Source organism: Rosa rugosa, chromosome 5, assembly GCF_958449725.1.
Source record: "Rosa rugosa chromosome 5, drRosRugo1.1, whole genome shotgun sequence".
In the NCBI taxonomy this organism is placed as follows: Eukaryota; Viridiplantae; Streptophyta; class Magnoliopsida; order Rosales; family Rosaceae; genus Rosa; species Rosa rugosa.
In genome coordinates this window covers 44,020,334-44,076,599 of record NC_084824.1, presented here as the reverse complement: position 1 = coordinate 44,076,599, position 56,266 = coordinate 44,020,334, and the positions used below count along the sequence as shown (strand labels likewise).

At 40.6% G+C, this 56,266-nt stretch overlaps 1 protein-coding gene, 1 long non-coding RNA gene and 1 other non-coding gene across 3 annotated transcripts; 2 read left to right on the top strand and 1 right to left on the bottom strand.

Moving 5' to 3' along the window:
• Positions 1–15,254: 15,254 nt before the first annotated feature.
• On the top strand, positions 15,255–19,010 carry LOC133708733 (uncharacterized). The gene is made up of 5 exons (XM_062134240.1): positions 15,255–17,300; positions 17,446–17,596; positions 17,684–17,831; positions 17,920–18,162; positions 18,454–19,010. Exons 1-5 carry the CDS (start codon positions 15,638–15,640, stop codon positions 18,730–18,732), a joined length of 2,484 nt encoding a protein of 827 aa, XP_061990224.1. The 5' UTR covers positions 15,255–15,637; the 3' UTR covers positions 18,733–19,010.
• A 54-nt stretch (positions 19,011–19,064) lies between these two features.
• TRNAL-CAA (transfer RNA leucine (anticodon CAA)) lies at positions 19,065–19,148 on the bottom strand. Its single transcript has one exon. It is a non-coding gene; the product is annotated as a tRNA-Leu (tRNA).
• Positions 19,149–29,406: 10,258 nt separating this feature from the next.
• On the top strand, positions 29,407–37,263 carry LOC133708402 (uncharacterized). Its single transcript, XR_009845827.1, has 3 exons — positions 29,407–29,695; positions 30,340–30,414; positions 36,983–37,263. It is a non-coding gene; the product is annotated as an uncharacterized LOC133708402 (long non-coding RNA).
• The last annotated feature ends 19,003 nt before the right edge of the window (positions 37,264–56,266 follow it).

Here is a 56,266-nt window from a genome sequence, read left to right as displayed (position 1 = left end):
AGACTGTCTCATCAAAGTGACAACTCGCAAATCTAGCAGTAAGGAGATCGCCTTGCAAGGGCATTAAGTGGCGGATGATTGTTGGAGTCTCAAATCCAACGTAGTTGCCTATTCGTCTGTAAGGACCCATCATAGAGCGCTGTGGCGGCGCAATTGGCACATAAATGGCACACTCAAATATGCGTAAGTACGAAATACTTGTACCTAGTCACTAGCTGTAACGCAGAGGTAGATTGAGTGGCAGTGGGTCATAGACGAATTAGCATAGCTGCATGCGATATTGCATCACCCCAAGCGGATATAAGGAGATTGGTGCGCATTACCAATGTCCTGACTACCATCGTAGTCGTTTCCGCGAGACCATTTGGGTGTGTACATGGGAATATGATGTCCAACATCAGTCCCATTGCAGTAACCATCGAAAGTCTTCGATATAAACTCTCTAGCGTAGTCAAATCCAATTGACTGAATAGGATGATTCGGGGAGTGAGCCCGTTGTCATATGATATTTTCTAGGGGTGTAGCATAAGCAGCATTACAAGTGGCAATGGCACAATACGTGACCAGCGTGTTTGCGTGTCAACCAACATCATGAGATATTTAAACGTCCGCAAGTTGGTTGAATTAGTCTATAGAATCCCCATGGATTCTATGTAAGAACAGAATGAGTATTTTCATATCCTTTGTATAGGACGGTCTCAGTCCTAATTTTCCTAAGGAACGGGCTTTGTAAAACAAGCGAGAGGCTTTAGAAGCAACCAATGAGGATTTTGGTTGGACCTGAGCGTTTGAAACACTATTTAAAGCAAAGTTGGTGATTGCAGCATCACCTAGGGCGCCGTCACCATGATGGACGCCATCCATGGCGTCATGGATAAGTACTGTGCCAGCCCTAGGTTGGTGGTGGACAGCGGCTGCCACACTTAGTCCAGGAATCAAATTTTGATTCATGCTTCGTTTCACTCGAAAGAAAGGATATCCATGTGAAGTCTTTAGTAGACGGATTATTATATCATGACTACGATGACCTATCATGTCGCGACAAAGCCAATATGTGTCTAAATCCAAGAGATCTTCTCTCATAACTTTATTGGATTTAATAGCTCGAATAGTGACATAGAGTCCACTAGAGAGACACATAAACTTCTCTAATATGTGCCTTTGTTCACAATCATTAGAGGTATTGCAAAGGAACTCATTTCCGTTCTCTACATGCATTTTCGCATGGAATCTGTTGGCTATTCATAAGGGCGATTTGCCTTAGGAGCGTAGAGAGTTTCTGTGAAAGTAATCAAGGTGCCATTTGGCAAAGGGGAACTAGGGCTATTCCATGTCCTTAAATTAATATTGATGACCCAGCCATTGTAGTCACAAAAGTAATATGCTCAGAATCAAAATGGAGTCATAATGAAAAGAACTCAAAATCTTATTCATAAGACAACGGAGTACATCATTGTCTCTTAACCATTAGGAGAATCTAATCCAAATGCTAGCTAATGCAAAACAAAGGTAGTCTTTTGACTTCTTTTGATAACTCCAAAATAAATATGACCAGGTGAGTAGAGAGATGTCGGTGGAGCAAAGCTCGCTTAAGTACCACTTATCTCAAAACCTTCCTAGACATCATACTCATTTTGGATGAGTCTATGTGAAGAAAAACTAAACCAATGGCATTTACTACAAAGTATATGGCAATTGCCTATTACATCTCTTGAAAAAATAAAAACTTAAACAGAATTGGCAATCTATTGATCCCAGCCAGATTTGTAGTCTTCAACCCTTCACTCTAGATCATCTTCTTGATCTTCTTGTTCCACATCGTGAGCTTCTCTTGCTTCACAATATGCTTTGTAGGCTGTGACAATTTCTTCACGAGCTCTACAAATGTGTGCCCAATGACCAAATACTCCACATCGAGAACATACATCTCTTTGCTCAGACTCCATTGATTGAAGCGCTTTGAAAGCGTCATTTAGATGGCTCTTAGTGTTGGAGGCGCCACCAACATGGCCAGAGGCGTTGCCTCCCTCTCTCTTTCCACGTTGACCTCTTCGGTTCCGTGTTCGCCTATTTTGGCGATTACCTTCCCAAGTAGAGCGATTATATGGACCAGAACGTCCAGAAGTATCCCTAAGATTAGAGTTTCGCTCTTGGCACCCTCTCTTACGGGCGCGACTATAATTGGATTTCGGAATATGCTCTGTTTCCACGGATCTCTAATTATAGTTCTTCACAAGGATGTTGTCATGCTTTTCAGCGACATTCATAGCTCCAATGAGCTCATGAAACCTTGTGATCTGTCCTGCAGTAACATCAGTGCGATAGTTCTTAGCAACCATCAATGCAGAGATAGGGAAGGTAGAGAAAGTCTTCTCAATCAACATCGCATTTGTGATCTCTTTACCACAGAATTCCATTAAGGATTTAATGCGAATTTCTTCCGAGTTGTAGTCAAGAACTGACTTGAAATCACAGAAGCGGAGGCTATGTCATCTCACTTCTAGGTCAGGAAGCAAGGAGTCACGGATGTTGCCAAATCTTTCTTCGAGTGAGACCCATAGCCTTCTAGGGTCTTCTTCATTCATACACTCGTACTAGAGTGAATCATCCATATGACGAGTCATTAGGATGATGACTTTTGCCTTATTTGCCCCTAAGGCTGCTCTATTTTCTTCCAAAGCTTGAGCTTGCTCAATAGTTAGCACGTCCTGGCTAGGCTCGAGAATCGTATCGAGGATTCCATCGGCCTTGAGATGCTGGCGGACATCACGAACCCACCTGTGATATCCAGAGCCAGTTGTTCCCAATAGAGCAAAGTCCAATTTGTTCAGGTTACTCATCCTGAAAGAGAACAAGAAAAAGGTTAGTTTCGGAGCGGAAAAAACTACCACTAAAACATATAAAATTTCTGAGCGTAATCGCTTCCAAGAAATTCAATTCCAAGAGGTATTGGATTAGATCGAAACAATGACGTAAGTGGTCGATCATAAATTCTCTACAAACTCTAAGTTTGGAGATCTCAACAAGCTCTAAGCTTGGAGTGAGCACGAACCCCCATAGTTCGGCTTAATTAGGTCTCCCCTATGATGAAGAAAGGGGGTAGAAGAAGGGAGTTTGCAAGTCTCCGGAAAAAGAAGAGAAATTGAAATAAAAACTCAAAACGGGAACTTTTAGAAAAAAAATACCTTGAAATAGGTCACCGGAAAATTTGGCTCGAAAAAGTCGCTGGAAGTCGTTGACCGGAGGGTTGACCAATGTTGACCGACTTGCTGACGTGGCAGATATGCTAACGTGGCTGCTAACTTGGCGGATCTGATGTCAGTGGGCCAGTGGTAGTGGGCTTTGACTCCTTCTAGGCCGTTGACCTTTGGGCTTTGACTTCGTCTGGGCTTCTCCTTCCTTTTTTTTCTTTTCTTCTTCTGCCGGTTCAAGGGTACAAATGCTTAGGTGGCCGGTTCACATCTTTTTAGGCCGGTTCCGGGGAAAATTTTTCCGGTTCCCGGACTCTTAGATTGAGGCGCTACTGCTGGAAAAATTTTGTAGTAATTGGAGGTCTGGAAGGTGGTGAACCGGTGGAGTATTTGCTGCGGGTGGTTTGGAGCTTCCGGTGGCCGGTTCGGTAGGTTTTCAGCCGGTTCTTGAGGTGGTGCCGCCGGTTCTGGACTCCTGGGATGGTGGGCTTCAAGATGTGCGGCAGGGGCCGAAAGGGTTTCAAGGTTTTGTATTCGGATTTAGGGTTTTGGTTATTAGGTTTTAGAATTAGGGCGTCATGCTAACGTGTTTAAAGAAAACTGAAATTGGGAGAGACCAGGAAGAGGACAAGGTCATGCTTTGTGTCGGTGTCAAGGAGGCTCTGGGCTAGAGCTCCCGGAGAACGTCAGCGACCGGTGCTCGTCACCGCAATCATATCCGGGCATCCCTCCTCCCCTCTCTCTCTCTCTCTCTCTCACCTCGATCTCTCTCTCTCTCTCTCTCTCTCTTATAGTCATCGTCAGATTCAATCGGAAGCATTCAATTTTGGTTTTAGGTTCTGACGGTTTCAATTGGTTCAATTATGTTTTGGCTTGCGGTTGTTGAGTGAGTGAGTGTTACTAAGCTTCGTAGATTGAATGCTTGTGGTTTATGATCGAGATGATTTTTACCGTAGTGGTGTGCTTAGCCTCATGCAATTCAATTGTAGCTGCATGTTAGATGGTGATGATGAATCAATGATGATCATGATGGTCGTGTCTGTGTGAAAATGTTTATTAAGAAAAAGAAATGGGGTCGCCGGTTGCTTAGACCTCATTGTTGAAGGTGGGGTCGCCGAAGGAGGAGAAACCGGTCGAATTCAGGCCTCGTCTCTTCTATTTTTTTTTTCTTTTTTTTTTGGGTAAAATGGGGGCAGAAGGCCTATAAGGAAAGAAAAAAGGAAAAAAAAAAGATTCATTGGGAGCAATAAAGGTCTTTTCGGGGGCAATAAATGTTTTGAATTGATGTAATATCCTCATTTTTTTTCCTTAATCAAAGTTTTATTTGTCTAATTTTAGGGAGATTAGTTCCCATTTCGGCGACCGAAAGGTCTATTGGGGGGCAATAAAGGTTTATTGGCAGAGACAATAAATCTCTCCGGCCCCATATGAGATCTCCGACAACCTCTTTGAGGACTTCCGTCGAGGTTTCATAAACTTTTATTGCCCCCAATAAAGGTCTATTGAGGGGCAATAAAAGTTTTTGGGGGGTAATAAAGGTCTATTTATTTGGGGGCAATAAACCTTTTCGGCGACCTTTGAGATCTCCGACAACCTCTTTGGGGACCTCTGGCGAGGTTTTCAGAGAAGTCCGGTGGGCAGCTGCCGATGACTGGAATCCGGTTGCCGATGACCAGAGTTTGCGGCCGATGACGGGACTTCGACGAAGTCTCCTATGGCTTCTCTCTCTTCCACTCTCTCTCTTTCTCTCTCTATGTAACAAAGGGGTGAGGGTAAAATAGTCTAAAAAAAAAACTTAATTGGGTATTAGGGAAGACCTTATTAGAGTCTTTATGGATAAGGGGGAATTAAAAAAACTTAGTGGGGTAAGTGGCATAAATGACCCTAGAATTAGGGTAAATTGACAAAAATCCTGTAAAATATAGGATGTACAATAACATAGTATACGACAATAACTTTTATCTCTCAATTCGATTGACTGGATAGTTAACTCTAACAAGAAATCTCAAGCAAATTGTGGCTCGTTGTGGATTATGTTAAACCACCAGAAACCATACTTGCAAAAACTACGGGAATTCTGAAAGACGTACTGTAACAATTCGTTCATGAATTAATGATGACCATGCTTCATGATACATCACACAACTGACCAAACATCAAACAAAAAAGAAAAGAAAACTCTAATCCTCATTGATTCTTGAATGAGTTGGTACAATGCGTCTTTTCATTGTAAGAAACTAGCTTTTAATGAAGTTTTATTACTTTGAGAGTTTTCTCATCTTGTGTTAATAACTCAGCATTGGGAATCAACGAGAGAACAACTAAGAGTAACAGGGGCGTCTATGTCTCATTGATTCATGAAGGAATGGCATAGATGAGAAAATTCTATAAATGTTATTAATTTGTTAAAAGCTAGTTGTTATAATGAATAGAATAATTTTTATACATCCAGTACCATTTGATCTAGTGGTATTAGAGTAACTCCAACAGCTTCCCTATAATTTTTGTATAGGAAAAATAACAACTTTGGTCACTCAACTTTTCTTTATTCGACACGTTAGTCATTTAACTTTGAAAAATATCAATTTAGTCACTCAAGTTCGACACCAGCTATCACTTTGGTATTACCGTTAACTCCACCGTTAAAATTTTATAAATATTATACATTTTGAAGATATTTTCGTCATATCATAGAAATATTTTTATAAACATAAATAAATATTAAAAGAATTATTATTTTCATACATAATTAACCTACATCTCTTAGAAACCAAGAAGAAAAAAAGACACTACATCTCCCAGACCTTGCATTAGTGCATTACTGATCGCAGATGCAATTATAACCCATAATTGTGTTCACAAAATTGCACACCAGAGGAGTTCATAAAACATATAAGGAGAGCTTTATCTTGTAATGATTTTAATTTTAATTTTTTCAGATTTATCTTTTAATGATTTGACCAAAACGTCCTCAATTTTAACGGTTTGTGAAGAAACATTTAACGGCAGTGACTAAAATGTTAAACAATATTAAAGTTGAGTGATCAAAGTAATATTTTTTAAAAGTCAATGACCAAAGTGTCAAACAGATCAAAATTGAATGACTAAAATGATATTTTTTTCCTTTTGTATAATAGGGAGGCAAAAGTCAAAGCTTTAGCATATTTTTCTTTTCCAAGTCCAACAGATTCCCTATTTTACAGCAATTTCTAAAATCTCCATATTCTTCCTTAAATTTTTAGAGATTGCTGTAAATATAGAGAATTTGGTTTTTTCTTTCCTCACTTTCCCTAAAATATAAATAGTTATAGGGAATCTGTTGGAGCAAAAGAGACTTATTTTTCCCTAAAGTAGATAAAAATCAAAATATGGGGAAGCAGTTAGAGTTGCTCTTAGTCTCTATTTTTTGAGTGGGAGGTCGTGAGTTCTACTCAAAATAGAGTAGTTGTTGTATATGAATTTTTTATTTGATAAAAAAAAAAAAAAAAAATTTATAGTCTTCAAACACTAAAAACAATGAAAGAAAATAAATACTATAATTACCTAGAAACATAAAGGATAGTGAGGCAATAATTATGGACACATGACTGATCAATGTCCCCAATTGATAGAGAATGATCACCATTTTCCGAAGATTTGGCTCTCAAGTGTGCCTAGTGAGGTCTCCTCGACCTTGAAGTTCGACTTGTTAAATTTTGGACTAAATACTGTTTAGTCCTTGAGCTTTTGACCATAAAACACTTCAGTCTCTGACCTTTTAATTTCACACGTTTAGTCTCTGTACTTCAAAATTTCAGACTAATAGGTCCTTACCGTCTAAAAGTCACGGCGAAATGTCTATTATGCCCTCAGTTTTTTTTTTTTTTAATAAATTTATTCCTTTCTCTTTATTTATTTATTTATTCTTTTTTCTTTTTTTTATTCTTTTTTTTCTTTTTCTTTCTTTTTATCTATTCTCCTCCACCCCCTACGACCTCCTCTGCGGCCTCCCCTACACCACCCTCCCCCATGGCCACCAGCATCAGCAATTCAACCCCTGTCCGCTTCTGCAGGAGACTTCACCAGTGCGACCTAAACCCGACACGGCGGCGGCGCGCAGCAGCAAGGATGAGTGGGCCTGCTTCAGTCGATTCCCAGCGGGGGTCTGGAGGCCGTGACCGGATCGGGGGGGGGGGGGGGGGGGGCGGAAGCTGCGGCGGGCTTGGGTTGGAGGACTAGGAGACCATACTGTCCGAAACGATGTCACCTGCCATCTTCAATCTGAGCATTTTCATGCACTTGAGCCAAACCCAGAAATTTTTTACTCACCCTCCTCACAGCCGCCTCCAAATCCATGCCCCAATCCCCACCGCCATCACCAACGCCACTGCTCCGCCACCCAAAACCCAGCTCCCCAAAAACAAGATCAAATCTTGTCCCTCATCACTGCCGCCTCCAAATCCATGCCAGAGCAACTCTTGGCATGACTTATCTCTTCTTCTCTATCTCTCCTCCTGAAACATAGAGCATTACCCAAATAAACCAACTCGACTCACCAAATCGAGAGATGAGTTTGATTATTTGAGGCTTTGAGTCACCCGATTCCACCAAATCGACTCGACCCACCAAATCGACTCACCCCAATTCAGCCTTATCCCTGAAATGAATTGGGCTTTCGCTGCTTTGGCTTAATTTTGAGGGAAATTTGGAGATTGGGGATTAAGATTTCTTAGCCGTTTTGGGTTGGAAGATGGAGAAGGGAAGCTGCTTTTCCCTTTTCTGAGAACCAGGAAGAGAGAGAGAGAGATCTGAAGAAGGAGGAATCGAATACATGAAGAAACAAACAGAAAGAAAGAAAGGGAAAAAAAAAATTCCTTTTCCAAAAAAAATAATAATAATTAATTAATTAAAAAAAAAGAACTGAGGGCATAATAGACATTTCGCCGCGACTTTTAGATGGCAAGGACCTATTGGTCTGAAATTTTGAAGTACAGGGACTAAACGTATGAAATTAGAAGGTCGGGACTGTTAATGTCTAAAAGTTCAGCAGTAGCTAAACCTTTCCTAACGCTGGTCCAATGGGCGGACCGATACTTGTGATGTTCTCAAAGATTCCGCTACCTGTCAAGTAAAATACAGAGGGCATCAGAGGGAGACCGCGTCGGGCGGTCTTCTCTTCTCCGATGCCTAAGTTAGTCAATGTATTTATGTTGACAAAGTAACAGTAGGTAAGTATTGAATGCGTAATTAATGAGGAGAGAAGAGAGAACCTTTTATAGGTGAAGAATGAGCTGATCTTCTTCATGTTTTCGATGTGGGACTGATATGCTTCAGTCCCCAGCTTCTGGAGCTTCTAATGTTATTTTGGCGCGGCGCGTGGCAGCGCGTCAGTGGTGATCTGGGGGTAAGCCGGGGCTCAGGCGGTAGCCTGCTTGGCTGTGTACCCGTAGGTCATTCCTTTGGCGGGTGTTGGTACCGCTGGCGGTAGCATGAGCGTGGCTCATTATAGCTAATTATGCTTGCAAATGCCTATGTAAGTACAAGTCTCCTGTCAAGGAGGGCAATCTTGGTTGGGGAGTTGCCTAGCGGTTCGAAGCGTTGCTTCCGCCAGTCTTGCCAAAGCATAATTAGCATCAGTGCATTGTCAACCATGGACTTACTGAACAAACGCTTTGTACCCTTTCGGGTGGGCCCCTGCTAGGCCCCCCAGGGAGTCCCCCACTCCCCGGCTGAGATAGGCCTCCGTTTGGCCGGTGTATTGTTTATTGCGGAGAGCTGCGCTGAGCAGAGGGTGTTAAGTAGCGAACCCAATCTTTGATACCCAAGTGGCGGCGGTCAACATGCCGGATCAGGGCCGTCGAAGACTATGTTGACGCGTCCCCGAACCTGTCCGGGAGGACTATGTTTTGACTGCAACGCCGCGTTGCGGTCGTTGTCAAAGTGAGGCGTTGCCTCGGGAATCGCCTTTGGCGGAAGTCCCTTCGCTGATGATAAGTGACCTGCAATGTTGCGAGGATCCGCCGTTGGCGGTAGCCTGGTGAATGGCGTTACGGACAGCGGTGACGGTCTTACCTCCAAGGTGTCGAGGGAGAAGTCTTGCTAGCGGAGTTGTGCTTAGCGGAGACTATCTCGCTTGGAAGATGAAAAGGGAGAAGTTACGCTAGCGGAGTTGCACTTAGCGGAGACTATTTCGCTTGCCAGATGGGAATGGAGAAGTTCCGCTAGCGGAGTTGCGCTTAGCGGAGAGTATCTCGCTTGCAAGATGGAAAAGGAGAAGTTTCACTAGCGGAGACTATCTCGCTTACAAGATGGGAAGGGAGAAGTTCCGCTAACGGAGACTATCTCGCTTGCAAGATGGAAAGGGAGAAGTTCCGCTAGCGGAGTTGCGCTTAGTGGAGACTCCGTCGATTGGTAGTCTTCCTCTTCCATGGTTACTTCAGGTAGACGCTTCTTGTGACTGCCCGACACGTGGTCGTCACCGATTGGGTTAGCGTGCGTGATAACGTCTCTTCAGCACGCCTGTCACCTCGCCATTAATGAGAGTAATTATTGATTTTGTAACCGAGGCGTTGCCTCGATTCCGGAGAGTAAGTGCGTTTGTGGGACATGTGTACGGTTGTGGTACGATGTCGTTTTTTAGCGGACGGCCTAGATTAGTTTGATGTTGACATAAAAGAGAGGGAAACCTGGTGTTTTGGCACTTTGTACTTTGAACTAGTGTTGTTGTCTTCAAGCTTTGTTTTTGCGTTCCAAGAAGAAGAATGCTACGATTCCGTGAAGTTATCGACCTCTGAAGCACGAAGATCTTCTGCAGTGAAGACATGCGCTTTCGATCACAGCAAAGCTTTCATCTTTGAGGTTGGTATCTTGAATCCCATCCCTGTTTTATTGTATTCTTGTGTTTGCTTTTTGTCAGTTTCTGGGTTTTTTATTTTGGGGTACTCTGTTCTTCCCCGGTGTGCTCTGAGGGTGTAAAGCGAGTTTTGGGGATGGGTTTTGGTGTTTGACAGAGAGTTGGGATTTAGGGATTTGCTAGATGGTCAAATCTGGGTTGAGTGTATGGGGGCGTTTTGTTCTTGTTTTGGTATTTTCTGGGCAGCTGTTCTTGATGTTCTTGGATGCAACTGACATAGGGATAGTTTAGATCTTGTGTGAACTGAGTGGTTTGGGTTTTAGGGTTTGTGATGGCTAGCGTCGTAGAGATCTCGAGCAGTGAGAATTCCAGGTCTGACGTGTCGCTCAATGTTAATGTTAATGTCTAAAAGTTCAGCGGTAGCTAAACCTCAGAATCATATTCGCCATTCTCTTGGCTTACGGTATGCGCCTCAACCTAGAAAAATGCTTCTTTGGCATCACCGCCAGCAAATTTCTAGGTTACATAGTCAGTGAATGGGGCATAGAGGCCAACCCTGACAAGGTACAGGCCATCATCAACATGAAGGCTCCAGAGTGGAAGAAGCACGTTCAGAGCCTCCAGGGCAAACTAACCGCCCTTTCTAGGTTTATCTCCAGACTCACTGACAGATGTCTCCCATTTTTCAAATTCCTAAAAACAACCCACAAGAAGGTCATAAACTGGAACCCAGAATGTGAGGCGGCGTTCCAGAGCCTAAAAGAGTACTTGGTAGCAGTCCCACTCCTTTCCATTCCTGTGCAGGGGGAGACACTATATATATACCTAGCGGTATCACAGTTAGCGGTAAGCTTCGCCATTGTCCGGCAGGACAGCCAGGATGCGCTCCCCGTATTCTACGCTGGCAGAGGCATGAAAGGGGCTGAAACAAGATATCCCCCCTGGAGCAGCTCGCTCTTGCACTCATCGTCGCAGCTAGACGCCTCCGCCAGTGCTTTCAGGCCCACACAATTCATGTCTTAACAAACCAACCGCTGAGGCAGGTAATGCAGAACCCTGAACACTCTGGGTGCCTCAGCAAGTGGGCCATCGAGCTCAGCGAGTTCGACATCGACTACAAAACAAGAACCGCCATAAAGGGCCAGGCGGTGGCGGACTTCATTGCTGAGCTCACCGAGCGACAGGTTGAACCAACATAGGGGCAGAGTCCAGCACGGAAATGATAACCGCTGAAGAACCAGCCCCCCAGCAATCGGACTGGAACCTACACGTGGACGGCTCCGCTTGTGCCAAGGCTAGCGGCGCCGGAGTCATCTTGACAGGGCCAGGGGGACTGAACGTGGAATACGCGTTAAAGTTCAATTTCAAAGCCTCAAACAATATGGCGGAGTATGAAGCGCTCATTGCCGGCTTACTCCTAGCCATCGATTCAGGAGCTGATAGTGTCAACATATTCAGCGACTCCCAGCTTGTCGTTAACCAGGTCAATGACAGTTTCCAGGGCAAGGACCAATAGTTAGCGGCATACTTGGGGTACGTCAAAACGCTCATCAAAAAGTTCAAATTTCACACCATCACACAGATCCCCAGGGAAAAGAACGCCAAGGCTGATTCACTGGCAAGACTAGCAACCGCCCAGCCACACCAAAGTCCAGCGGACACAAGGGTGGAGTGTCTTGACATGCCAAGCATCACAAAAACCCTAGCGGAGATCTTCAACATTGAGGTCAACCCTAGTTGGATGGACGAAATCATCGAATACAAGCGCACTGGGACACTGCCAAAGGACAAAGTCCAAGCACGACAGCTCAAGTGGAGAGCAACCCGCTACAACATCCAGAATGGCAAGCTTTACCGCCAGGGCTTCACTCACCCCAACCTCCGGTGTCTAACCCCAGTGGAGGGAAAGGTCGTCTTGGAAATGATACACGGCGGGGAATGTGGAAACAACTCGGGCGCTAGATCCTTGGCCAATCGCACAATGCGACAAGGCTACTTTTGGCCCACGCTCGGTGACGACGCCAGGAGGGTATTAAGATCTTGCCACAAATGTCAACAATATGCTGATCTCCCACATGCTCCGGCAGAACCACTATCGATCATCATTGGTCCATGGATTCACTCCACGTGGGGCCTGGACTTGATGGGAAAGTTCCAAACCGCCAAAGGCCAATACATCATTGTTGCCATCGACTACAATAGTAAGTGGATAGAGGCGGAGCCACTAACGGCAATAACTACCGCCAAGGTAACACACTTCCTCTGGAAGAACATCTACTGCCGCTATGGGGTCCCCCACACAATCATCACAGACAACGACACATAGTTCAACAATAAGGAACTCATATCTTTCACCGCTAACCTGGACACCAAGATGAGTTTTGCATCTGTCGTTCACCCCCAAACCAACGGCCAAGTCGAAGCAGCAAACAAGATAATCAAGAAGCTGCTAAAAAAGAAACTCGACGACGCCAAGGGTTTATGGGCGGAGAAGCTGTAGGAAGTTCTGTGGGCCATCAGGACTGCCCCAACTTCCGCCACTGGTGAAACACCATTTTGCATGATGTTCTGAACTGAAGCCGTCCTACCTATTGAGGTAACTCAACCTACCGCTAGAGTCGAAGGCTACTGCCCTAAGACCAACGGCGAAGGCATCAACCTCGACAGGGACCTCCTAGAGGAGAAACGACACAAGGCCCATCTGCACAATTTGCAAAACAAACAGCGAGTATCGCGTTTCTACAACGCCAGGGTCAAGGCCCGGAACCTCCAACTGGGGGACTGGGTAATAAAGGAGGTCATTCCACCGCCAACGGCACTCCGCCCAACTTGGGAAGGTCCATACAAAATTGTGGAAGTCGTTAGCCCCGGCACCTTCTGCTTAATGGATAAGGATGACGTCACAACGACCCACCCTTGGAATACCGAGCACCTTCAGTATTACTACAAATAGTCATACCGCTACCCTAGAGTATCTTGGCTTAGCTAAATTTTTGACTCAATATTTAGCTAAGGGAAGCTACCCAACGGGTATAACCCCGCTTTTTGTAAACGCTGACATATCAGCTATCAATTAAATGAGGAATTATTCAAACCATTGTCACCAAGTCCAAGCACAAGAATCAACTGGCAACGCCAACAATATTCGGCGGACTACGTTCGCTACATCGTGCACTTGGAACAATTTTAATCCCTTTAATGTTTCATTGAGCCACAAAACAGCAGTCAAAACTCTAGCGGTTCATAAATATTCAAACAATGCAATCAGCAAACATATCCACACTTGGAAAAATTTCAGAAACAAAATACCAATTGTATATTGGGGGTCGGGACTCCCAGCCCAAAGTTCGTCACAGTACAAAAAGCCCTAGCAGGCACTAACAAAAAAAAAAAAAGAGGGGCATCAGCGGCACTACATAACTATGGAGATCTTCAAGGATTCTGGGGAGCGGCGGCGACTTCCTCGCCCTCCGGTGGCGGCTGTTGCTCGGCCAAACGGTTCGTCTGATCGGACCCACGAGCGGTAGGGCTCGGTGTTATAATGGTACCATCTGCTCGAGTATGGGCGGCCAGAAAGCCAGCACGGGAGACCTCAGACTGAGTAGGAGGGGGGGTCCGCTGAGAGTCGTCCGCCGGACGAACACCGGTCTCTTCGCTACCTGAACGGGCACCCTCAGCCTGAACGAGAACCACACCCTTTGCGGGCGGTGCGTTCTGGCCTGATGGCCCAGTGGGCTGGGACGCCTTCACCCAGTCGATGGCGCCCTTCTGGTTCAGCAGTTCCACGTTGGCAACGGCACCGGCCTTCGCCGCCTCGGTCATCGCTTTTTTGTATTCCGCCGACTGCTTAAACGCCTCCACAGCAACAGTCGCCGCGCGGTCTCCCTCTGACGCCCTCTGTATTTTACTTGACAGGTAGCGGAATCTTTGAGAACATTACAAGTATCGGTCCGCCTATCGGACCAGCATTAGCAAAGGTTTAGCTACCGCTGAACTTTTAGACATTAACTGGGACTGAAGTGTTTTATAGTCAAAAGCTCAAGGACTAAACAATATTTAGTCCATTTAGTTGCCCTAGACGCGTTGTGTTGTAATTTTCTTTTCTATTCAAAAAAAAAAAAGCACTCCCTTTCAAGGATTCAAATTTCGGTTTCGGTTTCGATTTCGATTTCGGTACACTTCAAATTAAGAAAATCTCGGAGAAAGTTTCGATTTCGGTTAAAAATAAAGAAATCACATTAATTACATTTATAAAATGATATTTTTGAATGAAACTTTTACATAGACTAAACTAATCTACAATAAATCTATTTACAATCTAACCTCTCTAAAATTATACATTATAATAGAATTATGATATTTAATATGGACGAGTAATTAACTAGTAATGTAGTAGGTTGTTAAACTAGTGTTTTTATCTATGTGTAATTATAAATGTGTTGTATATTGATAATGTGAATGTGATTTACTTTTTTTTTTTTATGGCTAGAACCAGTGGGTGTGGGAAAGGGGGGAGAGCGGAATGGGAGAGGGGGAATATAAAAGCTACTACGATGTGGTTTGATCTAGCTGGTTGAATTGCTTTCATTTAGTATCATACAATACTGCTCCCAAATACATGAATTTTAGAAATAATTTTGGAATTTCACAAGGGTATTGTATGTGTGTTGATCTCTTCCCACATTCAATCCATATATAGGATATTGTGGAATTACCCAATATGGTGTTTCATTCTATGAAGCAAACGACATTTGAGACAAAGCAAATAGTTGTTATGGTTGGAGCATTCAACTTTGTAGAAGATAAAAAGGTTTTTTGTTGTATTCAACTTGATTGCAAAAAAAAAATAAATAAAAAATAAAAAAATCAAAATTTCATGTTTTCTCTATGAAAGTACGAAGTAAAAAATTCATTGTTGGTGACATTTCAGACTACAAAATTTCAGTATGAATTTATAAATATATTTTGTGTGTGTAAATACTTCAGAAATTAAGAATTTCGTGGAAATGTACGGAAAATTTTGAAAAAATTTGAGAAACTGTTGACCGAAATGATATAACATATGAATTTCATTTCAGTATTTTAAAATTACTGAAATTTCGACTGAAATTTCGGCAGTTCCAGAGAAATTTAAAACCTTGCTCCCGTTGCAAAATGGTTAGGCCTGGAAAATGTTAGGACTTGGGCCGTTAGTTGGGGCGGTCCTAAACTCTAACCAAGACTTCATCGTGAGTTCGTCACCAAGTCTCTTGAAGACATAATTTTCCCATCAAACATTACGTTTACCTATTGCTGTTTCTCGCTCTCTCATTACCTCTTTGAGTTATGAAAACCGAGCTTATCTTGTAAACTTGGGGTTGTGCCTCTGTTTGGAAAAACAAGCGTCGAGTTCATTCTTTTCGAAGGTACGATTCACTTGGCCTAGTGGGTTTCCATTGTTTTGATCAGAAACCAATTGGGTATCTGAGTTCTCAATAATCTATGCTAACTGCACTCTCATTCATGGAGGTCTCTCTGGTTTATTACGGCTATTATATGCTCAAACTTGATTGAATGAACTGACAAAAGCATGTTCGATATTTAGTGTTGCAATTCGAAAATCGAAATTGGTTTAATGGCAAAAGCAGGGAGTACTCTTTTTCTTGAAGATTGGCTGAGAAGTGTGAGTGGCTATGGCAATAGCTTCAGCTCTAGAAACTACTCAGCCTCATCTGCAAGAGCCATAATTCAAGCTTGGGCTGAGCTTAGAGATTCCCTCCAACACCAATCATTTCAATCCCATCATCTTCAATCTCTAAAGACTCTTGTCAATTCACAGACTTCTCTTCATGTTGCTGAGCCCCAAGCAAAGCTTCTGCTTTCAATTCTGTCATCTCCAAACCTTTGTCTTCCTCATGAATCCTATACTCTCTTTCTCAGGCTCCTCTATATATGGGTGAGGAAATCTGCCAGACCCTCTTCGGTTCTCGTTGATTCAGCTGTGGAGGTTCTTTCCAACCTATTTTCTTCAACTCAATATGAGTCGAAGAAGAGTCCAGGACTCTTTTCTGAAGGTGTTCTCCTTTTGGGGTCCTTTTCTTTTGCGCCTTCAGCGTCTGAAAACTCGAAAACCGTCTGCTTAGAGCTGCTCTGTAGGCTGTTGGGAGAGGAGTATCAGGTGCTTGGATCATTTAGTGGACTAATTCCAGAAGTGCTTGCTGGAATTGGGTATGCTTTATCTTCTTCCAAGAGTGTTCATTTTGTTACAATTTTGGATTTTGTGTTGAGTATTTGGGGTAAGGAAAGTGGCCCTCAGGGAACCGTTTCTCATGGGCTGATGGTTCTGCATTTGATGGAATGGGTATTGTCTGGTTTGAGCAATTTTCGTTCTGTAGAGAAAATTAATACTCTTTGTAGGGAGGCTTTAGAGACCTCAAAACCAAACTATGTTCCATTCGCGGTTGTCATGACTGCAGCTGGAGTACTGAGGGCTTTGAATAGATCTGTAGTGAGAGGTCTTGCGCTGGATACTATTTCCAAACTGAGGATGTCTGCAGAAGATCGGATAGAGTCTGTAGCAAGAGAGTTAATTTCAATAATGAGAGGATTTACGAGTTTAAGTTATGATCACACAGATAGTCTTTTGCTGCAGTGTGTTGCAGTTGCATTGGCTCGAAGTGGTGTTGTCTCTTCTCGTGAGCCTTTGTTTATCTGCCTTGCTTCTGCATTGTTGACTCAAATATTTCCCTTGAGACGTTTGTACATGAAGGTATGGGAATCGATGCATAGCAGTTCAGCCGTACTGAGGATCAATGAGGTCAAAGAGCACCTTGAAAGCATGACTTTTAAGGAAGCAGGGGCCATAACTGGTGTTTTCTGCAATCTGTATGTTTCAGTAGATGAAAAAAGCCAATACATAGTGGAGAATCTTATATGGGATTACTGTCAACGTATATACATGGAGCACCGACAGGTCGCTTTGATTCTTCGTGGTAAAGAGGATGAATTACTTGGAGATATGGAGAAAATTGCTGAGTCTGCTTTTCTTATGGTTGTACTTTTTACATCGGCAGTCACAAAGTACAAGCTAAATTCAAAATTTAACCCCGAAACTCAATTGGATATATCAGTTCGAATACTTATTTCATTGTCTTGTGTTGAGTATTTCCGGCGCATTCGTTTACCAGAATACATGGATACTATTCGAGGTACCGTTGTGAGTGTTCAGGAAACTGATTCTGCTTGTGTGTCTTTCGTAAAATCCATTCCAGCTTATGTTGACTTGACACAGGGTCCAGGTATGATTTAGTTGCTAGTTTAGCTTTAGACTTCATGTTAACCTTTTACTTTTTTTTGCAATGAAGTTCTTAAGTTTAGGTTTTCTCAAACTCATCTTTACTATAATATTTTCATTTGATTACTAATTGTAAAGTGGTCTATCAGATTTTTCTTTCCTACGGAAAATGGAATATGTGTGGTCCAGTGATGAGGTTCAAACTGCTCGCATTTTGTTCTACTTAAGAGTCATTCCAACTTGCATTGGACGAGTGCCTAGCTCTGTATTTGGAAAAGTGGTTGCTCCAACTATGTTCTTGTATCCTATACTGAATAACTTAAGCTTTGGGGACCTTTTATATTGCATATATTGAACAATTTGATTCCTTATTACAAATCCAATCAGATATATGGGACATCCTAATGGAAAAGTAGCTAGAGCGTCACATTCTATTTTTTCAGCATTCATATCTTCTGCCAAGGATTCTGATGAAGATGAAAGGGTGTCATTAAAGGAGCAGCTTGTTTTCTACTATATACAGAGATCACTACTGGTATCTAAATCAAATAAGCACTATAATTGTTAAATCGACCTTCTTCAATTAAAGCTACCAGAAAGTAAAAGTTTTTCTTTGAGTGCAGGAATATCCTGAGATCACTCCTTTTGAGGGAATGGCTTCTGGAGTTGCAGCTGTGGTTCGACATCTTCCTGCTGGAAGCCCAGCTATATTTTATTGTATCCATTGTCTGGTTGAAAAAGCTAATAGGTGCAATAAAGACTTTGCTCAGCAGGCTGATATGTGGAAGAACTGGCAAGGAGAATCGGAGCCTTGCAAGAAAATCCTAGATTTGCTTTTACGACTGATTTCTCTTGTTGACATACAGGTAAGCTGAATTTTGTATCTTTTACTACCATATGCTTTGGTTTCCTCTGAAAAATTATTTCTTCATTTTGTTTTTCATGTGATACCTTGGTTTCAATGCCTGGTTTGTTTGCAAAATACTCGGTATAGAATTAATTATTATGACATCCCTAATATTCAAGAGGGAATCATTCATAATCCACCCGGAGCATTTCATGTCTAGATCAGCAAATGTTGATGGAATAAAAGATTGTAGGCCTTCTTCTCTATCAACTTTGGTTTTCAAACTTACTGAACATTAGAACTTGTTCAGGTACTGCCAGACTTGATGAAGTTGTTGGCACAGCTGATCGCCCAACTACCCAAAGATGGCCAGAATATGATTCTAAATGAGTTATATTCACAGGTGGCAGAATCTGATGATGTAACACGCAAACCCAGTTTAGTTTCTTGGCTGCAGTCATTGTCTTACATTTGTTTTCATGAAACGAGTGGAACTGCAGCCTCTAAAAAGTTGGGAACTGAAGAAACCATCACCTCTATGCAGACTCCAGATTCATTAAGTTATACTAGCCTAAATGCTCGACTATGACTATGTGTGCTGCTGGCTACACTGTATTGAAAAAAAAAAATGGAAAAATAGATAATTAATCATGAACACGTGCCTCTACAATGCAATAATTGAAATTACCACTTGCAGCTCTTGTGAAAGTGTGAAACAATATAGAGTATTGAGTTTGTATTTTCTCTCATGATGTTGGAATTTGATTGATGGTACATTTTCATAGGAGGGAGAAGACCACAGTTTCTTTATACGCAAGTAGCTGTTTGGAACTTACTCTATAAAATAGTTGTGCTGTTTTCGTATTTTGCAAGTGTGTTAGAGACTAATTGGTGGTCGAAATAAAAAAGTAAAGAGAAAAATGTCAGAAGTGGGATTTGAACCCACGCCCTCGTTAGAGGACCAGAACTTGAGTCTGCCGCGTTAGACCACTCCGCCATCCTGACTTGATTGGTAATGTAATCTTTACCACTGAAAGAAAAGTATTGTTTTTTTTTTTTTGGAGAATGAGAAAAGAAATTGCTTGAAAAGAGCCGTTTACACCACCGACATTGCAGAAAGGCTTGTTTGAAAAAATAAATCGCTCAAGAGCTTCCCACGTTTTCTCTCTCAGTTCACAGAGATCAAATTAGCCTCACTTCACCACAAGGTTAATTTCTTTTAAGCTTCCCGCTTTCTTTTTCGTTTAATTATTCTCACTGCACTGTAAATAATTGAGTCGGATCTTGATTGTTTTCGATTTCAGATCTGGGAATAGTCTAGGGTTTAATATACTCTCTTCGCTCCATTCACTTCTCAGATGGATTGGAAATGCCAAATTGGTATTCGCGGTGGACTACGGCCAGGTTTCTCATCGTCGACGCCGATAACGTCCGCAAGGAATGCTGCCAGGACCGGTAACGATGCTATTGCTTACCTCAACCTTGTGGTGAGTTTCAGTTTCTTACTGCGTGTTTTTACTGGACTGGTTTTTTACTTTTTGACTGAGCTGAGCGGTCAAGTTTAGTTGATTTGGTTTTTTACTTTCTCAGCTTTTGATTTTTGTTTTTGTTTAATCTAGTTGATGCTCTTATTGATGTATGTTATGTTTAGTGGATTGTATTGATCTTTGAATTGGAAGTCATCTTGTTTCTCATTCTAGTGTATCACATCTAGGGTTCAGTCTGTCGTTTGTGTCCTGCTTTTGATTCTGTGATATAATCTGACTTAGCTATATACATAGCACTCGGCCTTCGATTTGAGAATTGAGTATTACAGCGTACAGCTTTCTCTCTGCTTAATACGGATTAGAGATAATGTGATGTTCGTTAGGCATTATCCCAATGATGAAAAATTTAGTAATCTGAGAGACATGCATGAAATTACAATTGGAAGATTGGTGCTCCCTCATGCAAAGCTTATTGCCATAAATTTTGTTGGGGTTGAGGAACTTCTTTTGATTGTGTTCGTGCTGTCCGGGTGGAAATCAGGCATTCCTGAGGGATTTTATTTTGTTCCCTTTTGTGATTTCCGTTTTCAGAAATAATATGGTTATGAGTTTTAGAGAATTTCTTTCACAAATTTTTTTAACCTGTGAGGGAGCTACATCATGAATCTATGATTAGGCTGCTCACAACCTCAATGCAACTGCTTCTCCCTATAAAAGATGATAATGCATGGTACAACATGGACAGGAGCAGGGTGAGAATGCTGGAAAGATGGATGTATACAAATCTGGCATTTTGTTTCTGAGAACATTTTTTACTGCTGTAGGTGGATAAAGAATACTTCCTATATGTTTTGAATTGTTCTTAGGGCACATGGAGGCTACCAAGTGGAAGAAGTGTCATGCAGGGATTTCTTTGTTTGCCGTGAATGCAGGGGAGTGCTCAGATGAAATGGTAGTGCTAGTGCGTGATTCAAGTTTGGACTTTAGATATACTGATACACAGAAATATAAATCTGAATTACTACTTTATTGCACGTTTTATAGTTTACGATTTTTGGTTGGTAACTTAGTATGTGGTCCATTCTATTACAGCAGGTAATTAGGAGAGACTGTTTGGACCAAGTTACTGCCATTATTCTGAAGTCATTCAAAGATCCTCATCCTCGAGTTTGTTGGGCAGCTTTTAATTTTATGCAACAGCCTACAAATCGGGTTCAGGCAATACAAATCCTCTATCATTGGAGGTTTCACTATGCACTAGACGCCACAGTTGACCATCACCGGAATCCAGGAGTTAAGATATCACTTTTGATTGGTTATGATTCATGAATTGTGTGCTTTAAGCTACTTGGTGTCTGATTGCACATTGTGTGTTATGTTTAATCACACATGCCTTCATGCCAGTCACTATGGTCGTGTCTCATCTTTGCTAGATATAACTAATTCCCTACTCAGCTTTATTGTCAAAGATCCCCTTTCCTTATACAAATTACAACTTCTTTAAAACACGCATATTACTGATATTAGCATCTTATAAGGATATCGCCAGCCTCCTAGAGGGGTCGTTGGTATGAGTTGTTGATCAAGGACCCTTGATACCAAGTCTAGAAATTGGACTCAATGAGTCAAGGTGGGCAATGCATAGGGAGTTGTTTGATCGAAATATTGAAGGAAAAATCTGCTATCCACCTAGGGTGGATGTCACGCCCCGAATTTTGAATAACCAATTCAAAATCCGAAACATGAATAATAACAATTACATATAATGTTATGAATTTTTTTCTCAGAAACAGACACACCTCACACCACTCAATATTACATAAACCAAATTCTCAAGTTATTTATTACAGCACACTCTCACTAAATCAAATTGTAAGGCTCAAAAGAGCATAACTCACCTCACAAATACAAGTGCTGTAAATCAAATACTAATACTCTAAACTGCACGATCACCGCCCTGGTTCTCCTGACCTGTAGGATTATCCGCTACACCGTTTGAATAGTGTACCGGGATTGCAACAACACAAAACCCGGTAAGCTTTTTGAAAGCCCGTATGAGTAAATTTAAGAATTGCACAAATTAAGTTAACAATTTCAACTCAAGTATTTCTTAGCATAAGTAATTGAAGTGCACAACATCACTTCAAGCATCAATCAACTCACATCTCACAATGATCACTAAGAAAAACAACAAAACTTTTCTTATCAATTCAAGTTCCACTGAACGACTAAGAAAGAACAACCTCGCACTTTCTTTTACACTAAAAATATATCATGGGTGCAATAATACTATGTATCCCCCAAGAGGTATATTGTACTCAAGGGCGCAATAACACAAAGTCATCCCCCAAGCAGTACGTTGCACCCAAGGGCGCAATAACTCGCAGTTATCCCCCAAGAAGTACAATGGCAGACAGACTAGAGCTCTAACTGAATCGTAACCTGTCACCTCGGCCAAGGTTCAATCTTACGATAATAACTGCCTCAATCATCAATGTGATAAAAGTAATCGACTCTATCATTTAATCAATCCACACGACTCAATTATCACACTTTACTCAATTACTCTTCATCAAAATCAAAATCAACTCAACAATATACTATAATTTATATTTTTGAAAGAGTAATGCTTGGAACGGTAAATCAATCAAATCAATTCCACACTTCCCAAATGCCACACCATCCAATATATTTTCCACGTAAATATATATATACGTAGTCACCCTCACAGGAATGACCACTAATACCAACTATAGTTCACAGCAACAAAAATCAAGAAATTCATTTTATAGTTTAAATACATTTTACTTACCTATGGACCGTAGTTGAACAAGTCCATATAATTTAAAACAAATATTTATTTCCTTAAAAACAATTTCCACAAATTCACAATTGAATATAAATCACTAAATTTCGGTTTGTAAATGAACCATGTGCGATTTACTCACCTCTAATCCAGCTGCGTCTTCTTAATAGCTCAAACAACGATTTCACGAATCGTCCGCCAAATCAATCTGTCGATTACCTAATCCAATATGATCTTAACTTAGCCAACAACTCATAAACATACTTAAACGACGATCCAACGGTCGCATCGAAATTAAACGATGATCCAACGGTCGGATCCTCACAGATCGCCCTTAGGATCATCCTTCTAAATTATCACGAAGATCCAACGGTCACATCTTCTTGAATCGCCCTTACAAACATCTCCACAAACATATACGAAAATCCGACGGTCGGATTCTCACGAATCTCCTTTCGAATCACCATTTCACAATTATACGAAGATCCAACGGTCGGATCTTCGCCCATGACCACACAAAATCATCGGGACAGTCATACGATCAACATATCAAAACTACAAGTCCATCGGACGGTCCAATCTTCACAGATCACAAATCGAAATCGATCGAAACATAAAAATTCATAACTTAATCATACGATACCAAAAAATTGCGTATAATATATCAAAATGATCGTATTGAAGTATAGAATCTAAAAATGCACAGAAACTGTTCTTGTGACCCCCGGAGGTGGCCGAAAAGGGCCGCCGGAGTTAGTGGCAGAGCCGCCGCCGACCACCACCAATGGTGTCGGGGCCGGCTGCTCTTCTTCGTCTCATCAAGCTTAACAACTTTCCTAACTAGCATGTAAGCTGGAAATGACTGGAAGGGGTCGAAATTACCTAGAACCAGTCGAGGTGGCCGGAAAATTTGCAGAAACCGGCGAGCTCCAGTTCGACGTAAAAAATTCCACCACTCGCCTCGATCCCTTCTGGAGACTTGTTCAGAAACTCAAAGCGAGTTCACCAGGCCAAGAATCACAAGGAATGGTGGTCTGTAACTCGAGATATCCGGATCAAAAGGTTGTTTTTCGATCTAAACGGGTTGAGCTCTGACGAACGTGAAATCGATCTACCCAGGTCCGGTACTTCTTGGTACTTGTTCAGAAAGTTGAGGCGAGTCTAATGAGCCAAAGATCAAGAGAATTGGTGGCCTGTAGCTCGAGATATCGAGATCGACTCGAAATCGGCTCAAATGGAGCCGGGTCCTCCGCCGCCGCTGCCGGCCGTGTTACGGCGCAAGGCTTCCACTGGCAGCTGTGCAAGGTCGAGGCGAAGCTAAGGGAGGTGGTCCGACGTCGTGAGGTGGCCTGAGGAAGGAGAGCTCGGTCGGCAAAGCTTGCTCTGTTTTCTTCTGGGCTCGGACGCGCGAAAGGGAGAGAGAGAGAGAGACTTTTCTGTGCTTGCCTACCACCTTCCACCAATTCGCATACAATATAAAAGAAACAAAGCAGAAGCACTACTTCCCACTGTCGCTCAAAACACGGAACACGCCACACAATTTTTATTAAAAGTAATCGCCACTACTATAGTGCCAAAACTAGAAAAATTCGACAATTTAATTATAGTAAGTGGCAATTGATTAATCCTTGCTCTCCGCTTGGTACGGCATGCTGCTGCACACACACATAATTGAACACTCGAACTTTATTCTTTTGTCTTCTTGTTCAACACTTCTAGTGGACCACCAAGTTTTTGCTTTGATTGAAAATTGAGGTTATTACAGTGGATATCATCCTGGGGCAATTTACCGTTGATCTCTGGCTGAGTGGATCTCGAGCAATGATGGCCTTCCATTTTCTGTTATTGTGAACTGGTCGTTAACGTTAGTGTGAGTTTGTGAAACAAAAAGTAGGACCGACCTTGAGAGGTAGAAACAAATGGAGGGTAACTATCTATCGACGGCAAACTCATCTCCTCCAATTGATAAAAGTTTATTACCATGAAAATCTAGTTCAAAGACTTCAACAACAGTTTCGTAATTCGCAAAGATCAATTCTCACATCTACTCCTTCTCTCCTCCGCCCAAACCATCACCAACCCTGCCGAGATCCTATCCAATTCCGGTACCAAATCCATATCCCTCGCAATCCGTGGTCTCCCCGTCGTCGTCGCCGGAATCAAGAAGTACCAATGCAAGGACTCGGCCAAGAAGTTTTTTTTTTTTTTTTTTTGACTTTGTCAAGGGGAACCCAAAGGCTTCCTAGGCCCAAAATAAACCCCTTCGGCGCATGTGAAATGCTCCAACTGTGCATTGCAGCACAGTGTCTGGCCACTTTGACAGCTTCGGGGTTCGAACCTAGGTTGGGGAGCACACCCAACTAGGCAAGAACCACTAAGCCACTTGCAGTGGTTTACTCGGCCAAGAAGTTGAGGGTGAAGCCAAATCGTGTTTGATTTAGAATATATAGACTTCAGACTTAAATTTCAAGCGGATTTGGTGGGTGAACAGTTGGACAAATGTGTAGTAGATCGACAATGATTTCACGGGGTTTATGGAGAGGAGGTCGAAGAAGCTGAGAATAAAAATACTCCGAAGCACATAGAGATAAGCAGTCCCATGAAAAAGCAACCTCGGAATATCGAATTTCGCAGCGGCGTCAGTAGCCAAGTAAAGAACATGTCAGCTACAAGGCAAGTCGGTTTGAACTCCTTGAGAATCTCCTCGAGCGGTGCTTGAAGCAAGCATGTGGCTTTGAAGAACTTGTTGGCTAATTCCGGCTGGGTAATGAGTCGAGATTCTCACAACCTTTTGGCAGACCAGCCTCTTCACTTGGGAACTCAATGGCCTTAATTTGTATGACCCCAGAACAAGGTTTCCTTGATAATAAAAGGATTAAATTCAGTTTAGTCCCTCAAGCTTTAGGCCAAACATCAGTTTGGTCCCTCTTTTTTTTTTTTAATCAAACTCATCCCTGATCTCTCAAATTGCATCAACCTCGTCCAAAATTTGAATTTGACTCGGAAGATGACGTCATGCGCTGAGCTGGAGCCGACAAGGAGGTCCCACATTTCTGATTTTGAACCCACAAGAAGGGCAAAATGGACATTTCAAATTTAATTTAATTTCAAAAAAAATTTTCTCTTATTTTCTCTCCTTTCTCCCTCGCACAATCTGAAACCTCCTCTCTCTCTCATTCCCAGCCACCATGAACACCGGCCGGCCACCATTAAGCTCTGCTCACAAGCTCCCACTACCCACTACCCACCACCTCAACCAAACTCCACACTCTCTCAGAACCTTGTGGGGGTTATAGCAAGTATTTGAGCTACTGGTTCTTGATAAATTACAGGTTTTGGGCGAGATATGGCAGGATTTGATAAACTATGATCACTGCAAATAAATCCAACAAAGCAGAAAAATGCCACAATCAACTACTCGATCATAATCAATCATCCAATCAACAATAACAGTATGATCTAAACATACAAATTTGTCTACGAAAACAAAAGTTCTAATTTGGAGCACAAGTCAAAGAACATTCAATTCTGTTTATGATATGAAGGCCTAAGAAATTCATGCACAGTTTAAACAAGAAAATTAGTTTGTAGTTGACAAGCAAAGCATACATTGACACTAAATCTGGCGACGGAAAATCAAAAATTCCAGTAGATTTGGGCTGCGACTGAGGAGGTAGACTCTGTTGCTGAGGCTGAGGAGGAAGCAGTTTCCGATATCCACTGTGATCGGATCGTTCGCCATCTGAGCAAACTGCTCCAATCCCAACCTTCTGATCCTGCGCTCTATTCCCACCGCGACTACTCCCACCGCCGTCTTCCACGTGGACCCGAATCGGAGGCAAATTGGCCAGCGACGGAGACGATGATGTTGACCCAAACGACTTCTGATCCTGCAATTTGCCGCTGCAGAAACCTCCGCTTCTCCTCCTCTCGAATCTGAATTGTTCGCGGCGCCGCCGCCGCTGTAGTCTAGGCCAAGCAAGCAGTTAACAGAGGTGGAGTCGGAGAAGCCACGGTTGAGCATCGCTGATTCGAGAGGTCTGCGAGCGAAGTGTTCCTGTCCACGACGACGATTCGAGTGTCGCCGCCGGCGTTCCACAACGACTTGTCGTGCGGCCGCGGCACGATGTGGAGCCAGTCAGGGTAGTGAGTCTGGAGTGGCGGCTGGGAATGAGAGAGAGAGTAGAAAGAAAGAGAGGAGGTTTCAGATTTGTGCGAGAGAGAAAGGAGAGAAAATAAGAGAAAAAAAAATTAGAAATTAAATTAAATTTGAAATGTCCATTTTTCCCTTCTTGTGGGTTCAAAATCAGAAATGTGGGACCTCCTTGTCGGCTCCAGCTCAGCGCATGACGTCATCTTCGGAGTCAAAGTCAAATTTTGGACGAGGTTGATGCAATTCGAGAGATCAGGGATGAGTTTGATTAAAAAAAAAAAAAGAGGGACCAAACTGATGTTTGGCCTAAAGCTTGAGGGACTAAACTGAATTTAATCCATAATAAAAATACTCAGCCCAGTTAAACTAAACAGAAAACAATAAATGGCATTTAACAACGGTGCAATGGCTGAAGGCACATAGTATTAGGGGAGGGCAGCTCAGGTTCGAGACACCCCATTCTCTTCTACATTTTTTTTTGTCCTTTTTTCTTTTTCACAAAATATAATAAATTGAATTTGTTACCAAAAATTTGTTAGATATTGTTTCTCGTTTCGACTACATTAGTAAATAAAAAAATAATGAAAAGAAATTTTTTTAAATAAATAAATAACTTTTTCAATTAACGTTGACTTGATTAAATTTTATTTATAATTAAACATTTTAAGTGTTTAGAAAAATTAACAGTCAAAGTTAAATCTCTCCAGTTGTTGTACATGGGTAATAGAGGTATACAATATGAGAATTGGTCATGAAAAGTGCTCTTATAGTATTCATGATGGATTGGCAAATTGTGTTTTAGTGTTTAGAGTTAATGAGATATTGTGGTTGACTGAGTGGATTGTTGTTGAAACAAAGTCGAAAAATAGATAATATTTTAAAAATGAGCATAAAATATTTCAACCATTGCATCCAACAGTCGGTTTTCCGAAGTCTTGATAAAGTTACCCTTAAGCCCCGTTTGGTTGACCGGAATGTTACGGTGGGAAAATGAATTGCACTAATTTTCCTTTCAAGGATGGAATGAAATTTATTTAGCATTTCCATTTGTGGTGTTTGGAAGGATTCAACACTTGAGATTAGAAAATGGTTTGAGAGAATTTATTTGTTAATGATTTTCCAATAATGCCCAATCGAATTAAATATGGAAGATTAAAAATGAATGAGTGGAGATAGGAATTATTAATTTACCAAATTTTATGAGGGGCTAAACAAGTAAATTTTCAATTCCGTTGAGTGAAGGAATTGAAATACCACACCATAGATGATATTTCTATTCCGCCTTTTTTATGGAATTGAACTCCGGTCAACTCATTTATTTTACTTTCCATTTCAGACTTATGACTTTTTTAGAATCGAAGGAGGTCAGCAATTTATTGAAATCGAAAAATTACAACGATACGATGCCAAAAGACATCAAGAAACAGTACGAAAAAGAAAATACATCTGAAATATAAAAACTTAAAAATGCAAGGAGCAGCAACGTCGAGACGCAGCGCTGATTTTACACTACGGACTGCAGCCGTGTAGTGAATTGAGTAGTCGGTGGTTTGACTACCCATCGAACTCCAACGCACAAATTGACAAAAATCAACTTGGCGTCGGAATGAAGACACTCTCCCACCTAAAGATCGAAGCCGGCCAAGGGTGTCAGAACATGGCCATGTTGGCAGACGATCTTTCACGAACAAATACCATAGAATTGGGTCCTGGATCCAATAGTAAATCACAGGAGCTCAAATCCATTCTAGCGAACCATAACAAGCCCACCAAAGATAGTGGGCCGCAGGCCAATACCAACCTCTACCCGGATCCCAGATCCGGCTCCATTTGCCAAGCCCACCCAGATCCCAGATCCGGATCCTGATACCATCCACCAGAAAACCAACGCCGTCACACACCGCATCTCGACCTTTGTCTCTGCCGCCGGTGACGCACTGAGTGTCCGCCATGCTGCCACACGATCGGGAGTCAACCGGCCAGAAGAGGTCGCCTGCACCACCAATCGCCGACCCATAGAATGAACGCGCCCGTACCATACATGAACAATCACCTACACCGCCACGCCCACTGCGCCTACGCCGGCGGTCACTGCTTGCCTTGAAGCCAACAGAATTCCCCTCAACCGCCACCCCACAAATCTGTTGCAGCAGTCTCAGAAGATCCGATCGGAGAAAGAAAGCTCCCAATCTACTCGACCACAGCCTACTCATCGTGCCATCAGCGCAGGGATGATCCGACCCGCTAGGACCACCGTGAGAGAAAGGGAACAGATTCAACCCTCTACCCGGATCCCACTGTAATACCCCGGAAAATCCAAATTAAATTCCGTGGATTTTTAGAAATGATTTCACGATAGTAGGAGCGAGTACGAAGCTTGGAAAAGTTGTGGAATTAGTTCGAACGATTTTATTTTCGAAATCGAACGTTATTTAGGGGCTCGTGGAAATTGACTTTTTATACATACGGAATTTGGGAAAACTTCCTTCATGAAAGTTGTAGAGCTCGTCGATACGATCTCGTGCATATGTGGAACACAATATTCGGAGTTCGTATGAATAAGTTATGAATATTTGAAATTTGGGAATTTTCTATAAATAGGAAAAATTTCTGATTTTTTCATTAAGGACGAAAAAAATCTAATTTTTTGCTAAACAGTCCCCGAAACCTCCGTTCTCTCTCCTCTCCCACGCGGCCGAACCGCTCGACCCGACCCGGCCGAACAACCCTCCTCCGGCGTCCTCCAGCCCCGGACCCGGACACCACCGTGATCGCCGCTCCACGCCCAGACGCCCTCCGGTGTCGTCTTGGCCCGCCGCTGCCCCGAAAGCTGGATCGAAGACACCCAGACGAGCGAAACCGACCCGGCCGGAAAACGTCGACGCCGGCGTTGCACGGGCCGATCCTTCCCATTTTCGTGATCTCCTCTTCCCCCTGATCATCCCCATGTAAGTCTTTCATCACGATTTTGAGTGTAGAACACTAGATCAAGGTTTGACTTTTACGACGTCCCTGATTTAATATGAAATCTGATCGGACGCACAGGAATAATCCGACTTCCAAGCTTGATCTAGGACGATCTAGGCCAAACCAGACTTAGCTCCAGGTATAGAAGTCGATCACCCTTTCATTTTGAACAAGTTTGTAGTTGGTCGCTTTGCCATCTGAGGTGGTTGACCCGGAGTTGACCGCCCACTGACCACCGCTTGTGGCGGCGCGTCAGACCATATTTCGAGTTTTCATTATCTAGGCGATGATCTATGCATCCATACGAGCGTTTTGATATATAACATGGTCATGTTAGAAAAAGTTGATAAATAGTGGATTTACGTTTTTACGTTACTATTTACGGTTTTTACGTTTTATCTTCGGTTTACGATCTGCGAAGATCAGACCATCGGTTTTGCTTCAAATTTAGATATGTTGATCGTATGACTGTACCGATGACTTTGTGAGGTCACGGGCGAAGATCCGACCATTGGATCTTCGTATAATTGTAAAACAGTAATTCGGAAGGCGATTCGTGAGAATCTGACCGTCGGATTTTCATATAAAATTATGGAGATATTAGTAAGGGCAATTCAGGAAGATCGGACCGTTGGATCTTTGTGATAATATTGGAGGATGATCCTAAGGGCGATCCGTGAGGATCCGACCGTTGGATCATCATATAATTTCGATCCGACCGTTGGATCATCGTTTAAGTACGTTTATGAGTTGTTGGCTAAGTTAAGATCATTATTGGATTAGGTGATCGATGGATTGATTTGGTGGACGATTCGGATTGATATAATTGGCTTTTTAGAAGACGCAGCTGGATTAGAGGTGAGTAAACCTCACGTGGTTCATATTACGAACTGAATAAATTTAATTACTTTATTTTTGTCGTAATTGTGTGAAAATATTTATGGAATAAATATTTTTTTTAAATCATATGGACTTGATCAACTACGGTCCATAGTTAAGTAAAATGATTTTATTATACAAATGAATTTCACGGTTTTTATGCTTGAACTATAGTTGGTATTAGTGGTCATCCCTGAGCGGATGATTACGTATATATATATTTATGTGGAATATATATATTGGTTGACGTGTGATTGGTGTGATGAAATGATTGAGACTGGATTGGATATTATTCAAGCTATTAATCTCGCATTTAATTGTTGAATAATGAAATGTTGATCCTGTGGTGTGAAAGCTATTTTATATGCCCAATTGTGAATATGTGGAAATTATTTTAAGAAATAAAGATTTGTCTTGAAATAATGTCTCTTTATGTGGGTGTACATATACATATATACGATCTATAAATCATAAAGATTGTATTTTGTGATTTTGATTATGTCTGAGAAGTACAATTGTGAAGCCGGGTGTTATCTACTACCCCGTGCTTAAGTGAATTACTGGTAAATGTGTTTTGGTGTTATGTGGAAGTTAGCCTTGGGCCCTAGTCCCTACAGATAGTGCACTATTATACTCTTAGGAACCTTGCTTTGTGCATACGGTTGCTTTGTGCATACCTTGAGTATACATACTTTGGATTTGTCCTCTGTATGCTGCGGCTTTCCCGTGCTTTGGTATTATGGACCCTAGCACGTGGATTTATGATTTGTTACCAGTCAACCTGGCTTTCCCGTGTTTTGGTATTATGGACCCTAACACGTTGATGTGCTCATATTTTCCTATATTTCTTTGCCTCTTAATCTTAGTATTTATGCTTAGTCCTCCTTATTTCGAGTCATTTATGTTGTTATAGTGTTTTTGTAGGCCTGTCTCATAAAGAGAAGAAAAGAAGTTAAAATGAGCTAACTAGGATTGAAAGACGCCCAGGTTCCAGAATCTGTCTCTGCAGAACATCCAACTTCGCCGAATTACTGGGAGTTACCCACATCGAATCAGACAATGACCCTTATATGCATGGAAAGCTACGGATGTCTATTTTCTGTAGAATTTTACGGATCTCGATTTCGATACTTCTGGAGAAAGTTATGATTATTTGAGTGAAGATAGGTCGGACAGGAAATCTGCTCGGGAATTTACAACCATTCGTGGAGAATTCAAGTTCCGTGGCACAAGATGGTCAATCCTAATGTTTCAAGGAAGTTAATTCAGATGAGGATTCAATGAGGAACTTATTCCTACTTTTACAAGAGATATTTCAAGCTTTTCCCATTCCAAATGAAGAAAGGAATCTAAATCCAAGTTTTACAAGGAAACATGAAGCCAAAGATGAGCAGAAATCTGCCCTATATAAGGGAGTACGAATTTACATGAGAAAGAGAGTCTCGGGAGCACAATGTAGACGCCTAAGGAGCAGAGACGACTCATCCATCTTCCCCATCTTTTCCCCTTCCATTCTTTTTATGTTTTTCCTATGTTTTATTTAGTTATATTTTGCTAAACCTTTTTCTAGAGTTAGGATAATGCCCTAGCATGATTTTTTATGTACTTTGATGTTTTATTGATGGATTTATAGTTTCTTTATGATGAATGCTTAATCACTATTTGAATTGATGCTTTATGTTTAAGTTTCTTTGATTGATCACCTTAGGGCTTTGCATATAGTAATTGGAAGACAAATTTGAAGCAGAGATGCAATATAATTTGATTAGCTTTTTGTGATTAAGTGTGGTAAATTACATTATTACTTGAGAAAGACTAATGGTTTGCTTGATTCCCTTGTTTTCTAAAGCGTAATGAGTCTTGCATGTTAAATTTATACCTGAGAAGGATAAACTGCATAGTTAGGATATAAGATCTTTACCCGAGAGGGAGAGCATCATACACTTAAGGAAAACTATGGTCTAGAGTACCTGAGAAGGACTTAGATACGGGAATTATCATCAAACGAAATAAAAGAATCTGTTAATTGCATCGAAACATAAATATGATTGTTAGTGGTTGATTTCGAAACCCTAGGTTTTATCATTAATATTTGTTTGTTTCTTTCTTTCTTTCTTTAATTTTCACATTATTTGTTTAGTCGAAAACCTTAAAACCATATCTTCTTTTGCTTGATTGTTTATGTGATTTTGTGTTTGGATTAATTAATTGAGTTAGGGTTTAAATTGATTATCAATCCTCAGTTGGAACGACCTCGTACTTGCACACTATACTAACGACGATTCGTGCGCTTGCGAGTTTTAATTAAAATTTCACAACAAGTTTTTGGCGCCGTTGCCGGGGATCGATGATTGATTTTGATTCTAACTTGATTACCAATCTGATTTTTTATTTTTTATTTTTATTTAGTTTCTATAATTTTTAGTTTTAAGTTTGCTAAATATTTATCTTTTTGTGTTTCAGGTTCTGTACCTGCCTTTGACGTAGATTCTGGACATCTTCCTGGAAGTTTTAATAGGCTTATTGCATATCACCAGAAAGCTACACGAGTCTAGTTTCCAACGCACTAAGCAGATCATCATTCTGAGCTGTGAGCTAAAAGATATTTGAGAAATACCAAGCAGTGCTCAATCTGCGCGGAAATTTTTCCTGATGACTTCTGCAATGTTTTTTGACTTCAACATCGGCTTCGTGCTAATCTTCACTAAATCCCAGGGAGCTCTAAACTCTTCTCTTTACTTTCTTGTTTTTATTATTATTATTATTTTTTTACTTATCTCTTTTCCATGCTTTTATGTGCATTGCATGCTTTAATTCTTTCAACATTGAGGACAATGTTAGATTTAAGTGTGGGGGAAGGGATTTTGATTTTTGTTTCTATTAGGTTGTTAGTTTAAAATTTTGTTTTCTTTGTTCTTTTTGCGTCTTTGTTTTTTGTTTTTGTTTTCTTGAGTCTTAGGCCTTTCAACAACTATGATGAGTATATATTTCAGAAATCATGGCTTAAGAGGATCATAAAATTGAGATGATGTTTGACTTTATTTTTTGGTTAACAAGGATGTATGATTGTCATATGTATGTGTAGTGGATGTGGTTGCTTACATGGTACAGAAAAGAGCATGTTAGGATAAGTTTTTGATTCATACATAACCTATGTGAGTTATTTAAGCCTATTTGCCTTTTCTTTGTTGAGTGTTGAATGAAAAAATATATGTCATCTTATTTTCTTGGCGATGATTTTGTTGATCTCATTATTCTTTCATCTTGATTGATTGCTTGCCATAGATTAAGTTTAATGGACTAGAGAATGCTAGAATTCACTCTTATACTTGTTGAGACTTTTATCAATATATGCTTGGACCTTGGAAAGGATAAAGGCACCCTAGGAAATTATCACCATTGCCAAATAAGCCTGTGTCCCTATTTGTGTGCACAAGATGTGCAACCCCCCTAGATAAACTCCTTTAAGCCTACATTAATTGAGCCTTTTCTTTCATCACCCTCATAATCCTTAAACCCTAAACCTTAGTATAGTTTTATCCTTACCCATGTTCTAAAGACTTAGTGGAGCTTATTTTTGAGACATACAAGAGGTTTTTTGGCGTCAAGAATGAAGATGGAGAAGAGAAGGAAGTTCAAGTGTGGGGGTAAGACTTGTCCATAGAAAAAATATATGTATCTATGTGCCGTGAAAAGAAGAGAAGAAGAAAAAAAAAATTGAAAAAAATTATATGTGACGGCAAAAGAAAAAATATGATAAGTGTTTATGGATTTTAGTCCCCTCATTGTGGATTTGGAGTTTGCTTTGAAGTGAAGGCCTATTCAAGAAAATTTGGTCTTTGTCCAATTCACAAGTGTTCAAAGAAAGTTTAGAATGAAGCATGAGCCAAACATGATGACATTTGGCCCTTTATAAAGACTTTGAAGGAGTCTATGACGTTTCTATTTGGTGGAATTTCAAGATTGTCTCTCTACATCAACAAGAGCTCTACTAGGTTTTTAGGATACTTTGTGATTTTTCTATCCCTTTGTTTCTATAAACCCTAAACCTTGGCCCCATTACAACCTTAATTATAAGACCTCTTTGATCCTTGAAAAGAGCAACCTTTGATCTGTGGAGATAAGTTATAAGAGTTGAACCTATGGCTTGGGTCCATTTGTGCAAGTAGTTGGTATCCTTCATGAGATCATACTTGAAAAAAAAATATTTTCAGAAAAAGCTTTTTATTTCTATTATATGTGAGCTATTTGTTTGTCTTATATATTATCTCTCTCACATATAACTTGAGTGAATATATGCTTTTGCATGAGCCGTGAATCTGAGAGAAGAAAGAGGGTAAACCGGTGAGGATTTGAGTCATAACTTGTTTGAAGCATGCTGAGATTAATATCACCAATGTTGCCCCCATGTCCTACATGTTTATATGTTAAGTTATATGTTTTTGTTAACTCTCGAATAAATGTTGGATTGATTCTTGGTTGTTGTGCTAATCTTGATGCCATGAAAGTTTGAGATTTCTAAGACTAATGTTGAAAGGCTTAGTGTGTTTTTGTTTGTTTTGTTTTGTGTTTGTGTGTTCTTAGTTTTTGTTGTTTTGCTCGAGGACAAGCAAAGTCTAAGTGTGGGGGTATTTGATGTGCTCATATTTTCCTATATTTCTTTGCCTCTTAATCTTAGTATTTATGCTTAGTCCTCCTTATTTCGAGTCATTTATGTTGTTATAGTGTTTTTGTAGGTCTGTCTCATAAAGAGAAGAAAAGAAGTTAAAATGAGCTAACTAGGATTGAAAGACGCCCAGGTTCCAGAATCTGTCTCTGCAGAACATCCAACTTCGCCGAATTACTGGGAGTTACCCACATCGAATCAGACAATGACCCTTATATGCATGGAAAGCTACGGATGTCTATTTTCTGTAGAATTTTACGGATCTCGATTTCGATACTTCTGGAGAAAGTTATGATTATTTGAGTGAAGATAGGTCGGACAGGAAATCTGCTCGGGAATTTACAACCATTCGTGGAGAATTCAAGTTCCGTGGCACAAGATGGTCAATCCTAATGTTTCAAGGAAGTTAATTCAGATGAGGATTCAATGAGGAACTTATTCCTATTTTTACAAGAGATATTTCAAGCTTTTCCCATTCCAAATGAAGAAAGGAATCTAAATCCAAGTTTTACAAGGAAACATGAAGCCAAAGATGAGCAGAAATCTGCCCTATATAAGGGAGTACGAATTTACATGAGAAAGAGAGTCTCGGGAGCACAATGTAGACGTCTAAGGAGCAGAGACGACTCATCCATCTTCCCCATCTTTTCCCCTTCCATTCTTTTTATGTTTTTCCTATGTTTTATTTAGTTATATTTTGCTAAACCTTTTTCTAGAGTTAGGATAATGCCCTAGCATGATTTTTTATGTACTTTGATGTTTTATTGATGGATTTATAGTTTCTTTATGATGAATGCTTAATCACTATTTGAATTGATGCTTTATGTTTAAGTTTCTTTGATTGATCACCTTAGGGCTTTGCATATAGTAATTGGAAGACAAATTTGAAGCAGAGATGCAATATAATTTGATTAGCTTTTTGTGATTAAGTGTGGTAAATTACATTATTACTTGAGAAAGACTAATGGTTTGCTTGATTCCCTTGTTTTCTAAAGCGTAATGAGTCTTGCATGTTAAATTTATACCTGAGAAGGATAAACTGCATAGTTAGGATATAAGATCTTTACCCGAGAGGGAGAGCATCATACACTTAAGGAAAACTATGGTCTAGAGTACCTGAGAAGGACTTAGATACGGGAATTATCATCAAACGAAATAAAAGAATCTGTTAATTGCATCGAAACATAAATATGATTGTTAGTGGTTGATTTCGAAACCCTAGGTTTTATCATTAATATTTGTTTGTTTCTTTCTTTCTTTCTTTAATTTTCACATTATTTGTTTAGTCGAAAACCTTAAAACCATATCTTCTTTTGCTTGATTGTTTATGTGATTTTGTGTTTGGATTAATTAATTGAGTTAGGGTTTAAATTGATTATCAATCCTCAGTTGGAACGACCTCGTACTTGCACACTATACTAACGACGATTCGTGCGCTTGCGAGTTTTAATTAAAATTTCACAACACACGTGGATTTATGATTTGTTACCAGTTAATCCGAAAATTCACTAAAATGAAAAGTGTACTTATATTATTTTGATCAAATATCTATCTGTGATATATTGTTAATATGTGAAGGTGTTAGTGAAAAGAGAATCAAGCATGCTTTGCTTTAATGTTATTTCACATATTAATGTTGCAATAGTTGTTGGTTGTGATCAGTCAAATGTTGAGTTTTAAAAGAGAGTATCGAGAATATATTTGCTTTTATGTTTATGTGATTTTTGGAGTTACCGTGTGACTGTGTTGATTGTTTACTTGAGTTATAATAAATATAATTGAATAAATCAACAGTTCTTTCTTGTTTACTCATACGGGCTGTCAAAAGCTTACCGGGTTTTGTGTTGTTGCAATTCCCGGTACACTATTCAAATTGTGTAGCGGGTAATCTCACAGGTCAGGAGAATCAGAGCAGTGATCGTGCGGTTTAGAGTATTAGTATTAGATTTACAGCATTTGTTTTGTGAGGAGAATTATACTCATTTGAGTTTTACTATTTGATTTGGTGAGAGTGTGCTGTAATAAGTAGCTTGAGGATTTGGTTTATGTAATATCAAGAGGTGTAACTAGTGGTTGTTTCTGAGAGAAAAATTCAGAACGTTATTTGTATTGTTATTAGTCATGTTCCGGATTTGAATCCTTTATTCAAAATTCGGGGTGTGACACCCACTCCTTCCAACAACCACCGCCACCCTCCTTCGCCGATCCAAAAGTCCTTTGACTCGCCGGCATGACCATACCAACGCCAAAACTCTCCTCAAACTCCGCTCTGCCATCGAGAACAGCAAAAGCCAACACACAGAGACCGAGGCCTGAAATTATCTCCATGAATGGAGTAGGTTTAGGATGCGACGGCCAAGAGACGCGCCGCTCCACAAACCCTAGCAGAGCGCTAGGGGCTAGCCCTTAAGAATATTACAAATTGTGAACACTGACTTATGACTTAACCAAACACGACAATTTAATAGAATGGGAAACTATTTCACAATCCACATTTGATTTCCTGGCTAACAAACGAGGCCTTAGAGGAATGTAATTAATAAATATAGTGTTATTAAGGTGTTATCGGTTGACCATATGGATTGAAGTCAAAAAGATGATGAAATTCATTGATTTTTTTACAATAAACATAAAATATTTCAATCATCTCATCCAACTGTTGGTTTGAAAAAATTCAATTTCCTCTTCCTTGTTATTTTTGAAAAGTCCACGTCAATGTATAAGCAATGTAAAAGTTATACAACACTAGTACGCACATAGGTATTTCTAGTGATCTGCAAACCCAGAATTGAGAATCGATAGATTTGATACTACCAATGAATTAAAAGTGTATTAATAGGTACCGTGTAAAAAAATTAACCCGGTCGGCCTTCATTTTCTCATAAATCAAACTATCAAAGGGGTCAACCCAATATAGGCTTATGCTTCTCTAAGGAGAGCTGAATCATGGAGAGATAAACGTTTTGAATCTTTTATATAAGTTGATACATCTCGTCCCCACGAGAGTGTGAGCTCTAACGGATCAAGAAAATAAGTTGCGAGAGAGTGGTTATGAGCATTTTAGTTTGATGGGTAATTAGGGTTTATGGTTGACCACGCGGATCGAGGCTGAAACGATGACGAAAACATCTAATTTTTTTACCATAGCCATATATATGCACCTTGATCACATCTAATGGTCGAATTTTCTAAATTTTATTTCCTCCACCTTGTTCGTTTTGGAATGTATACTTTTCCCTACAACCAATAAACACGCTAGACAACATTAGTAGGCAAATAAGGATTTTTTACGATCCAAATAATCATAATTGGAAATTGATAGATTTGATATCTATGTACGCAATGTGCATTAATAGGTACCATGTGTAAAAATTAGCTCGATCGGGCGTCGTTTTCATATTAATCAAATGAGTCAACCTATTATACGCTTATGCTTTCCTAAGGAGAGCTGAATTATGGGCAGATAAACGTCTCAAAATTTTTACATGGGTTGATACATCTAGTCACCATGAGTCTTTGAAAATTTTCGGAGAATTTTTCGGAAACTCGAGCTATTTATTACGATTTTCGGGAGTTTTAGAATCATAAAAATTACTAAATGAAAAAGAATTTTAAAATAGTGCGATCTTGGTTGTCCATCTCTCCTCCGCTTCATCACAGTCGTTTAAATTCAGTTAGATGGAGGATAAGAATCAAATCAGAACAAACATGAAGCATCAGGTCTCAACTTGTTTCTAGGACCCGACCTGAAAATTTCTCCCTCTGGCAGCTTCCTGGTGTTGGCCCGGCGAAAATTGGCTCGCATTGATAGTACGAAGAAGAGCTCGACACCAGTTGTCCAACTGTCTACTGGAGGAGGAGATTTAGAGTTGGAAAGCTTCGAGTTTTTCCGGCTTTTCTTCTACAAATTCCGACGATTCTCCTCTAATTTTTCTTCTGAAACCAATTCATTATATTCTCTGCCTTTTCTTTTTCCATCTAGCATTTACAGAGTCCATGTTTTTGCCATCTATGAGACAAGTAACGAACATATTTCAGTTATCCATAGCTACTGTGAATCTCTCTCTCTCTCACTTAAATGTTTGAAGTCTTATCCCAAAATCCTAGTTACAACTAAAATTCTCTAAAGAAAGATTTGAAATATTCTTGACATATTGAGGAAACCTCACCTGTCAATTAAACCTTCTAAAAACTTTTTTTTTTTTTTTTTTTTTTGATTGTTCAATCACACGGTGTCCTCAAAGGCTTCCTAGGCCCAGAGACTAATCCGTGCTCGGGGGATCTTGTCAAAACGCTTCCTACCCTCTGGCCACCAAGAATATATTGGGATTTAACTCCAATAAGCGTCGGCGGGATTCGAACCCGGGTATGGGGGTTCCACACCTGGAGGCTCTTACCAACTCGACCACCTATGGTGGTTAACCTTCTAAAAACTTAATAAACCCAAACCCAAATCCAAAGCAATATCATAGATTTCCATATTAATCTCGATCAATAGTGAAATTTAATTGGCATAAATAATCTCCATGCAGAAAGAATCTGCAGACAAAGGAAAGAGACCAAACAAAGAATACTCGAGAGGATGATGGTTTTGAGATGTTTCAGAAGGGGAGGAGACAGAGAGATAACAGAGATTAAAGAAGAAGAGAAGAAGTGGAAAAGGACAGGTAAATCACGGTTTCATCATCCAATTTGATTAAGTTAGGCAGCACGTGCAGTGCATGTGATTGCAATAAATATAATTTTACTGACCTTAACATTAACAGAGCGTGTAAGACACGAACGGTTAAACTCTGGTTGGATTTCCACCCCGGTTGGTCAGCAGACGCTCTCAATATTGAATCAAGTTATCGTGGGTATAAACGCCCTAGTCGGTACCTTCCTGCACGTAATGGCTGGGTCCGAGGCTCGGTATTGTGGGTCCCCTTAAGACTTTCCTCCTATCGAGGTTGTCGATAAGGGTATGTGTTCATGATTATCGAGTTGGGTCAATTTGGTCATCGGCGAATGAGTCGAACTGCTCAAGATGGAACGTCCGTATTGGGTAGGGCTGTCAATGGGTCATGTCGGATTTGGTTCGTGTCAGGTCAAGGTATTTATCGTGCCATAAGAGACAAATCTAAATCCAACCCATTTGATAATCGTGTTGAAATTTTAAATCCAAACCTGACCTATTTATTAAGCGGGTTAACCGTTTTCAACCCACTTAACCAATTTAATAAATAGGTCGTGTCGAGTTGGACAAATGATATATTTAAGGGTTGATATTGCAACTTATTTAACTAAATAAATGCATAAATTGATTAAATTCACTAAAGAATTTATAGTATTAATGGTGAAGTGGTAAATCTAGTTTAAAGTGAGAAAAATACTTATTCAACCTATATATACATATAATATTACTTTTTTAAATTGGTCATGTACGTGGGTTACGTATAATATATAACTCAACTCATTTAATAAACGGGTTATGTAGGTTCACTTCGTGTTGGCGGGTTAACCCGCGGCCGACCGGTTTATTAAATGGGTCATGGCGGTCAACCCGCTTTATAATCTGTGTTCGTGCGGATTTCAAATCGTGTTATAGGGTCATATCAAAATTGACAACCCTAAGATATGGTAGTAATTAACATATTGATTCGGCCATGGGGTGGAGTTTATAACATATATTATTAAATTATATTTTGTTAACCGTACGGTTGTATGCTCGGTTTATTAACTGTTATGAATTAAAAATTCGGCCTGGGCGGCCGCCTAGGCGTTGGACAGCGAGTGTCTGCCTCGACTAACACTAAATCGGTGAAGCAGTCGGCCTGAGTTTTGGGCGGGTGATTTGTTGACCTGGGCAGGTGATTAGTTGGCCTGGTGGTCTAGGCGGGCGATTAGTCGAACAGAATGCCAATCTCTCATTCTCTTCGCGTCGCACATTGAAGAGTCAGGTCATCACTTCGTCCACCGCTCATGCCACCATTAGATTATGACCATAAAGAAAGCAATTACGCCTACCATTGCAAAGATTAGAATTGTCACTGCAAAACCCATTACGACTTTGACATACTCAAAAACTTTCTTCTTGAAATCAAATCCAAAAAAAGTAGAAACTGATGTGCAATTTTTATGAATCCTAAAGATCAGAGCTAAAGGAAATTCAGAACATGATACCTAAGATTCTAACTGGGTCTTCAACAATTAACAAAATGGAAATGAGAGGTAGAAATCCAAGAGAGAAAGTAAGACGGTGCCTTAATTGATTTGGTTGTCTTCTCGATATGAAAAAAGCAGCTAGCGACTTCTCCTAGTTTCTAATAAAAAAAAACATTGTTGTGAGAAAAATATTTGGGCCTTAACCTGTTTTATTTATGAGCTCAATTACTTAAGCTAGCCGAAGAAATGGTCATGGCGGGACTCATGGCCTGCTCTAAAGCCTTGGTCAAAACTCAAAAAAATACGGTCAAAATTCCACCCACATGCGAATACTTTTTTTTGGAAATCGTCATGTAAAAATTGAAATTCTCACATAATTTGTTATTATTTTTAATTAATTTTTTTATTTTTCTATTTTTATTTATATGACTATATGTTATAAACATAAAAATTAAATTAAAAAATAAAAACTGCCCAAGCGCTAGTCTCCAGGCCATTGCCTGACTATCGCTAGGCAACTTTTAGAGCCTTGACATCAAGTCTACAACATTAAAAATTCGCTAGGCGACTTTTAGAACCTTGACATCAAGTCTACAACATTAAAAATTCAAAACCGAGTTTTTAGGTAGAAAACTTAATGGCAACTTTATATACTATCGTTTTCCCATCAAAATAATAGTACTAGTAATAATAAAACTAAAAAAAATGAAGTGAGAAAAGACAAAAAAACCACATTGATATTTGATAATAACTAAAAGAAATAATAGTATTCATGGAAACCCGTATTTTAGCCCTAATTACTAAACAATTGATTAAGAAACATTATTTTCATTGAAATAAATTCAAGTATTTGATCTTAACTGGCTCTGATCTTCTTGGTAGGAGCAGCACTAGTACTAATCACCCTCAACACCGATGCAAAGTCGTCTGGAACCTTAAAAAGTTCTTTGGATGGAGACCTCAACTTTCTTCTAGGTTGGGGTGGTTTCTTGGGAGCTGGTGGACACACCAACGGCTGCTTCAAGATCATGCGAGCTGCAGGTGACTTGGGTGTAAGGCACTCTTCAAGAGCACCTTCTGTTGAGTTTACAGTTGGATGCTGAACTGGAACTACTCGGATTGGAGTAATCGGCCTGAATTCTTCTTGGATTTCGAAACCCATTTTTGCCTCCGAAGAAATTTTTTCCCTCGAGTCGATTCTGAAAGAGTTCATAAATTGAGGACTTTTTTATTATTTCAGGAAAAGAAAAGAGGTCAGCGTGCTAAAGAGACAAAAAAGGTCATGATGGAGGGTGCTGAACAAGAGGCAGATATCATCTGATCTGATCTGATGGTGGTACAGTAGCAGCACTACAAAAGCAAAATGATGAAGAATTGAAGACTAGCTAGCTAGCAACCGAAAGTGTTGGGAAGGGTATAGGAAAGGTTAGCAAGACAAAGAAATAGTAAGATGATGGATGATGCATGGCTGGCTCTTCTTGGTCAGATGGATAATGAATACGTATAATTTCGAGGACAGCTTGAGCCTTTTTTTTTTTTAAAGGAAGAGAGAACAGCTTGAGCTTAAATAAAGGGGTCTGTCCTGTGCTCCTTTCATTTTTACCCATCATTCATTTCAATTTCTGAATTTCATGCAGGCAGTTAATTATTTCTTTGCTTTTTTCTGCCTATATTTTTAAAAATAATACACTTTGTTTGTCCAAAACGTTAAGTACAAGTGTCTTATTTTTCCCCCTTTTTTTTTCTCCCATTAACTGTTTACCAACTGTAATTTTATTCTTCAATATTAGTTATGCGTTATCTAAATTTCTGTTTATAGGGAAAAGGCTTGAGGCTAGGTCTTCTAAAGAGGACAATAATTTCATTCTCTCATTTGAGTGTAGCAAAAGAAAATTCTAAATTCCCTTTGCTGACATTTTTATAGGGGTTTGGTGACCCATTAAACACGGAAAAATTCATGATATATAAAAGAAAACAAGCCGTGGCCATTTTTATTCGGATTCATTAGCAAAGCGAGATTAACCATCTTGGTTCATGATAATTATCATGAATAGTTTGCTTGAGATCCAAATCTAAAAATGTAGTTGCAGATTGCGCGCAGTTAGAAGCAAAAGCTGCTGTTAAATTAATGTATATAAGTCTTCTCAAAAGAATTAGAAAAGAAGGATAGATTTAAGGTGCAAGCAGCAAAGCTTGATTCATTTTTTTTTTTTTTTTGATGGAAAGCAAAGCTTGATTCATGGTTGACGCAAAAAGAAATAAAGAGCAAACCGTTGGACTAACATATGGCTATCTGTATTATTGCACAAAAGAATTATATATACGCTCATAATAGTTATATAGAATTGAATCATCGAAGGCATTCGAGAATTGGTGGCCTGTGCAGCCGCCTCAGTGGGAACCCCTCAGGGGCTCAGGGCCGAGCCTGCTAGGGAATGGGGTGGAAGGAGTCATACCTGAAACATGAAAGTCTCGCTCTCGTCTAACCCTAGCTGTCATAGGCCAGAATTTTACCATTGCTATTACATGGCTACTCTTCCTAAGAGTCCACAACTGTTGACAACACCATCCTTTGCCCTCGACGTCGTCCTCCTTCAAAGCCGCGTACTGTGTGGCAAGTTCTATGGCGAGTCTCTTCGTCGATCTATCACGACAATATATCGTCGCATCTATGCAATGGGATTCAATCCATCAGTTTTGGCCCCACTAATCTGGTTCCGACCGGGTTTGGGATCGGGATCCTGGGCTATGACAATGTGGAAGTTGATTGGCGGATGATTACACAAGACCAGGCTGGGGGCCAGTTTTATTATTTGTTTTCTAGCTCCGCTGGTTTGGAAGCTGATCAAGGCTGGGTGATGCGGGTGCCAGAGGACCTTGTTGTCCTATCATCTTAAGGATGGGCTAGGCTCATCAACAAAGAAGTTGGGGTTTGGGTTTGGGATTGGGGCTGATCTTAAGCTTGGGTTAATTGTTTTAATACTTTTGTAGTTTTTTCTTCAGTCTATTACATCAAGGTCATGTCTAGTTTGAATCAAAGAGCTTCTTAGTATGACAATTGAGTACATTGGCACTTAGAAGGTCATTTATGTTAAAGGAAAAACACATTATGTGCCTTTGTCAAAGCAACTGAAGAAGAGGCAATCAAGGAATTGCAATTACAGCTCAATCAGCATTTAGTATCATTATTGTAATTGATATTTCCGTTGTAATTCTATCTCTATATAAAGGGACTCTGAAATGATATGAGTAGACCAATTCTCATTTACTTTTACACGTTATCGGCACGAGTCTCTAGCCCTAGCCTCAAGGAAAAAAAAAACCCTAGAAGAAAAAAAAAATTTCTCTTCTTTCTGCCGCCACCCTAAACAATTTTTTTTTTTTTTCCTTCTTCACGTCCAAACCAGCCTCCATCTTTTCCAGCGGCCTTCCCAGCCCACCAGGCTACGCGTTGCAGCCTCCGGTCTCCAGCAGCACGCCTCCAGCCCAGCCCACACGGGCCTCACCTGCTCCCCTTCACCGGACTCTTGCCCAGCACCAGACCCAGTCCCTGCCCTTCACCGGCCGTGGATCCCTACGCTGCCCAATCGCCTGCACCATCTGTAAACCAAAAAAAAAAAAAAAAAGGACAAAAAACCAAAAAGGAAGAAGACGCAAAGAAGAGAGAAAAGAAAAAAAAAACAAGGGGGTGACCCGGCCCAAAGAAAAAGAGAAACAGGCCATGCGGTCCAGAAAAAAAAAAAAAAAAAAAGAAACAGGCCCTACGGCCCAGAGAAAAAAAGAAAAGAAGCAGGCCTTGAGGCCCAGAGAAAAAAGAAGCAGGCCCTGCAACCCAGAAAAAAAAAAAAAAAAAAAAAGAACAAGGTCCAGTGCTGAAAAGAGAGAGGAAGTGACACAGTTTTTCTCAAGCCCAAAAACATCAATACGCGCGTGCGCTAGGATTGTTTTGTTTTCTCAAAACCAAGTATGTTTTTTTTTTTTTTTTTGGCTACCTTGTTTATATTCAACTTTTCATATATCTTATTATATGTGTTATATATATTCGTGGAATCTAAAACATGTGAATTTTATTTATGTCTACTATTTTTAAGCATGCCTTATATTTTATTGTTTATGTTTTTATTATAAATTTTTGAGCATGTTTTGTGAATTTTATCTACACTTATATAATTATGCCTACGCATGCCTTTATATTATGTTATTGTTTATATTTTATTTTGAGCATGCCATATATATTTTGTTATATATTATTTACGAAATTTTGAGCATGTTTTGTGTTTTTATTTACACTTATATAATTACTCCTATGCATACCTTTATATTATAATTTTTTTATTTAGAATGCTACATATAAATTTCGTTTTGCCATGATAATGAAAATTCATGCGCATTATAAATACATACTTACCGTGATAAAGCATTTTCACATAGCATCGAAGAAAAAAAAAGTGACCATTACGAATCTTGGTCTTGAAATCTAATTCATATTCTTGGAAAATAAATCACGTGGATGTCTTTATGACTGCATAATTTATATATCTTCTCTCTTGTTTATGTAGATGGCTGATCCAACTCGACCTGAATTTAACATTTTGGACTCAGAAGGACTTGAGTACCATCGTTGGGTTTCTGATGTGGAAACCGCCTTTGTGGCTAAAGACTACACTGCCACCATTATCGACCCCAAAGACGATGTACTGTCTAATAAGGTAAAAGCAAGTGCCTTAATGTTTCGAATGCTACATATTGATCCTAGCCTATGCTGGGAGTACCTTCAGTTGAAGACACCCAAAGAACTGTGGGATACCCTTAAGGGACGTTTTGGGAACATTCATAACACTTTGCTCCCAGAACTGACCATTCAGTGGAATGAAATCCACTTTCTTGACTACAAAAGGGTCAATGACTTCAACAAGGACATGTTGCGCCTAAAGGCACGTCTCAATTTCTGTGGAATGGAACTCACAGAAGATGATATTATCGAGAAGACTCTTTCCACTTTTCCTACTTCAGCACTTATACTAGCGAACCAGTATAGGTTAAAGTATGACAACAAAAGAATCACAACCTTCAATACGCTGATCAACCTACTGCAAGTTGCTGGGAGACATAATGAGGTTCTTTTGAACAACAATGTCAGGCCCGTTGGGACAAAGAAAATTTCCGAGGCCAATTATAGCAAAGTGAAAGGTGGAAAGAACCCCAATGCAAAGGGGGTTGAACATGTTGATCCCTACCCAAGTGGCAACAATGCACCACATGGAAAGGGACATGGGGGTCGTGGTATGGGCCGTGGAGGCCCTCCCAATGTATGGCGCAGAGATGGTGGTGCTGGCCCTAGTGGTCATGGAAAAAAGGTGCAAAAGGCACCTAAGAACCCTTCAGTCAAACAGGAAAGAGTTGGCAATGAACCATGTTATAGGTGTGGAGTCATTGGGTATTGGTACAAGAACTACCAAGCAAGCAACAGAGTAGCAGCCACTTACAAGAGGTATAGGGAGTCTAAAGAGCAAGAAGCTCACTATATGGAAGAAGGAGGCCATGACCCAGACGTCAACCTCACAATTGCAGACTTCAATGGCAACAAGGAACTTGCTCAGTCAATAGATGCTCTAGATTTTGACTGATCGATCTGCTTTTTTTTATTTTCTAAAGACAATTGTGAAGGCATAATGCCTCATTTTTAATTAGACTATTGCTTGGTCTTAAAGTTAATTTTAATAATGGTTTGATGAATTAGGTTTCTGAACAAGACCTTGATTTGATTATCGTTGGCTTATTAATAAATTTCAGATTTTATTCTGAAGCATTGAATTTATTCGATTTTATTTACTACACTTATTTACATGGTTCAAAATAGCACTATAAAGATGTAAAGCAATACATCTAGAAAAAAAAAATTAGAATGAAAAGATTATCATTCTACCTAAAATCGAAATACTCAAAAGAATATGAGATATATTTTGAATTAATTAATAATACCTCCCATTTACTTGTACGAATGAGTCGAGGAGAACCTGAGTGCTTAGTTGATAGTGGGACTACCCACTCCATATTAAGGAATAGGCAATTATCCATTGAAATAATAGCCTATAATTCCTCTGTGACTACGATGATTGGATCATCACAAGTAATAAAAGGGTGAGGAACTGCCAAATTTTTGCTGCCTAACGGCACAATGTTTAAAGTCACAGACGCTCTGTATGCACGAAGAGCTAATCGAACCTTGTTAAGTTTCAAAGATATTCGTGCCAACGATTATCATGTAGAAACCCAGTGTGAGAATGGAACAGAATACCTTTATATTATCTCTAATGAATGTGGAAGGAAACACATTTTAGAGAAACTAATTAGTCAATCTAGTGGACTGTACCTCACTACTATTTGGATCATTGAATCTTATGCTATCACCAACAATGAAATGTGGGACACTGACTCATACAGGCTTTGGCATGACCACCTAGGGCACCTTGGTCATGACATGATGATCCGTATTTTAAAGAACTCACACAGACATCCCTTCTTTCGAGTGAAAAATAAAATGGGACAAAAATCCGCCACACTGCAAGGTGTCGGCCCTAGTACTGTTTAAATGCAGCCATTGCCTTCTGAAGTACCAGAAGCACTACCTCCCTCCCATTATGCCTCATTGACTATTTCAAAGGCACATCACTCGTTTTGCAAAGCCTGCTCTTTAGCAAAAACAGGATCGACACCTTCATATGCTAAAGATACAAAACAAAACATTCCATTCTTACAAAGGATACAAGGAGATATCTGTGGACCTATCTATCCAGAATGAGGACCAATAAAGTACCTTATGATTCTGGTGGATGCTTCGACACGCTGGTCATATGTCACATTATTGTCCACAAGAAATACTACATTTGCAAAAGTCCTAGCACATATTATACGCTCCGATGTTTGAAATGGTTCCAAAGAACAAATAAATCTCAATGGATTATGAGAGTGCGTATGAGTTGATGGAAAGATCTTCCATACACATTGATGATGTATTTTCATACACTGTTGCTCAAGAAATCATAGAGCACGATGATATCGAATCACGCTCTGTTGCAGAATGTCAACAAAGAGCAGATTAGCCTAAATGGAAAAAAGCAATCCAGGCAAAACTAGATTCTCTAGCAAAGAGACAGGTATTTGGTCCGGTAGTGCTAACCCCACCAACTATAAAGCCTGTAGGACATAAATGGGTCTTTGTCAGAAAGCGTAATGAGAAGAATGAAGTCCTGAGGTACAAGGCTCGCCTTGTGGCACAAGGTTTCTCACAACGCCCTGGAATTGACTACGATGAGACATGCTCTCCCGTAATGGACGTTATAATGTTCCGCTACTTAGTTAGCTTTGTAGTTTTCGAATGACTGGAAATGCAGATCATGGATGTGGTTACTGCATATATCTATGGGGATATTGATTCAGAAATATATATAAAAGTGCCTGATGACCTTAACATTACCCAAATCAAGTGACTCTAAACCACGGAGTGCGTTTGCAATTAGGTTGAAATGCTCACTTTACGGATTGAAAAAATCCAGGCGGATGTGGTATACCCGTCTAAGTAACTACTTGATTAGGAAGGGATATAAGAACGATGATTTATGCCCCTGCGTATTCATAAAGAAAACAAGTTCTGGATTTGCAATTGTAGTTGTATATGTCGATGATATGAACATAATATGTACTCTTGATGAAATAAGAGAAATCGCGAGCTACTTGAAATCTGAATTTGAGATGAAGGATCTTGGGAAAACTCGATTATGTCTACGCCTCGAACTAGAACATCGAGTTTGTGGAATACTAATCCACCAGTCTGCGTATGTCCAAAAGATGCTCAGGCGATTTAACATGGACAAAGCGTATCCTGCTAGCACTCCCATGATCGGTCGAAGTTTGGATGCAAGGAAAGATCCATTTCGTCCAAAGGAAGATGACGAAGAGGTGTTGGAAGCTGAAATTCCCTATCTAAGTGCAATAGACGCATTATTGTACTTAGCCCAATACACTCGACCAAACATTGAATTTTCAGTGAACTTGTTAGCTAGATTTAGCTCAGCGCCAACGCAGTGTCACTGAAATGGTATCAATAACATTTTCCGATACCTAAAAGAAACCATTGACTTGGGACTGTTCTTTCTCTATAGAGAGGCAAGAGGGACCACAAATGGAACTGCAATCCCTAAAGGAAATGTTGATGGCAAAAGCGCCACTCACTACACCGAAACCCCAAATAATGTTTTGGTTGGTTTTGCTGATGTTGGGTACCTCTCTGACCAACATAAAAGTCGTTCCCAAACTGGTTATGTATTTACCATTAGGAACACTGCAATATCTTGCAGATCAACCAAGCAGACCCTTGTGGCTACCTCCTCAAACCACTCAGAGATTATTGCTCTACATGAGGCGGTTCGTGAGTGTATATGGTTAAGAGCTATCATTACACATATTCGAGGGACTAGTGGTTTGAGTTCTCCCACTAAAGAGTCTACTTTCATTTATGAAGATAATGCAGCTTGCATCGAATAGATGAAGCTAGGTTATATCAAGGGTGATAATACAAAACACATATCGCCAAAGTTTTTCTATAATCAGCAACAACAAGCTCTCCTCAAGATTCAAGTGAATCAAGTAAGGTCTGAGGAGAATGTGGCAGATTTGTTTACCAAATCATTGCCTAAGGCCATATTTAAGAGACATGTGAAAAACATAGGAATGCGAAGACTTTCCAAGCTCCCTGGACTAATGTAAGGATCAGGGGGAGATGTAGACTTCAAGGGGAGTCTAACACACACATGTCATCATCAAATGTAATAGGTGTGTTGTGCTCTTTTCATTCGACCAAGGTGTATTTTTTGTCCCACAGGGTTTTTATTGTTACTTAGCAAGGTTTTTAGTGAGACAACAATTCATGCACCATTTCGTCTTTGACTTGGCACAAGGGGGAGTGTTAAAGGAAAAACACATTATGTGCCTTCGTCAAAGAAACTGACGAAGTGGGAATCAAGGAATTGCAATTACAGCTCAATCAACATTTAGTATCATTATTGTAATTGATATTTCCGTTGTAATTCTATCCCAATATAAAGAGACTCTGAAATGAAATGAGTAGACCAATTCTCATTTACTTTTACAATTTATCTTCTTCTTTTTTTCAAAGTGGTAAGACTTTGGTTAATATACTTGACAAAGTGTTAACGTTAGTGATCCGTGGGATCTCTAGTTAGCTTTAGAGAGAGAGAGAGAGTGACACAAGATGTATAGTGGTTCGCCTCCGCATGAGCGGGAGACTACGTCCACTTGAATATTGTACTAGTACGTTGAGCCTTGCGGCTCAAAGGGATTACAAAGTGTGTAATGGGATGAATGAATGTGTTTGAGTTGTGGGAGGAGGCATTCCTTTTATAGGTGAAGGAAGCCATCTCCTTTACTTGTTTTTCGATGTGGGACAAGTAGCTACACAATTCTAGTCTTGAAGCCTAGTCCAAGAAGCATGTAGAAAGCCATGTTGTGGAGGCATCTTGGCAAGGGCGGAAAGGTGGCTTCCCGGCGTCGGATTTGCGACTTCCGGATACCGCCGCGTAGCCTGAACATAGGGCTACACGATGCATGTCTCGGTTGGGCCTTGCCATGTCTTGTGGATGTCCCAAAGTGGGTGTTACTTATGCTTGGTGATGTAGAGAACTAGCTTGCTAGTGTAGGTATAAACAAGTCCCCGAAGTCCCCAAGTAAGAGGAGCTTCTTGGTTGGGGAGTTCAAATCATGACGTCATCAAGCATAAGTAACCGGGCGGTACGGAGCCCCTACAAGTCCCCGAACTCCGTAAGCAAGAAGGGACTCGTGAACCTGCACAACAAAGACAAGAAGACAGGCATATGTAGAATGCTCGTTGCATTGGGCAACAAATGTGAGTTGCATCGATATGCGTTTTGGCATATATAAACGTATGGGGTGCGTGATACATGGTCGTGTGAGCATATGGATTGCATATGATAAATTTGTGATGCGCACAAGGAGATGTAAGTTGCATGAGCGGTGCGAAGGTAAGCGTTTGTAACGTGTACATGATGAGTACGGGAACGCTTGTGTTGGTTTGGTTGTCGCTCGTATTAATGGAACGCGAAAAGAATTCAATTTGTCGCAAGCGACAAATGGTAGAAGAATTCAATGTTCCATTAACGTGTGGTGTGTCGAGTAGACATGAGCGTAAAGCTCGAGGATTGCCGGGAAGGCATGAGCGGAAGCTCAATGGGATGCCGGGAAGGCAGGAGCGGAAGCTTAATGGGATGCCGGGAAGGCATGAGCGTAAGCTCAATGGGATGCCGGGAAGGCATGAGCGGAAGCTCAATGGGATGCCGGGAAGGCATGAGCGGAAGCTCAATGGGATGCCGGGAAGGCATGAGCGGAAGCTCAATGGGTGGGCCCCTGCTAGGCCCGCTAGAGAGTCCCCGACTCCCCAGCCATGACGGACCTCCGGATGGTCGGTAATTTGTTTGTTGAGGGGGAGCTGCACGGAGCAGAGGGTGTTGGGTAGCGATCCCAATCTTTGGTACCCAAGCGTCGGGGTTAACTGCCGGATCAATGGCTGCCGTAGGCTGTGTTAACTAGTCCCTTGCTGCAAGTCAGCAAGTTGGGTGGAGTTGCAGCTTCGAGTGTGTCGGAGCGGAGATCTGCCTGAGCCAGCGGAGCATGTGGCTGGAGGAGGGAGTTGCAGCGAAGAAGAAGGAGGGTGTCCAGAAAAAATGTCTGGGTGCCGAGAGATTTTTTGCCGCCCAAGAATTTTTTTTTTTTTGAATTGCCAGGGTTGACTTTTGTGAGTTGGGCGTTGGGCGTTGACCGCTGATCACCAGCGTTGACCAGATGTTGACCGGCCTTTGATGGGCGTTGACTGACTCCGCCGGGCGTTGACCAACCCCGCCGGGTGTTGACCGCTGATCACCAGCGTTGACCAGATGTTGACCGGCCTTTGATGGTAAGTGACGAAGCCTTTGTGTGTCGGCTTCCCACAGACGGCGCCAATGTTAACGTTAGTGATCCGTGGGATCTCTAGTTAGCTTTAGAGAGAGAGAGAGTGACACAAGATGTATAGTGGTTCGCCTCCGCATGAGCGGGAGACTACGTCCACTTGAATATTGTACCAGTACGTTGAGCCTTGCGGCTCAAAGGGATTACAAAGTGTGTAATGGGATGAATGAATGTGTTTGAGTTGTGGGAGGAGGCATTCCTTTTATAGGTGAAGGAAGCCATCTCCTTTACTTGTTTTTCGATGTGGGACAAGTAGCTACACAATTCTAGTCTTGAAGCCTAGTCCAAGAAGCATGTAGAAAGCCATGTTGTGGAGGCATCTTGGCAAGGGCGGAAAGGTGGCTTCCCGGCGTCGGATTTGCGACTTCCGGATACCGCCGCGTAGCCTGAACATAGGGCTACACGATGCATGTCTCGGTTGGGCCTTGCCATGTCTTGTGGATGTCCCAAAGTGGGTGTTACTTATGCTTGGTGATGTAGAGAACTAGCTTGCTAGTGTAGGTATAAACACAAAGAAGTCGAGTTAACCATTGTAATGATGGACATTTGTTTCGTCTTGTAATGCTTGGTCACTGTTTTAGGGCACAAATTTTAGGACATTATGTATGTGACATTTCGGCTATGGAGATCATGAATGAAAATCTCTTTTTCTCACCCCAAAAAAAAAAAAAAAATCTCGCAGGGAAATACTATACTGAAAAAACTGCATACGTATATGTACTCAACTTATATATCAAAAGTTCAAAACCTTGCTTCACGAGAGAGTGAAAGAAAATGGAATCTTGAACCTATCGAGCAGAACAAAGAAAAAGTTATGTACGTTTAGCAAGTGGAACAAAAGAAATTGTAAAGCCTTGAAACCTCCGGTGTGTATGATAGACGTATATATAGGGCTGACCCGTACTAATTAATTAAGGGATCTCTTTTTCTATATTAGTTAGAAGTCAAACCGGCCGCCCAAGTTAGGAAGCAATGCAGCATGGTACGTCTCAAACCCTAGGCTAGGGTTTCTTTCTGCGCAGCATCTACACACCTCCCCTCATGGCTGCGATTGCGGCTGTTGTTGCAGGCTTCGCTGATTAATTCCCTCACAATCTTACGTCGTGGTGCTCCGATTGATATCTTCCTCCATCTGCCTTCTTCTTAGTAGGATTCTGACTTCCAACCCTTTCAGCTGCAAAGCAAGTTTTATGGCTACCAGAGCCACGAATTCACTTGTATGGTGACGTCCATACCAAGGTCCCGTTTTCTTTACAGGTATGATCTCAAGGTAGATAAAGACCACAGTTGAATGAAACTATATAAAATTGATAAAGAGTGCATCCATTCTGGTGGGGGTCCTTAGATATACAGTTTTACACCAATATATGGTGGTATATGGCATCTAATATACATATGCCGTTTCGTTGAACAATGAACATGATGCCGTGCCGTACACTGACCCGTGATACCCAAGATGTAAAATCTGTAAAATCTTTCTTGGCCTCATGTTTCAAGCAGGAATTCACTCATGTCGATGAATTTGAGTTTCAACTATGAGAAGAAAGTCAAGGGACTTGTTGCTTCATACTAGTGTTGGTTACACAGGTCTCTGGTTCCATTCTAGTGATGGTTACACGGGCTTTGGTTCCATATTACGAGCCTCTTGTCATTACTCAAGTGCGGTGCAAATTGGTGGTGTGAAAGCTCTTTTAAGGTTGCGACAGGTAGTGTACTTATCCAGGAATTCAAACTCGACGTCAGATCCCGCGCGCGGCTTTTCAAGCGAAGAAAAATGGTCTAAGACTCAGAGTCATCCTAACTCCCAATTAAGGGTTGAAAAAAAACAAACCAAATGAGAAAAACGTTATTTTGGGTTGAAAAAACAAACCAATTAAATGACGAAAAACCTTATTTTGCCGCACTATTCAAACAGCATGTGAATTCATGGAATCTATGCACTTACGTCAAATGGAACCTACCGAGTACCGACCACCATATAGTCCTGTTCCAGATAGGAAATCATAGTTTTTTATTTTATTTTAATTGAATAGCCTGTCGCACTTGGCTAACTTGTAATACGATTTAATAATCTGAATCATACATCCTTTAGGTCTCATTTCAAGGATTATTCTTGTAAAATTTCAGCTTATTCGGAGATGATTTTGTCATGCATTTGGTCTACATTTTATAGATAAACACAACCTATACAATAAAATTGATGGTAATCAAATAGTTAAAAATTCTCTAATTTTAATGACTTTGAAGAATGATTCTTGAAGGAGTATCAAAGATATGGATCGTTCTGATCATTAACCTATTATGTTGGGTGAGGGCATCCTTACCTTTTTTTTTTAAGAGCCTGAAAGAGGATGTCCCCATTGGAAGTAAAATTTCACATATATATGTATAAAACTCTTTTACTAAGGAATTTTATTTAAGTTTTATTTATTGGGATCTCCAAATCTCCTCACTTAACCTCTGACTTTACACATCTCTTACTTTTTAAGTTGTAAGATTTACTCACTAATAAAACCCTCCTTAAATTTTTTTTATTTTTTAAATGTTAATTATTTATTGCATTGATCAGCAAAATTATACATGACGACTCATCCCGGTGGGACAGTCAAAAGAGTCACTACCTAATTAGTTCAACATTTTTAAATATCATGAAGCGTAGCCAAAATCTACCCTAAAACATCCTAGAAAATCAAGGGGTCAAGACATCCCATGTATTTTTTGTGACAAATCTTAGAGAGAACTTACAAATTCATTCCTTATAAGAGAATGAATTCTTACATAAAAATAATTAAAATTAAAATAATCCAGCCAAGCAGCCCAACTGCCCCATGTACTAATCAGAAGCCCAAAAGAATGGGAAGCCCTAGCACTATTCCCAGAAGGGTTCAAAGCCCAAATGAACTTGCTAAGCCCACCCAAACTAAGCACCACGAAACACCAAACCACCTCCATTCGACGAAGCTGGACGAGTAAGTCTTCCGCCACCGCCCACTACTATCGTTGTCGCTCCCAGCCGCAGCTAGCCCTGCTCCAACACAGATCATGAGATTGGTGTAGCATCTGTTAGCCCGACACCGCAATCATCATGGTGTGACAACTAGTCACTATCGTCGTCAATCCCCAACCGCCAGGCAGAGACCGAACGCCCGAAGAAGGCCACCTCCCCACGCTCCACTCCGCGACCTAGCAACCAGCACTGGTCACCGATTTCATTTCTGCTTGATCCCCGATCTAGAATGACCCGAACCCATCATCGCCGCTACGAAAAACCACCCGCAACATAGGCTCACCACCAGCCCCAATTTTTAGAAGCCGATGATAGGGAACCCCGCCGCGCTCAATCTCCTCTCGGCCAGATGAGATGGAAATTCCATCTTCTCCAGCCCAATTTGCATATCCGCCGCCAGGAGGCCACGGCTTCCACCTACCTCGTAGAGAGAGTAACCTAAGCATCGGTTTTTGATGTGTCCATTCAATCATCCCCATATTTGATAACCCCTCTTAAATTTCTAAATTAACCTTTATTTATACATTCTGAATTACTTATTATCTCGAAATTCACTTACCACACCTCTCTTTCTTCAATTGAGATGCTGTGAGACCATATCTACCAAATTTTAAATCAAAGTTGTTGAATTCTCATATAGTGGTAGAATTTGGCCGATATGATTTGAGCGAAATCATTTTAGATAAGATTTTATTGCAAACTATAGTTTCGGAATATAAAAAACATTACAACATATGTGTTTATATAGTTACTAGCTCACATAGATAAGGGTGACGACAAAACCTGGGGAAATGAACCAAACAAAGTACCAAACTCTCAAATAGACCTAACAAAACATCGTGTCATGTCTTGTTCGTGTTGTATTACTATCTTTTCATATATTTATCATGGACACAATAATAAACCATTATGTTAACGTGTGCGGGATGCAAAAAACAAAATCGAACCACTAAATTTCATGTTAACCGTTAAAA

Coding starts and splice junctions, on each gene's coding strand:
- LOC133708733 (XM_062134240.1), top strand. CDS start 15,638: ATGGCAAAAGCAGGGAGTACTCTTTTTCTTGAAGATTGGCTGAGAAGT. Junction 17,597..17,683: donor GTTGCTCCAACTATGTTCTT/GTATCCTATACT, acceptor AAATCCAATCAG/ATATATGGGACATCCTAATG. Junction 18,163..18,453: donor TTTCTCTTGTTGACATACAG/GTAAGCTGAATT, acceptor GAACTTGTTCAG/GTACTGCCAGACTTGATGAA.